The 60,948-nt window shown below is 34.4% G+C and overlaps 2 protein-coding genes and 1 long non-coding RNA gene across 6 annotated transcripts in view; 1 reads left to right on the top strand and 2 right to left on the bottom strand.

Annotated features, from left to right (window-relative positions):
- Nucleotides 1-3,209: 3,209 nt before the first annotated feature.
- Nucleotides 3,210-33,610, bottom strand: LOC143236656 (uncharacterized). Of its 4 annotated transcripts, none has more exons than XM_076475036.1 (6): nucleotides 33,158-33,610; nucleotides 24,340-24,418; nucleotides 7,986-8,087; nucleotides 7,535-7,622; nucleotides 6,950-7,132; nucleotides 3,210-6,179 (listed from the first exon to the last, which is right to left on the bottom strand). In XM_076475036.1, exons 1-6 carry the CDS (start codon nucleotides 33,226-33,228, stop codon nucleotides 4,945-4,947), a joined length of 1,758 nt encoding a protein of 585 aa, XP_076331151.1. In that variant the 5' UTR covers nucleotides 33,229-33,610; the 3' UTR covers nucleotides 3,210-4,944. The 4 variants fall into 4 exon arrangements, with proteins under 4 accessions (XP_076331151.1, XP_076331153.1, XP_076331152.1 ...); XM_076475038.1 differs by lacking the exon at nucleotides 33,158-33,610 and adding an exon at nucleotides 24,724-24,799; XM_076475037.1 differs by lacking the exons at nucleotides 24,340-24,418; nucleotides 33,158-33,610 and adding an exon at nucleotides 11,650-11,968.
- A 3,346-nt stretch (nucleotides 33,611-36,956) lies between these two features.
- On the top strand, nucleotides 36,957-39,949 carry LOC143238380 (uncharacterized). The gene is made up of 2 exons (XR_013020556.1): nucleotides 36,957-37,112; nucleotides 39,733-39,949. It is a non-coding gene; the product is annotated as an uncharacterized LOC143238380 (long non-coding RNA).
- A 20,953-nt stretch (nucleotides 39,950-60,902) lies between these two features.
- Nucleotides 60,903-60,948, bottom strand: part of LOC143236654 (uncharacterized) — a 16,895-nt gene continuing 16,849 nt past the window's right edge. Inside the window, exon 5 of the mRNA XM_076475034.1 lies at nucleotides 60,903-60,948. This exon is cut by the window's right edge and continues 443 nt beyond it. The gene's annotated coding sequence lies outside the window, so the exon portion shown is untranslated.

The following is a 60,948-nucleotide window of genomic DNA, read 5'->3' as shown; positions in this document are numbered from 1 at the left end:
TGACCAGGGTGATTTCTGCAGAGTTCAATCATTCACAGGTTGTACTGTTGGCAATCATTTTCTTGACATTAAGGGACCTGAGCCTCCAACTAACTCTCTCAAAGTCGAAGTCAACTTTTCCGTCTAAGAAACACTGAGACCTGCTTTTGAAATATCCCTTCGGAGAGTGTGATGTGTTCAAGCACTGATGGCAGCATATGTTCTCATATAGTGTCTACTAAGGTGGCCCAAATAAACCAGCTCATTCACAGAATTTCTTCCCCATCACACAGAATGAAATTACCATCAATGAAGGGACATCAACGTCAGTCATTGAACCTAACATCACCCTAATGAATCGAAGATGAGGGACCTTTACCTGGACAACAACCTTCAGAAAGGACCAAGAGTAAAATTCCCAACAAAACCATGAATAATCGTTACGACTTGGTCAATCTTAGCAAAGATCATCATACACAAGTGGCTTTGTTAGGACATGATATTTAAATAGACTATCCTTTTACAATATGAAGGAAGATTAACTACTTCAGAGAAACATGCTTCATTCTTGGTTTGAAGATAAATGGATACAAAGAAGGTCTTGTTCAAAGCCCGAAACATCGTGAGGGTCACAATACAACAGATATATTTACGGGTGAAATTATGGTGAAAGGAATGCATTCTTGTTGTTGCTGTGGGTACGTCATGAATATTTTCAATTTAAGTGTACTTTTTGTATGTATATATATATATATATACTTGTAATTATTTTATTTTTGGTTAGAAGTAATTACTCACAAAAAACTTAGTAATAAGTGCTAATTCTGGTATATATATATATGAATATACTTGTCCTATTTTAACATAATTTGCTAAGTGTTTTATTTATAGTTATGTTTAATGTATTAACATATTTTTTGTTGTAAGGTCATTTACTCTTGTTTCTTGTATGTGGCTTTGAACGGTTCATCTTGTGTTGAATATGTGTTTGAGGTTTTCTTCTGTAAAATATTGAATATTGATTTTTTATTTTAATTTAGTGTCAGAGTGTTCGTTTAGTGATTTACACTTTAGCACTCTAATTTGTATGATTAGTTTTTTAAAAAAAAAGTTCTTTTTTTTTTTTACTTTAATTTTGAAATGTGATTTACCTCAGATTTGTTTTACTTTGTGTTTGGTAAACCGTATTCGATTTGATGTTATAGCTATCGGGTTGTTTGTGAAGTTGAAATGTTAAAGGGTATTGCTTGTCATTGAATGTTATTTGTTTCTTAATATTTACTGGTGTATTTCTTCATGATCGAGTTGAATGGCTTTTCTGTTTAATTGCTGTTAAAGGGTATTTTTACTGTGTTTGGTCATTCGGATTATATCAGAAACTTCTGTCAGTGGTCGAGGGTTTTAATCATGCACTTATTTTAGTTAAAGGACTGTTTAGTTTTTGTTACGTGTAAGTTCACAGAAACGATAGAAGGTTAATGCCCCTTTGCCCACGCACATATTAAATACTGATCAACCTTAAAGTTAGATTTCAATGTAAGTACAGATTTGATACGGTGGTGGAAGAGGAAAGTGTGGTATGTAGGCTTATCATGTGTTTCTTATTTTCTCATTTAAATGTGTAATTTTTAAAAGAAGCTAAGGGCAAATATCGAAACTGTTCACATACAAATAAACGATTAAATATCTGTTAAACGGTTCTCAACTACGATATTAAGTGGTTTAAGCCCCCTTTTTCATGATCTGTGTACATTAACACAACATGTCTGCAACACATTTCATATTGAATTCACCAACAATTTATTATTTGCGGTAAAAATGTTTGTTTGTTTTTTAATTTCGCGCAAAGCTACTCGAGGGCTATCTGCGCTATCCGTCCTTAATTTAGCAGTGTAAGACTAGAGGGAAGGCAGCTAGTCATCACCACCCACCGCCAACTCTTTTACCAATGAATAGTGGGATTGACCGTAACATTATAACACCCCCACGGTTGAAAGGGCAAGCACGTTTGGTGCGACAGGGATTCGAACCCGCGACCCTCAGATTACGAGTCGAATGCCTTAACCCACCTGGCTATGCCGAGCCCAGAGTAAAAATAAAAGTCTAAGTTTACACACCAGTCATTTCCAATAATTTAAGAAATACATGTTTATTCCACATTTTAAAATTAACATTAGTTAGCCTTGCGTAGCCAGGTGGTTAAGGCACTCAACTCCTAGTACGAAGGGCATGGGTTCAAATCCCAGTAACACCAACCATCTCACCCTCTCCGCCGTGGGGGCGTTATAATGTACAATTAATCCCACTAGTCTTACACTGCTAAATTAAGGACGGCTAGTGCATATAGCCCTCGTGTAGCTTTGTGTGAAATTCACAACAAACAAATCTAGCACTTGAATAAACACGTCCTAGTTTTAAATAGTATCGTGTACATATTTCGAACTTGTGAGATGTGACTAGAGACACTTCTGTGTCTCGTTAATGGTAAAACTTTTTCAATAAAACGTGGTGATTCATCAGTCTTTTTAATAGATTGTTACGGTATTTTACTCCCGAGTTTGACCCATAAAATGCATCCTTTTCCTGAGAACTTTATAACGTGTGTGCGCCCTCTTTCCCATCTGAATGAGTGGCTCGGGGTGAATCATCATATTAAAAAAAAACTACGAACAACCCAGAATTAATACGCATAGGTGACTTTTCCAAAATTTGGAATAATTTTTTTGTTTTGAATTTCGCGCAAAGATACACGAAGTTTATCTGCCCCTTATATGGTAGGGAAAAACTAGAGGAAAGGCAGCTAGTCATCACTACGAACCGTCACTCTTTTACCAATAAACAGTAAGATTAAGCATCACATTATTGGGTCCCCACGGTTAAAAGTCCGAGCATATTTGGTAGACCAGATTCAAACCCGCAACCCTCAGGTTCCGAATCAAGCGCCTTCACCTTCTGGCCATCTGGAGTAATTTTAAAGTAATTTACCGGTTACGTACGAAATGTATACTTTAACATTCAAGAGCTGGTTGATAAATTTATTTATTCTATACCATTTTTCTCTTCTCAATTTAAAAACCACTAGTTTTTAACATTTTTTCGTGACTTTATTCACTATAAAATCATGAGCTTTCACTGCGTTCTTAATTTGGTATTTATCTAGTTGCAATAACAAAATTAACAAGTTTTAGGCTTATGTTTGTACTTTTGTGAAATCAAACACCAAACAAATATTTCAATAAAATTAAACCTTGTTAATTTACATGAAATATTACACCTGTCAATGAATCTGTTAAAAAGTGTTTAAACCTATATAACTGTACAATCATGAAATATTTAAACATAACATGCATTTGAATGCAAACATAATAAGTACAAGTTAATACGAAATGGGAAAACAAGTACACTTCAAAGCTCTTTTAACATCAACAATGTGTACGCTCTAAAAATTACAAATATTTATGAATAAAATCTGAATTCTTTATTCTGGCCCTATCTCACATGTTAAGCCTAATAATTAATTACTGTAATTTAAGAAACAAAATATCAAACAATTTTCAAAGAAACGTTTCTTTCTTGATGTCATGCCTTTTTTAGTTCGTTTGGACTTATAAATCTATCTCACTTTAACTTATTAATTCAATAATATTTTAGAGAAATCACTCTTTAATAAAAATATCTGGCACCCAGCACTTTAAAACATTCTATGTTTGTTTTGTAATTAAGCACAAACCTATACAAAGGACTGTCTGTGCTGTGTCTACCACAGATATCAAAATCAGTTTCTACTAGCATTGTAAATCTGTAGACATACTACTGTTACTTGGGGGCAATATTATATAATACGCTAATTTAGTATGATTTTTCTACATGGTATGCAATGATCAGGAGTTTTAACTTGTATATTTTCGAATAAAATTGTACATAAGTTGTTTCAGCAAAATATATTTTCTCTCCTTAGGAAAAAAATACTTAAAACTTGTTACAAATTTATTTTTAATCATAAATAATATCTTAGTAATCAGTGTTTAAATTGTTTAGAACGCCAGCAATTCACTTTCATAAATATACATTTTCTTCCAAGTACACCTTTGAATTATTAAAAGTTTCGACAAGAGAGTTGTTGTTAATTAACATTCACTGAAATTAGAATTAAGTTTGTGATATGTACATATATCATTTGAAAATGAAATATGATGTTTTCTATTGTAAATTACATTAAAAGGAGATTTAATTAGTCAATATTAGTCACTTTACTTATTCATTCAATTATCTATTTATCAATCAATCAAGTTTTGTTTATGTCTTTCATTATGTTCAAAATTCAAATACTCTCAGGTATATTTTAGTAGTCTTAAAAACTACATTAAGTACTATTTCTATTTCAGTCAGACCTTAATTATCAGTCCTTCTGAGTACAGATTTATTTACATGTAAAGAACTTTTATAAAAGTAAAACTTAACTATGATCATGAGCATAACTAGTTATGAGTTCACACTAAAATGCACTGTCATCAATAATTATGTCACATTAACCATTCTAAGCAAAGCAAGTTTTATTCTCTTATCAATTCTACAAACCTTAAAATTATTTTATTTTTCTGTAAATCTAGGAAGATGTTATTATTTATAACTCTGCTAAAATTTGGAGATTACCAGATACTGGCAAGATCTTGTGCAAACAAGTGAAACCTGTACCCACATTTGTACATATTTAACATATTTATATAAACATAAAACCATGATATATATATATATATATATATATAAAGTCACATGTAATACATGTGTAGTTCCCATGTTGCAACAACATTAAAGCAAGTAGAATTTGTCTCTCTTTACTTCTCATTCATAATAAATGTATAACATGCAACATAATCAATCATGTTATATTAATTATGCCACTCCTTTTACATACATGTGCCATGGGGAATTTTATTTGTATGCAACTTTTCCAGCATAAAATCATCAGAGGCACGTATAGCCTGCTGAAGGTTGCTGCCATATATCTCCCCCTGCTCTTTCTTTAATTTTAAACTGCTGACCATAACTAAAATTTACAGAAATGCTGACAGGATGCAAAACAGGGATGCTGTCATCTAAGCCACTGAAGAAAGGTGCCAGAATTGCTGAATCCAGTGTAAGTGGAACATAGAAGGCACCTTTTGGATGCAGAGCAAAGATAGGAATGCTCGAAGATGTTGCTAGTGAGGGTTGTGGACTTGAACAATGAACTGGAACATTTTGAGACTGATAAAAAGGTGGTGTGTGTCGCTCATTGCATTTTGCTTTTGGAATGTAAGGCATTTCGTTGCCAGTGCTGTATCCAGAACTGCTACTACTACCATTAGACCTAACAACAGAAGGTGGACTTGGATTAGATCCACAGCTGCTGCTTGAGTCAATGTTGTTATCCCAAGTCACATTGGAAGAAGAACCATTCTCTGTGGTGTTTCTTTCAGGAATTTTTACTGAGAGCTGGCTTGAAAGACTGCCTTGAGTTGACTGACAAGTGCTAGAGCATGAATTAGCTGTACCCGTTGACAAAAGTGAATTTGATGTTTCAAGGGTGGAACGATACCTCAAAAGGTCTTGACATCTTTCATCTCCTTCCAAAGCTCTAACAGGTGAAGTTGCATGCTGTTGTAAGTCTGCTGTAAACCTCTCTTTTATGTTCTTTTTAAACTTGTAGACCTCCTCTCCTCTATGAAGTTCGTGTGAGTTGTTATGTGTCAACATAGGAAAAACATGTTCTGTTGTGGAATCAGTGGTGGGAATATTAACAAAACTATTATTTTTCGATGCAGTACTGGTGCTGTTGCGAATGCGCTCCACTGGAAGACCTGGATTTTGCAACATTTCTCTCAGTTGACTCATACCAGAAATATTAGAAATGGGCACTGTTTCCATATCAACTTGTACTTGTGAGGTAGAGGGGTTCCATTTCACAGCTTGCTGACCTGCAGAGGGTGGAACAGCCACCCCCAAAGAAGTGTCATTTATTTTGGATTTTTCCTGTTCAGTTCTACACTCGTGTACTGGGGATTCTTGTTCAATGGAGTTTGCAGTTGCATGGTGTTGGGCTATGCTTGTTGCAGATGGCAACTCTGTAGTTTCCAAAGAAGTATGAGATTCTACATCCATTGGAAAACCTCTAGAGTCGTCAACTGAAGTTATTACTCCAATATTTTGATAGCACATTCCTAAAGGAAGAAGAAGGAGCTTAGAATAACCCTTATTTAGTTATACATAGTTAAACACCTGTTTATTGAAACCATGATATGTCAGCTTTAACATTTTAGTTAAAAAAATTAAGCCATCGTAGTGTTCATGGTCTGCCGTTCCTACATAGTTTATAATATATTTAAGCAAGTGTCATTTGCTTATGTCACAATACTGTTCCCATAAATTACCTTTAAACTAAAATTAGCTGAGAGTCATTTTTTCTGTTATTATGATTATTATTGTGTTGTGAAGCTGTGGATTGTGTTTGACTTATGATAATTGTACAATTTTCTTTTATATTACAACAAATAATATTTTTTTATTTATTCTTAAGAAAAGAATTCATACAATAGGCTATTTGTGTTGTGCCAACCACAAGTTTCAAAAGCCAGTTTTTAGCATGATACAATAAATATAAATCCTGTATAGAAAAGACAAGAAATTATCCATTGGAGTAATGAGCACAACTATGGCTATAGTGTACTTAAAATTAGACACATAGGGATAAGAAATAACACAAGTGACAAAAATTTAAAATCACTCCTTCTCTACAATAAAAGTTTACCTTTATGAAATAGTTCATAAGTTGTTCTTGGGCCAATGAAGCACAAAAACTTCATGATCTTTGCTTCTAATAACCCAAAAATTATTGTACTAATTTCAAGACATTATATAACACACAATATTTGATTTTGGTTTTTCATTGGGGCAGTTGCCTGGTTAGTTTTTAACTAAAACAAAAACAAACCTCCTGTAATTTTGTCATAGTGTTGTTGAAGATGGTTCACCATCTTGACACACAGCCCATCACTTGCATATAGTCCTTCTATCTCTACCATAAAGCGTAAAATTTCGGACAAGCATTCTTGGAATCCAAGTCTGTACTGTCGCCTTCTGTCTTGTTCAGCAGTTTTAGCCACTTCACAGGTTCCTAAAAAAGGATTGAATAATATGTATTTGGAATTATTAAAATTGAAAAATTTATACATTAGACATGCTTATATCCAAGTTATACATTATAATAAAAATATATTCATAGTATTTAAGTCAACTGTGACAGATCTTTGAAAATAAGTACCACTGCTTAAGTACATTTTAGCTTTACCTAAAGAAACAATAACATAAGACTGTAAGAAAGTACAAGTAACAGTTGGGAGTGTTAATATTAATATACATAAGTAAAAAACTGAAAAACAAAGACACTACCAATATAGAATTATCTATAGTTTATCACAAATATATAAGCAACAATTAACAATTAGGCAGCATAAACAATTTTGTTAAAATTGTTTTTTTAAATGTTTATTCCCTTTTACATTGAGACATCTGTTACCTGGATCTTTGCATGTGTGAGCTTGAAGGTGCTTCAGGTGCTTAATGGCCATCTCAATAATTTCTGTTTTTTCTATTCTTCCTCGACCCTAGGAAAGGAAGACATTTATTTCTATGTTATAAAAGAGAGAGAAATTCATTTCTATAAAGTCTCAGTATAGTATAAAATGGTTTAAAAATGAAATCTTGAATTGCTGCAGTAGTCCAAATTGAGGACCAACTAATATCTCACAGTTATTAAATTTTATACCTTTTGTTTCTGATAAATATTTCTTCATTTCCTTTAAAATAAACAAGATATTCCCTTTACTGAAAATCAAAAAAGGAAAAAAACAAAAATGCATTTTGAGGTTTTCTGCATGCGTGAAATGTTAAACAAAACAATACACGTTTCAAAGTTCTCTCACCATAAATCATGTACTTTATTTAACCCCTTCAGTAAGTACACCTACTTTTTTTAAATAAGATGTGGGTATCAGCCGGCTTAAATCTGCTAAACAGTTGTTCATTCTGTCTCGTCGTCTTTTTTCAATAATACGGTGTGACATTGGGTCCTGTAAAAAAAACAAAAAAACCTGATTTTATAATGATTTAAATGAATGTTTCTACCATTTCAAAATCTTTGAATTATGTTTTAACAACTTTTAACCTTTTGCACAGAGTTAATTTTTATCAGACATTAATCTTACTCTACAGTGGGTGAATCTATGCACCAATCATACAAAATCAAATTCAATAACAATGAAATAAGTTAATGTTTGAAGGAGTCATTATGATCAAAACCCCACATAAAAACACTTCACACCACAGTGTGTGGAAATTAATATACACAGTTTTTCAAAATTTTAATTTCAAAATGTTCGACACAACTATACAAGTTGCAAAATTCAGTTTGCCCTTGTATCAAAAGTGGATCCACCTTAAAAAAGAAATGTCTGTTAAGTCCTCCTTCAAACAGTGTAAAGACATACCCTTCCTTTCTTGCCATGAAAGTTCATATCACAAAGTTATTTAGGATTAAAATCTGGCCTTTTTTTAGTTATTTATTATGACAAATGATTATTTTGCTTTTGAAATGTGTTATCCACTTTCTTCTCAGGATGAGATTTTCATTTTTTTTTTTTTTTAATGAATTTCCTAAATTTCCTGTATGAAACACTGAATTGGGAAGACTTTTGTTGTGAGACTATACACATGACCAGTTTTAATTCTTTGACAGACTTGCTTGACATTGTTTCTTATTGCAGAAAATTACCCAGGATACTTAACTTATAATCAGGTAAATAAAATATTAAATGGAATAAAATAAAAGTTACCAGTATAAAACATATCTGTTGTAGAGTTTTAGGATCACAGAGACTGGATTACTACAACAAGTAACATTACGAAATCCTTAAATGATGGGAGAGTCATTGTCATGATATAATGCTTCAAAATGACAACAATCATTGCAGCTTTAAAATATGCTACTGACATTTTACTTCTCACAAAAACTTTACATAAAAAGTATCTGTAAGTATTAACTATTATTAATTCAATAAACAGTGACTGTCTTTACACATCTTACATAAATTTAAACCTGTGTACCCAAAGCTATATATTAACAATGCTGCTAGTATATCAATACGAAATAGGTGCCCATCTGCCTTTGAACAATTTGTAGCAAAATTTAATAACCTCATTTGCTGGTGTGACTTTTTTTTTTCTCCCAAAGTTGTTCATATATATCCTATATACAATATATAAAAGGTTTCCAGACTTGGTACAAATAATTCAGACATACATGTACACAAATAAGAATGACTTGGTACTTTTTTACATGCCAATACAAAATTAATTAAGAAGGGTTATTAATGATTCAGCTTTTGATATGGTGTTTTCAGACAGCACATCCTTTGTATATCATTAAAAAGGTAAAACCTAAGATGAGTTAAACTATCCTGAATATTCAGAGCATTAGGTATGTTATATTAAAAACTTTTCTAAATAAGTAAATCAGCAAGTCCCCACAGCCAATATAAAATCATGTAGAATGGATTGTATCAGAAATATAGCTGACATTGTTTTACACTTTGTAAGTAGTGTGATACCATTAAAAACTGAAGGGTATATTACACACCATTCCAATGTAAAGTATCATACATCTGTTTCATAAAGATGTTTTCAGATCAGGAATCTAAAATTACTGAGACATGGATATCCATTATATTTAATGGCATTGGAAAACAAATAAGGATCAATTTGGAGAACAAGAACCATCCAGAAAAATATTTGTAACTAGTCATAACCCAGTCAAGGTAAGCAAAGTGCAAGTGAAAATTCACAAACACAGAGGATAATGGCAAAAGTCCTAACATATCCCAAACAACAATACACAACATAATTAATATGAATCTTATTCTGGAGAAATGATTGAAGTCAAGTCACTTCTATGGCATATTCCTTCAACTATCACATACTTCAAGCAGCTGGAGGTTAAATGGATGTACATGTTATAGTATTTAAAAACATGTCATTCAAGTTCTGTACCCAGTGACTATGATAAATATTTATGTTATTGTATTATCCAAAAAGGCACTGGAAACAATCTTTCTCATGCATTACATGGATTATAAAATGTAAGCGGGGAGGGTTGTGTGCTTTTAACACGACATCATTACAACAAAGTTTTTTGGAAACTAATTTGCATGTACAGTTTTCAGATAGAGTATGACCAAACCTAGCAGCATAAACTGTACCCATATGGTGAAGCCTCAAAATAATTTTAATATTATATACTAAAACTCTTTATCAGCAGTTTACACATGTACACACACAAAAGACTAAACTGATGTACAACAGAATTATTACTAGTAATAAACTTCATTATTATCATCTACAAGTGCAGCCTAAAACTACAAGAAACCATTCAGGTTGGTCGATCTGCGTCAGCTAACACAAACACACACACTTCCTTTCTAATGACCATGGAAATATTCTTGACGTTGACCCAATTTCAACAGGAAGAAAAACACATGGAGAATACACGGTGCTTCAGTAGTGTTGAATGACCATTTTGAAGTGGTTGTTTTCTGATTCAGTTATTGTTTTCATAATATATTATATACACAAGCAACATGTTTCATAGACGTCACGTGAATTTCACGAGACCAGCATGACTCAAGATTCTAGCAGTCGTGATAGGTTACTGAGAAACTAAGTTGCTCAGAAACGCTACGTTTACTGTATATACCTTGTTTTTCACTTATGTAAATAGTCGGTAATGTTCTAGCTGGTAACGCTTTCAATTCTTTGGTTAATTCACTATTTCTTTCTCCAACTGCTTAACATTTTTGGTTTTTTTAATTAGGTATCACATTGTAAAACAGATATCATTAAAAGATTAACATGTCTCGTCTTGTTGGAAACTGGAGTCTCCTTATTTTGTACTTCGTTTAACACGACGAAACGTCATTATAATGCTTAAAATAAAAAGACTGAATAATTCACTACACTCGTAATATTAATAATGAATTTGTACATATTAACTTTATTACATGGGTCGGTTGAAACTACAAAATGGAACTGAAGAAAAGCGCATGGTACTGGCACGAAGTTAAACACTTTACTAAAAGTCCCACCTTGTGTTAATTTATAACTGGAAATATATCTATATATTTCCCTTAAAAGAAAGCACGTGCATAATTGAATTAAGATCTAATTGAATATAAACGAAGACTTTGGTAATTCTTATCGTAGCAAATGTTGCGTTAAAACCATAATATTAACAAAATTCTTGTTTAACAGAATGTGATGATTGGGATTCACATAAAATAAAACGTGCGCTGTGTTATTAACACCTTTTTTAAAACTGCAGTTATAAAAAGTATGTTTCCAAATGCTAACGGGAATTAAACAGCTAGGGCTAATCCCCTAATAGCGTAATACAAGTTTACAGTTATAAATTTACTTTGTTTAGGGATTAACTTATACAAATATATTAAATGTAAAGCGTAGCAACCAGTCTTTCATATTTATTTTACAAATTATTTGAATTCTGACAACCTAGCTACGGTTATTATGCGCAAAGTTACAATTCACTATTTAAAATATTGACGCAGATAATAAAAAACATACCATTTTGACTTATTTTATGATGCTTCAGATTTCACACCAGAATTTAGAATAGTGAACAAACTAATAAATTCCAAATACAAGATTCCAGTAAAGCCACTACTTCTCAAAGGCGCCATGGAATAGAAGTAAAGACGATGTCCATCGAAGTTCCAGTTTGTATATAAGATGCCGAATAAAACGCAGCGATTCTGAATTATATTTTCTACCGTAGTACTACAACGACTCCGTGTGCTCAAAAAGAAGTCTCTACCCTTCTGTTTCACTGCACAACCACGAACACGTTTACACTGCATCCAACACTTGAATGACACGTGATCTAGAGGTCTGAGTTAACGTTGCTCGTAAACATTAATACGCAGTACCTGCGAGTTCACGTGCCTACGTGTAAGCCTGTTGTTTCGTATCTCGCTAAAATTGGGAAACCAAATCGATTGCGTAGGCGACGTGATGCCTAACTTGCGTCAGGAATAAAAGGAAATGCAATGAAAAACACAAATGAAAAAATTTTTTAAAGATATTAAAGAGAATTATGTCGAATTTTAAAGCTTACATACTGGTGATTATTATCAATTTTTTATAAACGAATTTTCTTGAAATAAAAATAAGAATTTTCAACTTTATATATATATATAATATATAGGAATAAAATAGTGCAAAAATAATTATTCTGATACTTTTATAAAGGTTTGTTTTTCATGTCTCGAAAAATTCGACATACTATCAGACGATGTTTATAAGGAAAGTATTGGCGGTGGCAAGGTAGCGTCTATTACTACTCTTTTCTGTTTTATCATACAGAGAAAGGGAAATATAAACTGACCATTGGAAGTTACAAATATCTTTGAAAATGTTTGATTGTCGCACACTTAAGCATTTATGACATTCAGAAATAGTTTATTCTTGATACAGCTTCGTAGAATGGACGGCAACTTCCAATCTAATAAAACAGGGGTTAAGTACTAAAGAGCGCATACAATTAAATAAAGCGCAGATAGCCCTCGTGTAGCTTTGCGCAAAATTCAAAACAAATAAACAAACCAATTAAACAAATTACTAAAAGTAGTCCTAAAATATTCAGCACGTTCTCGAAGTAATAGAAAGATTTTACGAAATATCTATAAACAAGGCTACATTATAAGTATGAAAAATCTGTGAAGTGTTGAGCCAGTTCTCAGTTTAGCAGAATGCCAGCCATTTAGTGAAGTGTTTAATTTTAATAAAATATTTGTATTAACGATCGTTTTCGGTAAGTCAGTCGATTGTCTGTGAAATTGTACAAGTTTTTGGGTTTTTTGCTCTTTTTTTTTTACGTTGATTGCGAAAAAGATTATTTCTGAAGTTAGGCTTACAAGTACAACTGTGTACAAATGATTGCATCCCGTAGGTTTGTTTGTTTATTGTTAAGCGTAAAGATACATAATAGGGTATCTGTGCAGTACCTACCATGGGTATCGAAATTTGAGTTCTAACGCCACAACCTTTCAGATTTAGCGTTAACAACCGAGGAAGAAGAGTCAGGCTGTGGATTAAGGAGATATTATGTTATCGTTAGGTTGACTAGGCTTAGCATTACTTTCACCATTTAATTAAAAACGTACCAGTCCAACGAAAGAGAAACATTATAACAATACGTTTCGAGACCATACTGATATCAGAATTACTCATTAAACTTGACGTTGATTAATGTTCTATCCGCTGTTTATAGGTGTGAACAACTCGGTCAAAAGCTGTTCAATAGGCCCAGTGAAAAGAAGAAATATGACTAAAATATTACCAAAAATTGGTCAAGGTGGTACCTTCAACTTATCTCTTTTTTCGAGAACGATTTCCAGCGAATCTATGCAAGATATGTATGTGGGCCCAACATGATATTTGTTCAATATGTTGTACCGGTTGTTCTACGAAGTCCAGAATTTACGCTACATTTTGTAATTTCATAAATACATGGACCCAGCATGGCCAGGTGGATTAAGGCGTTCAACTCGTAATCTGAGGATCGCGGGTTCAAATCCCCATCGCACCAAACGTGCTCGCCCTTTCAGCCGTGGGGACGTTATAATGTGTTGGTCACTCCCACTATTCGTTGGTAAAAGAGTAGCCCAAGAGTTGGCGGTGGGTGGTGATGACTAGCTACCTACCCTTTAGTCTTACACTGCTAAATTAGGGGCGGCTAGCGCAGGTAGCCCTCGAGTAGCTTTGCGCGAAATTCGAAAAACAAACAAAACAAAAACATAAGTACATTAAACAAAGCTTATGCATATATAATACAACCTCCCACACAAAACAACAACAGCTAGAAACTAAACAAAATATATACATATTAAGAATGCGCTAAAACCTCAACATTTTTTATATGTTAATATAATTTAGTGACTTAATTGTTATGTTTGAGAATCATTTGTTTGAAATTTATTAAATTATCTTTGTATCTTATTCTTCGATATATACACTGGAGTAATCTTTTGTGCAAATGAAAAAAATATTGTTATTTCGAAAAAGATATTTTTTATCCAACCGAAAAGCGTGTAGCAAATAAAGACAAAAAAAAATCTTTATTTCCGCATCAGTTTGCACACGTGTACGCTTGCTCCGTAAACAGCACGTGAATTGGCAATACGCCAATCTTTCAATGCATGCTGTGTACTGAGGCACTTTTACCACTATATCAAACCTTGGAGTATATATACATGTTTGTATTTAAGAAAGACATTACCACCAGTCTTCCCACAGTAAGGGCATCCATCCTGTAAAAAATTATTCACTTTAAGAGGGTGAACGTCCTTGAAAAAAGTTCAAGGCCAAAACAAGGCACACACAACCTGGTGCTACCCGACATTATTTTATAGATAAAATAAACTAATTGCAGATAAATATAAAGTACCTAACAAATAACAAAAGAAATAATCAGAAAACATATGTCTGTAATCTTTCTAGAACTTGCTTCCCCCTTGCAATTTACAATATCCATTTATTGAATTCTTTAAACTATTATGAGTCAGATATCAGACAGACTATATGAAATGCGCTCTAAAATAGGGTTATAGGGTAATGTGCTGACATAAAAATAATATTACACATCTTCATACGTATATGTGTAAATTTTATGTTTTTTGACCATTTATGAAGTAATGGTTTGGTTTGGTAGTTGGTAAGCATAAAAAGACACAAGGGCTATATGTGCCCTAATCTTCATGGGTATCGAAAACCGATATTTAGCGTTATAAGCCTCCCGACGTACCGCTGAGTCACTGGGGCATTTCTGAAAGAAGGCGTACAGATGCTGAGAAAAATAGATGCACAAGCAATGCTCTTTCAAGGAAATCAGTATATTCTAACATCTGATATCTAATTATAATAGTTTTTCAGAGTATTACTTGGATACACTGTGTTTATCATAACAATTAGAAAACACCAAAACTCGTATGGCCGCAGGCAAACAAAACCCAAAATAAAACCTCGTGTCATAGAAAAGATATAAAATTAATCAATATGGTTTGTAAAACAACAGAAACTGTTGAATGGTTAGATCATAACAATCGATATTATATAAATTAAATAAACGATAAATATATAAACGTAAATATCTATGTTTAATGCTGGCCATGTTTATAAGTTAGCATTATTTTTTATTTGTTATTTTTGAATTAAGCACAAAGTTACACAATAGGCTATCTGTGCTCTGCTCACCACTGGTATCGAAACCCGATTTTGAGTGTTGTAAGTCCGCAGACATATCGCTGAGTCAATAAAGGGGGGCTATTTGTTAATAAAGAACACACTAGTAGCCAAGAGCTAAATATATTTTATATTTATCCAAATAAATTTTGAACGGTTAATGAAATTAGTTTTGTGAGGTAACTTTTATAAGGCAATATACGGTTGCGAAAAATCACCAGTTTACTGTAATGCAAGTAACGGTCCAGGCAAGTTCTTCCCTTTTGCATCAATATTTTTGGTCATAAAGCTGCAAGATTCAGCTTTTTCCTGGAATATATTAATAAGCTTTAAGTCCTGGAACCTGAGTGTTCATTGGTACTAACAACCTATTGTCCTCCTTGAATTTTCGGTCATATACCTCGATTATCTTTACTATTAATGCCATTAGGTAATAGACGTATATTTCTCAAATCTAAGTTTGTATATTTTATTAACAGTTGTAGGAACCCGTGAGATCACAAGATATGCCTTGCTTTTTTAAGAATTGTTGCAAAAATCTTTGTTCCAACCCTCAACCCTTATTTGACCCATAATGGAACCAAAACAATAGACAACAAACTACTTGGATTCTTCCCGTTTTTCTTGCTTCTTTCGAATAGTAATACAATAATGGACGTCTTAAAAGAAACCACTAACACTTCCTTTGATTATTTTATAATAACATAACTGTCAATCGATCTAAGTATTTTGCACCAGTCTCAAAATAAAATTCTTAATCCAAAAAGAGATGTGAAATTGGTTGAGTTTGAGGTACAGTACTCAAAATCCAATCCGTTTCTAACAGGATACAAGTTCGAATCCCTCACAGTCTTTTTTCGTTTCGATAGACATAACTACCCAAGGACGGTTTGTTATTCTATTCAGTTGATGGTTATTGCAAGGTTTTATGGCAAGTAGATATTTGAGAGTGAAGATCGTTATACTTGGATCACAGTATAAAGATGTACAATTATAGTAACTGCAGCCAGAAATTGTTTCTTCCTGCGACGCAGATTTGCTATCTCAGTCTCTTCGCAAAGAACTATGGGTGTTGTTGATTATATATGTAATAAAGAATTTCCACATCATAACATAGTTATGTCTAGTTGTTTATATGAAACTGTCTACGTTTATAATGTGCTATCTATTGACTCTAGTCATGAAGACAATATATATATATACACACACACATAAATTTACATATCAGCACAAATTACAACGTGAAGGATGAGGTTCGGTTTATTAAATACCATGTAAATTCACTTCCTTACTAATGGGTAGACAACATAAATGTTAAGTTGATGTTTAATAGTGATGCAGGTTCTACGCGCGTGGACCAAATACCAATGAAAATCGATAACGCCATTTTCAGATCATCATGACGCAAGTATTCAAGTTTCAAGTAAAAACGAAGAGTAAGGGAACGTTAAATTAAAAATACTGCTACGTAAAAAATCTCTAAACGTAAAGAAAATTAAATAACAACAAAATCAAAACTTTTATAAGGTTGTTCATTCAGTTTAACAGTACAGTGAGTTCAAACTAACCCTACACCACTACATCTCACGCAGTAAACCGATCCTATTATCATGCATTTCCAAACGATCTTGTTCCTGTAAACAAACAAAAACTGCACTGATTTTATAGGGTAAAGAGGGCAAAGAGCGAGCGCCACGTGACTTGACAAAAAAAGAAAAAGAAAAGCCTATCAAGTCACGTGTAGCACCACACAACAAAACGTGACACGCGAGACCGCAACTACAACGGAGGGGAGTATACTGCAGTCGTTTACAAAGAAGCACAGTATGTATTCTTACCTAATAGTTTATGGAAAGCTGGTGCAACCAAGTGTACAGCTCTAAATCACCGTTAGATGGCTAAAGAATTGATGAATTAATACCAAGTCTCATAATAACGAGAAACCCACTTGAAGTAAAAATGTATTCTAAAAATGGTTGGTATATGTATTAAAACTTTAATTAAAATAAAGTACAGAACAACGTTTCGACCTTTTTTGGTCATCTTCAGGTTAACAAAGTTTTATTACCTATACCAGTCATCCTTAGAATACGTTAGAATACAATACAATGTATAAAAACGTTAGAAACAACAAAAAAACAAAAAAAAACCATTTGCTATATTAACTAACACACGCAAACTTTAAGATGAAATGATGTATTACGCAGTATGTTCAGAAAGGGCCATATTAACACCATTTTATCAGTTTGCAAGTTTAAATTGTAATAAAATTTATTTAGAAAAGACACCGATTAACAAGCGTTTCACCGTTTCTATTATCATTAGTTACAAAAATGTATATTCTGGGTCTCAACAGAAAATTACGTGATTTTATTTAGAATTATATTGGAATTACTTCAACGGTTAAAAAGTAGTAAATACAAAACTCAGCCAGTACATTAACCATCCATAATATCCAGTTATTTCAAAGACACAAAATTCACTGTTAGCCTTTTATGTTGTTTGTTTGGTTAGAATTAAGCATAAGGCTACACAATGGGCTACCTGTGCTCTGCCCACCACGAGTATCGAAACCTAGTTTTTAGCGGTGTGAATCCGCTGACGTACCGTTGTGCCACTGGTGGCCACTTGTTATGTTACCTATAAAGACACTTACACACAGATGTATACTGTGGGATAGGCAGAACTGCGCACGTGAGCTAACGATTTTTTTTATATATTCATTTCCTTGTATCTCAGAACGGCTGGTTAACCTGAAGATGACCTAGGAAGGTCGAAACGTTGTTCTCTGCTTATCAATAAAAGTGTTAATACCCCTACCAGCCGTTCTGAGATACATTTTGATTTCTAGTGGGTTTCTCGTCATCAAGAATTATTCATTTCCTGGTTGTAAATTTCGGTCTACAACTTTGAGTCTTCTCAAAAGAACACAAGTTATGTCAGTATGATTTGTAAACTATTATCTTATTACAATTTTGTTTTAATCATACAAATTATATTATAGTGACATTTTACAATTAATTCTGTACACATTGTTAATTACTACCACCAGTTTATCTTGACTAAAATATATTTTACTTGAATTTCAGCTTTTAAACCAAATGTTTCACTTGTTCTCGATTATTGCATGTACCCTGAATCTCCTATGTTACAGAAGGTTGCCATCTAGTTGCCCATTTTAAGTACAAATTGCAATGACAAGATGTTACTTGGGTTTCAAAAAAATTATCCACTGAGCACTGTAGAGAAGATATTCAGTGTAAAAAATCTTACTTATGTTGCATAGAAACACGAACTGACCACTTCAGAGAATATAGTTAGTGGAAAGACATTATCCATGTTGTAACAGATCGCCCGCTGATCAATTTGGGAAATATAGTCGGTGTAAAAGTGTTATTTATGTTGCGTAAAATCACCCATTAACCACTTTATGTTTGTTTGATGTTAAGTACAAAGCTGCACAATGGGCTATCTGTGCTCTGCCCATCACGGGTATCGAAACCCAGTTTCTAGCGTTGTAAGTCCGCAGAAATATCGGGGGGGGGGGAGTACCACTTATGGGAAAGTAGTAGAAAAACGTTATTTAGTGCGCGTTTTTCTTATAGCAAAGCCAAATCGAGCTATCTGCTGTGTCCACCGAGGATAATCGAACCCTAATTTTAGCGTTTTAAATCCGATGATTTAACACAGTCCCATCGGGGGACAACGTTATTTATGTTGTAGCAAAGCACCCACTGACCATTTAAGGGAAGATAATTGGTAGAAAGACGCAAGACGAATTAAATTTATATTTAGGACATAACGCATATTTAACAAAAGTTTAAACAGCAGTTTCTGTGGAATAAGCGGATTTTGTCAAATACTTCACATATACCCCAAACAATTTCATTAACCCTAATTGTAAGGTGAGTATAATTATTTTTTTCAAATAGAGAAAAGACATACTGGAATATCTGCTGTGTTCACCGTGGGGAATCGAACTCGGATTTTGGCGTTGCAAATCCATAGACTTATTGTTGTCCCACCAGGTGACGGGAGGTAGAAGAAAATACGAAATAAATCGTTTTAGTTATTATCTAATTGCGTTGTTTTATTAATATATCTATTTACAAAGGACGAGTGTAAATAAAATACGATATTATATCTTAAAACCTTCTTCTAGATAAAAACAAATCCACTAATTCCACATTTAAAATCATAAGTTTTATTGGAAATTTAAAAACAAAACAAAACTCAAATACACAATATTAAAAGAACGTTAATTAGTGCTTTCCCCGTAAACACGACGCTGCAGCCCAATAAATATAGCAAATACTACAAGAAGTCAATGTGCGTAGAAAATTAGGTCACTGTTCTTGTTTTCAAAGTGAACCTTTTATATTTGTGTTATAGCAGAGTTAAAGGTCGTTCGACCACCTTTATAAGGTCACTGACACACACTCAGGTACAATTCAGGTTTGGTTATCAACCTATTCACACTTCATCGACTGAAACATCCTTGTTTAAAAAGCATGCGCACAGATACTGAAAAAACAAACCACAAAAAACACTAGTTAAACCGTTATTGAACTATCTAGTAAATAAATATATGTTCCACGAAATAAGATTTGATTTACTGATATCTAATAATCAATATATGAATATAACGCTGCGCAAATGTAAAATGCAAATTCGTTAGGAAGAATTCTATGTAACGAACTTGAATTTTTAAAGATGCATAATTATAATAATTACGTTTAGTAAAGCTTTACTCAGTGTAAAGTTAGGATAATCTTTGTCGTTCTCCAGACGCCCCCGCTAGTACGGCGGTAAGTCTACAGATTTACAACGCTAAAATCAGAGGTTCGATTTCCCTCGGTGGGCTCAGCAGATAACCCGATGTGGCTTTGCTGTAAGAAAAACAAACAAACAAACAAACGTTCTCTAGACAAATCATGATGGATTAATAACTAATCAACGGTTGATAAAATACAAGTTATCAAACTCGTTCCTTTAACAATCTCTGTTTCAACATACAACGCGTACGTCTATGTAGATTTATTAGGAATTACGACCTGTGGCATTTAAACAACTCATACATAATGATATAATAAAATAAACGTGACGTCTCACACGAAATCATTCTCAGAACATCGCAATTTTTAAAGATGTACTTTGTATAAAACGAGCGATATTCATCGGAACACTTTTCACGCCACCTGTAGGCATAGGTTCACAGTGCATACGGTACACGTGCATGCATTCAAACACCATACACATACATTACTAAAGACCTCAGACAGCACCTATTTTGTTTTTTGTAGATTACATTTGGAACTACTAAGAAAAACAAAACAAAAAACACACCAGTTGTACAGCACCGAAGGTTCTATCGTTCTCGATGTTTTGCTAAATCAGCCATTTATATCAGTTTAACTAAAATTTATATGAAATTAATTAACGTACTAGATTAGATGAGATGCGTACACCAAACTGAAAACACGCAAGCAACTGGTTATGGCTACAGAACTTTACAATGACATTTTAATCCACCTGTACAAATAAACGCTTTTCGTACACAGCTTGCGGAAAGACGTACAAATAATTAAATCAATATTTATGCCATAAAGAAATTAGTTCTGAAATATATATATATATATATATTTAAGCAAATTCTAAACAATAGTTTTGTGGAATAATTAGATCGTGGCAAATTCTTTCTGTACGTATACCCAAATTAATTTATTAAGCCTAAATTTCGAAATTTAAGATGGGAATAAGAAGACATCCAGAAATTTCTTTTAGTTATTATTTAATTGTGTGGTTTCACAAAGATGCGTAATTTTTCTCGGTCTGACTGACCAGTCCGGGGACTATAGCCACATTATACATGTGGCCTGTCGCTTTTAATATTCACTAATTTATTTTATTTTTGTCTCTGTCTACTACAAACTAGAAATAGAATAACTTTCTAAAAACAGTTTTTCTGTAGATGTTTTTCTAAAGGTTTCAAGTTATATATATGGTTTTAATACGTATAAGATCTGGCCTGTAAAAAGCTAAACAGTGTAATATATTAAAATACTCAAACAATCAATGTTGTATAGCATATAATTAAAATTTTATTCAAAAACCGATCAAAACCAATGTAGAGGGCTTTTCTTATTTTTACGGCTGTTTATTGGTTTTCAAATAAAATTCTAATTACATATTATACGACGTCATTGTTGAATATTTTAATTAAAGCATTTATAAAAGTAAGTTTCCTTGAATTTTATTCAACTAAACAATGAAACAAGAATAAAATCCCCCTTTTCAAATATAAAACACTGTTTAACAATACTTGTATATAAAATATTGGACGTCTCTCCGCTAGTACAGCGGTAAGTCTCCGGATTTACAACGCTAAAATCAGGGTTTCGATTCCCCTCGGTGGGCTCAGAAGATAGCCCGATGGGGCTTTGTTATAAGAAAACAAACAAGCTAAAACGTCGATTTTTTTGATTTTTTTTTGAGTTGAAACTACAACGAAAACGTGTTTGGTTCTAACGAAATAAAATTATTTGAATAGATGATATTAAAATATGACACAAATTAGTTCTTGATACAATATTTCTAAGTCTTGGCTTCATGACGGTCAAAAAAAGATCACTTGGAATACATTAACTTAAATTGGTTCGGTAATTACGGCTGTATGCTAAAGGTTATAATACCATAGAAAGTAAAGAGTGGCATGAATATAAGAAAGAAACATTATCAAACAAACAACTGTCATACGTTTATTTTGCAATAAAAGGGCACGTGTATATTATATTCGTAATATAATGAAAGAATGAAGCACTAAAAGATTTAATTATTACGTAATTTAGAATGTCATCTAATGCAATTATTCTAATAGCTTATGTATACAAATTTGTTAATTACGTTTCCAATTACACTTTTAATCTCGCTGTCAAAGAGCGTGTTCTCAGCGTGAATTACATGAAATTTTTATATACACTGACGTCAGACTCTTCTACAAATTAATGACAGTTCAAGAGTCAAAAAGCTAGTTTTTAATGTCTTTTTTTTAAGTTCGTTTATCTTACAGTATTGGTTTTAATGCATAGTATATGCGTACGCACACACATATTTACACATAAAGCTTTCTTTAAATTGATAATCTACAGGGTGTTCGGAAAGTCACTATGCACTTATATATTTATTAACAGACAAAACTGCACAGTGACTTTTCGAACACCCTGTAGTATCTGGAATTAGGATTAAACTGGACCATCCTGTGAGCTATTATTGTGATTAGGCCAAACGTATGGATAACTTCAAGGGTACCAAACCGATTAATCCTTGTATTCTAGTAATTATAAATCACTGTTTTATGACATTGCATATTCTCGTTATTTCGGTATATAAAATTAACCACATTACATACTGCCCTCTTATGGCTCAACAGTAAATTAGAGAGCTGGTAACTAAATCTTGTGAATTTATCGCTGCGTTTAGCACAGTACAGCTACCATTTTTGAGCATCTTTGCACTTGAAAATAAACACTATTTTATGTTTTAGTTCTCATCTACGCGGTTAGCCTGCTTTGATTAGAAATTATTGATAATTACGTGTTTTTTTCAAATAATCTAACCTGTAGTGTTTCCTAAGAATTACAACTAATACCCCGGGATAACATGTGATTATTAATAACATGTTGAATGTTCGATCATTTATGCTAAATTTACCCCAATCATAGGTACCTAGCGCCATCTATACTTTTATTTTACAAAAAAAAGCTCCTTTATCATCATATATTGATACACTTAAATATTATATTAACATACATGAAAAACAAATGATGACCTTTCACCTAATAATGCGAAATAAATCAATATTGCATTTACATCTTTCAGGGCAAGGCGATCTCCAGACAGTTATGTGGCAAGGCATCAGTCCTATTTAATTGTTATGTAACATATCGTCTTAATGAAATTAGGCAAGAGTAAAGGTAGCAAGCTAACGGCACCCACCATCAACTCTTTGGCCACACTTCTTTGACCAAATAGAGGGACTATATCATCACCATTATAGCGTACCCACGGTCCAAAAGTAGGGATTTTTTTATTATTATTATTCTTTGCAACGAGTCGCAAATTATGAACCATAGAACTAATATTCCAAGAACGCTATCCACTGAGAAAAGTCCAGCTCATGAAACAATGAAATTAAGTTTGTTAGACTTCAAGTTACTGTGGAGTTATGTTTCTGGCAATAAAACTGGTCTGGTATTATCTGTATAAAACTGATTAAAAATAGACATCAAAGGAATAGCTTATCTCCATTCTTTGGATTGGTTCTGATGTGTTGATAAATATAGAGGGTGTTTATGAATTTTGTAGTTATGATTTCCTTTGTACGGAGTCCAATTTCTATTTTTTTCAAATGGTAATCTTATCTTTTAACCTCAGAATCAATATGGTTTTTCAACACCCTCCCCAAGGGAAATGGTTTGTAAGATTGGTTAAAATATGCTGTTTAAAAATTTAGTTATACCTTTTAGGTCGGAGGGGATGAAAATTTGTTTCCATTGGAGAATTAAACGATATACCTTTGATAATAAATTTCTTATTGGTAAGTTTTTGAATGTTTTAAAACAAAGTTCGCTTAACAAACAAGCATGTTATAAGTAATAATCAACAACCATGTAACTGCAAAATCCCCTCATAATTAACACCTATAGCAATATCCCACAATAATATATTTATATATTCATGAGAGAACAATACAGACGTATTTCATCCACAAATTTCCGCTGGTATCCTTTATACAACTATGTCGACTGAAACAATTGTGGTAAAGTTGTTTCCCCAAGGTCACAACCACATGGGGCGATAAAGCCATTTCATTAGATTCGAAGCATTCATAAGAACTTATTAGTGAAAGCAAAAAATAACATGTACTTATCACAGCGTGAACAAATTTAGTTATTTACACTATAATTTGACTACGTCTAAACAGTGTGTAATATACATATTGATTTCTATACTTACTCTAACAATTCTTTTTCTTGAAATTCCAAATTCGTCATCATCTGTCCCATGTGCATTCAGAGCAGCAAAGTTCAAGTTTCTGAAACAAAGAAAATCAGATAATTACGTCTTATCTCCAATTACGTGAGGTGTACTATGTATAGAAACTTACCATACTTGTTTTTTATGTAAATGATTATTACGTAGAATTTATTACTCTGGTGTCTCCATTAGTTTCTTTTCCTAATTTAGTATATTCCCCACACTCCAAACTTCTGTTAACTAGTTTCCATTCATAAAATTTAACTCTTACAACTTTTATATTAATGTTTTAAATAACAAAAGTGTTCGTTTGTTTGTAATTAGGCACAAAGCTACACAATGAGCTATCCGTGTTTTACCCACCACGATTATCGAAACCCGGATTTCTATCGTTTTAAGTCCGCAGACATATGACTGTGCCACTGGGGGGGGCGCGCAACAAAATGACATAACTGAAAGCACTCAGAAGTTACTTTCCTAATTTGTGTTTTATCTCGTCAATAGATGGTGCTCTTACTAATATAATTTTTTTTTCTGTTGTTTAAAAACCTCCACTCATCTGCCTTTTGCTGTGCTATCAGGGGCGTATATCCTGGGGGGATGGAGGGTATACATCCCCCCTTCTTTTTAGGTGGGGGTATGGTGCATACAATCATCCCCACCTACAGTTTGGTCTGTTGAATTGTTTTACTGCATCACAGACCTACAAATTGTGTGTTTGTTCTTGTGATTCTCGTGTTCTTACCAATCGAATTACATAAGTAGGCCTAGATGTAGGCTTTTTCAGTAGCCGAAATGTACATCTTTAATATAGGCGTGCTTCTAAGCTTTTCGATCTAAGCGATAGTTCGTAAGTATCAATCAGTAGGCATAAGTATACATACAAGTATCGTGGCAACAAGATTACTCTGTGACTGCATGTTTATAGCTTTCAGGTTCACGCAATCAAGATTACCAATTTGCAAATTGAACAGTCCACATAAGTGGTTGCAAAAATCACCTCCCCCTATCGGGTGTAAAAAATCTACGCCCCTGTGTGCTATTGATAGTTACTTGACAAAATTAATTGCATAGTGAAAATAATACAAGAAAAAAAAAAGGGTATTACATTTCTTAATATTTTTTTTCTTTAAGCACAAAAACTTTTAATGAATTACTCTTTGTTAGGCCTATATACACACAGAAAATTGTTGTCAAGCGAACGGGTATCGAAAACTGGTTTCTTGTGCTCCGAAAACATGTTGTGCTACTGGGTGGGGTCCCCCGCTAGTACAGCGGTAAGTCTATGGATTTACAACGCTAAAATTATGGGTTCGATTCCCTTCGGTGGAGTCAGCAGACAGTTCGATGTGGCTTTGCTATAAGAAAACACGCTCATACACACTGGGTGGGGGTATTTTTTCACCATCAGCCGGTATTTCCAAGTAACCACCCTACCAAGAACCAACAGTACAAATATTTGTTAGCTGCAGGTGAGAACCGGCACTTAAAACAACAAGAAGATCAAAATAATAACACCATTGTAGAACCATGATTTTGTTTCATTCTACACCGAAATTAAATTAAAGCCCCTGTTAAAACGCCTAGCTTCAAAAATTACGAAAACATCTGTTCCTATGTCAAGTGATATTAATTACGTGTGCGTTTTACTAAGATGATCTTTTTCTAACAATATATGGTTATTTAGCTTTAGAAGCTGGTTTAGCTGAGTCATGGTGGCTTTTTTTTTTTGTACCTCTTTGTAAAATAAATAAAAATTTCTTCCACTGATTGGCCCGGCATGGCCAGGTGGTTAAGGCACTCGACTCGGGTTCGAATCCCCATCACATCAAACATGCTCGCCCTTTCAGCCATGAGAGCGTTATAATATTACGATCAAACCCATTATTTGTTGATAAAAGAGTAACCCCAAGAGTTGGCGGTGGGTAGTGATGACTAGCTGTCTTTCTTCTAGTCTTATACTGTAAAATTAGGGACGGCTAGCGCAGATAGCCCTCGTGTAGCTTTACACGAAATTCAAAACAACCAATACTTTCAGTGTTTTGTGTTTTTTTTCTTACAATTTTTAACGAATAGATAATATTAACGACACTGAAAATTTTAATTAATGTAGTATATTTAATTCACGGTCCTCCATGAATCAGCGTTACGATTACGGGTTAACATTACTGAAATCCGAAGTTTGATACCTTACATTAGACAGAGTACTTACAACCAGTCGTGTAGCTTTATGTTAAAACAATAACGACGTACTTGAAAACAGTTTTTAGTGAAAAGTTGTGAACGCTATACACAAGTGTTGAGGTTATTGTACACTAATTAAACGTGTATCACACAAGGTTGTTACAACTGAAGTAATACTGCCCTTCCGTTTTTTACGGTTTGCATCAGAAAATTACATGACTCTTAAAATCACGCACCATATTTCAACGTTTCTTATTTCAATGTACTTGTGCAAGAGATAAAACAACAAATGTTTCTAAAAGACAGAAGTGACACCAGCAATAGCCATAACAGCAAATTTTAACCAAGAACGGGGAGGACGCACAATGTATATAATTGCAACGTATCGTATGATTGCTGGTATCACGTGGAAGTACATGTGAGTGAGCGCGTGACGTTGAGCATGTGGCCGATTGTGTGGTCTGCCTACAGTCTAAAATAGTGTCAACATCCTAATAATACGACTTTCTTGATAGATTTTTACGGAGAAAATAACACGGAATTATTTTATTATTATAACCATTCTTATTTTGCACTGTAACTGACACACTGTATTTTCGAAACACTACCGTATCTCATATGGCCTTCGAATAAACTAGCAGCGATATTCAAATTTTCACATGATAAAGACATATTTTACACTTACACCATTAATTTTTATAACGTTGTATGTATTTTATTTTAAACTGAATACTTTTAAGTTTTCTACTTCATTATTCATTTTCAACAACTGGTTTAACGAAGGTTATTTATGGAGATGAACCTACAGTGATGTCATCCCTTTCCTCACTGTTAGTTTATTTCAGGCTAGTATCGAGTTAGATAGGTTATTAACTTCTATTTAATCATTCTCAAACGTGTGAGTGGTAAACTAGGCAAAGAAAATCAACTTTGTAGGGAACTCTTTGTAAAAAAAACAAACTTGTGTTTGATAAAGACTGTGATAAAATACAAAAATCGTCAGTATTGTCAGGGTTAAAAAGTAATTTTGTTTTTCAATAAACAGTAACTAGTGACATCACTGTTTTTTTTTTACGATTGAGCGAATGTCTAAAGCCGAGTATCTGAATAGAAAATATTCCATTACTTGCACGTAAAAAGATTACGTCGGGGTTAACTGGTGGGGAAAATTCGAAAACTGAAGTTGTGTTTACAGTAAAAAAGTTTAAGTAACAGTGTTAAGTAAAACGTTTTGCTTCATAACCAGACGTCATCTTATATATATTGAAAGTATTGAAGAAATAAGTTTACGTGAAAAAAAGTTTCGGATAGCTGTTGAAGGTATTACATTCTTCAGTTCAGAGCACAAGAAATAACCAACATTAGCGACCCAACACGGGCTATAGAAGTTACTCGAACCTTATTAAAACAATATTGCTCGTTTCGGCTGTTCTTGAAACCACTTCTTCCACTATTAATCGTGTTTTCGCACTATTACCTGACACGTAGTTTCCATTCTACTAAAGTAGATCGGCGAGGTCAATCAATACTTGACCTCACATAGTAACGAATCCTCCATTATACATTTCCTCCCTCATCTTTTCTACGAAAGAAGTTGATTTCGATATGTGACTGGAAGCATGTGGACTTTCTTGTTCGGTAGATTTTTGTACCGTTTATTTAATTTTCCGCGACTATTAAAATGTACCTGCGGTTCAAACAGAGGCTAGTTCGCATCTAATTCTCCCTTCGCCAGGGTGACGACCTGATTAGCACGTGCAAGTAGTATTTCAAATACCATTACCCTTGTGCATCAACTTGACTGAATATTCAAACAGAATAATAACTAATACAGATGGTTAAAACTGAATATTTGGTAAAGTTATTGCGTACTCCCCCCCCCCTCAGTGGCACAGCAATAAGTCTGAGGACTCACACTGTTAGAAACCGGTTTCGATACCGGTGGTGGGCAGAGTACAGACAGCTCACTGTATAGTTTTGTGTTTTAGTTCAAACAAACAGTTACATCCATCGCAGTTCTGTTGTAACTTAAAACAAAACTGAATTGAAGAGTCACGCTTCATGGCTCAATATCTACACTTCTGGTCACTGGAAAATAACGTGATGTTGTTCGAAATATTAGATGAGATTACAGGTGTAAAAAAAAGCAGAATCTGCTGCTTTAATAGGTATTACAGTCACAGCGTGGATCTATATGTATGTATACAGTATTAGTTGTTGGGTTGTTTTAGCGCAAAGCTAACCCACCAGAAAACAAAGTATCAATATATATGAAAGTCAAATGCCTGCTGGTCACACTCGATTTCTCCGGTGATATGAGTCCAATCCTATCTTTTCTCCTATAATACTTTTTTCTGATTGCCTGTTCCCATTTCAGTTCAATTTAATAGCTAACATAGGTGTAAGTGACTCCTAAGTTTCGGCACTTTACTGACATATAAAAACCTATCACTGAGAGAGTTGTCAGGACCAGATCAAACATGGCGTTATGTACATGTAAAAACTGCTCGTTTGGGTTGCGAAATTTTTTTACGTAGAGAAGGTCAAAACGTTGTTCGCTCTTCTACATAAAAATTTTCTCAACCCAAACCAGTCGTTTTTACATATATATTTTTCTCTACAAGTAGGGTTTTCTCGTCATCACTGAAACATGGTATGTGTGTGACACAACATCATTCATGTTACTATGACGTCAAGGTAGGTAGGACCCGAACAGGAAGTACACTCGCACTCTGCAACACCTGTGAAAAAATGTCTAAAATAAGCAAAAACCTATACTTAGGAATTATTACTAAAACGTCTTTGTTAACAGACTGATGACACCAATTATCTGTAGGAAAGACGACGAATTTTTCCTCAGAAGAAAAACAGATGTATATGTAATCACATGGTTTGGTTTAAATTTCGCGCAAAGCTATACAAGGGCTATCTGCATTAGCCGTCATTAACTTAGCAGTGTAAGAGTAGAGAGAAGGCAGCTAGCTATTACCAGCCACTGCTAATTCTTGGGTTTCTTTTACCAACTAATAGTGAAATTGACCTGTACAATATAACGCGTACACGGCTGAAAAAGCAAATATGTCTGATTGGAGGGGGATTCGAATCCTCGTCTCTCATCAGTTTGCGAGTCAAGCGCCCTAACCATCTGGCCATAATGGGCCGAATCACGCGCTCATCATACGTTTTAAAGACACCAATACGTAACATGCAGTTATATGTAGTGTATTAAGGAGTAATATGTATCGTGATCCTGGGAAAGGAAATTGTATATTTATTTATTTTGTGTACTGTCAATTTTATAGAGACTATTTTTCAATTCCAGTATGTTCCCGTCATTTTTGACAGGTTTTTACACTAATTGTAATTAACTATAGAACAATACAGGCCATACACGAACAGGAAGCAATAACCATGCCTAATTGCGAGTAAGCTGTAATTTATCATTACTACAAAACACTGCAATGGTGGAAAAACTATTGGATCATCCAGTTTCTCCATATTTTTCTTTGTTTATTCCATTCGTTTACGAGATTGTGCATTGTGGAAGTGTCAGAACTATGAAACTGTCATCATCCACGTGATGAGTAAGATGACTCATATTTCAGCCATCAATACACGTATATGCGTTTTTATTAAGAAACCAACCACAATAAAACATTACAACAAATGATTGACAAATACTTGATAAATATGAAAATGTTCTATGAGTAAGAAAACCTAGAATCAAAGACGACACCACTAATGCCACATAGTATGTTTCTTGTTTGAATATTTGGTTGTACACCTTGTGGATTTGATGACTGACTGATGTTGCTGTGGCAGAGAGTGCAGGAGTGTGTTCATAATTCCACACGTGGATTAGGGCTTCTTGCAGTTCCAAGGTGCCTCACGGTTTCTTCTCTTGAACTTTGTTAATAATTACCCACGAGCAGTTTTCGATAGACATGAGACCTGGGCTGCTGCTTGCAAATATAGTGTCTTATCTTTTTTACCAAATATTTCTTCTTATTTAACATCTACTGCATAAAGCGCTTAAATATCACCAGTCCCTTTAACCTTGTGGTATGGAACAGAGTAATTTTGGAATTGCACTGGTCTTCTCCACTGAAGTTATCCTCAATTGTTAGTTTTAACCAGGACATGAAGATTTCGATGTACCTGTCGGCATTGACAATGATCACAAAATGTAGGCATCCCACAACCAGAGATGTATTCCCGTATCACCTGACCCTGCGGATGCTTCACAGTTGCATTCAAAAACGCTAGATGAAACTCTTCACATCGACGTCACACAAAGTACCTCTCATAAGACTCGAGCACATTAAATTTTGATTCAACTGAGAAGATTACTTTGCTCCACATTACTTCAAATTGGTCAGCATACTCTTTAACCCAGTTGGGCCTCATCTTCTTAGTAAGGAAGGGTTTCTTTCTTGGCCATTTTGCTGAGAGACTGGACTGTGCACGCGGTGACAGCGAACCCTGAAGTTTCCTGCCACGCTCTTTTGAGATTTATGGACGACATTATACAATTATGAATTTTAGAAAAACATCAATAGTTACTATGGAAGCTTCCTTCCACCACTCCATACAGCCAGTCTCTGTAAACAGCAAGCTTCCTTCCACCACTCCATACAGCCAGTCTCTGTGAACAGCAAGCTTCCTTCCACCACTCCATACAGCCAGTCTCTGTGAACAGCATGCTTCTTTCCACCACTCCACACAGCCAGTCTCTGTGAACAGCATGCTTCCTTCCACCACTCCATACAGCCAGTCTCTGTAAACAGCAGCTTACAGTAGGCTAATGAAATTTAATTTTTCCACTAATTTGCCTTGTCAAAACTCCCTCTTTGTTCAAAGAAACAATGATTGCTTTTTTCCCTGACGCCCTTTTCAGAATTCTAGCGTCTTTACATCTTTAAGCAATGGTTTATGGGTAGTCATACATCTATTCCAGTTATTTCTTGCTACTATTCTGAGGGTAAAATTCACACCCATGGGAGAGATTTAGGATCAAACTGTGTGTGGGGCAGGGGGCACAAACATGTCTGAGTTAATCATGGTGAATGTCGTATATACACACACACAGACACATTATATCTTACAGGAAGAACTGCGGGAAGAGTGACTACCCCATTTCGGTAATCCCGCCTCTGTTCACACCTGTACTGATAGCTAGGTCACTACAAGAGTTCTGGTGGATTATTACGCATCCCGTGAAGAGCTGAATACATGTTACTTAACATTTATGAACGGTTTGGATGTCCTTCCTCGACCGATTTTGGAAGTTTGGATACAGATCCTAATGATTTACGAATCTAGCCTCACTATATCGAATAAGGTAGAACTTACCAACCAATATGTTGATTTCTATACATTTTTCATATGTTATTTCTGCAGTCGCCATACTACTGCTAGAAATAATATGATATATAAAAAATTATAGACGTGCGATATACGTATATAGAGATTTTTATAACTACTACTGAACGTATTTAATCCGGAGTGTATATACTAAACATATGTTTAACCTTTTGAAGGTGGCTGAAAATACTGCACCCTGCCTTTACCTCAGTTCAAATTTCAACGCCCCCAGCCCTTTACTGAAGGCTTATAACGCTAAAATCCAAACTTCGATACCCGTGGTAAACACAGCAAAAAAAATCAATTATGTAGCTTTGCGGTTATTAACAACAGCATCAAAAAATAAAGTAACTAAAACGCTCTTAGAAATCATTTACACACAAAAAAGTTATAACCTGTCGGTCGTTTTGTTTTCTGAAAATTCACTGCTTTCATTTTATAAATAAATATTCGTTTATTTGTGTTGATAACTCTTTTTGTCAGCTTAGTCCATGATGAACAAGACCAGGTATGGCTTAAAATAATATTTACTCTACTATTATATAATTGACAGATCGTACAATGCAAAGGTTTTAAAAATATTTTAATAATCAATTTGAGAATCCGACGACTTTCATTGTTTATTTTGTTTGTTTGAGATTTTGAATTTCGCGCAAAGCTACACGAGGGCTACCTGCGCTAGACATCCATAATCCAGAAGGAAGGCAGCTAGTCGTCATCACCCACCGCCAACTCTTGGGCTACTCTTTTACCAATGAATAGTGGGATTGACTGTTACATTATAACGACCCTAAGGTTGAAATGACGAGCATGTTTGGTGGCACGGGGTTTCGAACAGGCGACCCTCAGATTACGAGTCAAATATTTTAACCACCTGGCCATGCCGGGCCATTTGTTGTTTAACTTCATTTGTAATATTATAGAGAACTATTTTCAAGTACATGAATTACCTCAAACGTAAAACAGTTTAAACGCGAAATTAGGTTTCATGAAATTTCATTTTCGGTTACAAACACTTCAGTAGTAAAAAGTAATATCATTGTCATTTAACTACATTTACTAAGTTTTACTAAATTTTAACAAAATTATAATGAATGAGCAACTGCGAATCTACAAAGTAAAAAAATAAATAAATCTGCCACTGTTAAATAACTGAAGTTTTTTTGTTCTTTTATGTTGTATTATTACTATTGTATTATCACTACTGTATTATTACTATTGTATTTTCACTACTGTATTTATTACTCACCGTTCGATCTTTACATTCTGGCCCAAGTTCGAGTCCTCCCAACAATTATCTGCTATCTTCACATCCTCCATGTTAAAATTTTACACCAACAGTGGGGAAAAAGTGAAGTTTAATGAAACCAGTTATGGATATGAAATTTAAACTTTTAAATGTTATTCAGAGAGTTAAAAACTTTCTTTTAAGCTGCAGTGCCGAGTAATTTCAGTTCTAATTTATGAACAAGAAATTTCCGTGCCGAAATAGATACTGTAATGAACATTACGTTATCACACTTCGTCTTTCTGAATTCATATGGCTAAAACTGAAGTTCGTTGTTTCTCGTGTTAGCATAGCAACTAATGTAACTAAGTCACGCTGAAAAACTCGTGGTATTGTTTTGCTTGTTTCGTGTTATCTCCAATGTTATAAGCGCCTTTTCTCTGTGTGCAACGTATTGTAGCTGCTCTATCACGCGCACCATGCTCAGCCTCACGTGCCTCCGATTTGACGTCATGCATCACGGCAACTGAAATTTCGCTGCACGCGACTTTAAACGTGTAAAGAGGGTTGGTTCAATAATTAAAAGATATTAATTTTCAAACGTTTTTGAAAATAAGAACAATTATATAAGAAATTTACATGATTTTAACGATGTCGGTATAATTATCCAAGTTTAATACAGAGTTATTATAAAATATGCGGATTTTGGGGGAAAAAATCGTGTACGACGTGTTAATTAGTGTTTACAGTAGAGGATGTATAATCAACTCGGGACTTTTGAAAATTCAACTCTACTAAGCTAGAATTTATCCGATTTTAATTAAAGTAAACTAAAAGACCACACAACAATACCATAAGTAAAAAATGCTCAAATAGGGAGTAACTGAAGTTGTAGGAAACATAGATAACAGATAGCAGTGTAAAATCAGAGGTTCGATTCTCCTCGGTGAACTCAGCAGATAGCCTGAAGTGGTTTTGCTATAAGAAAACACACCACAAACACGTTAATGTAATTATTGAAAAAACACACCGCAAAACAGACACACACATATAAATGTAATTATTTAATAAAAAAACACCAAAACACACACACACAAGAGGAATGAGATTAGACTTCATAAGTTTATCAAAGAATCAAAGACGAGTGGTTCTTCATCGTACATGCTCGGTTCTTTCGCTTTAGTTCGAGACTCTCAATACAGAAAGGTGAACAAGTGATATTCAACCACTGATAACAAAAATAAATAAATAAAATCGACTGGTTACTCAAGGCTAATAGTTCTCGAGCTTGACTGAGTTTAAAACTCAGTAGATGAAATAAAGACAGACCCATGATTTTTGTTTAGAGAGATGGCTTTGTGGGTCGGGAAGCAAATATTCAAATAAAGGAAACTGTATATAGTAATTATCTGATTTAAAATAATTTTCAATTTTTGTATTGAAATTGATGGATATAATAGAAAATGTACGATTAAATATTAAAACCAAGTTAGAAAGTTAAATTTAGTTAAACAGAAATGGATAGATTTTTAAAAGAGTAATACCACACCTTAAATTTAACTGTGGTTCAAAATACAAGCTATAAAAAATCAACTTCAGAAAGAAATTATTGACAAACAGACAGCTGAAGTAATCAATTTTAAGATATTGTATATTACGCTTGTTTGTATTTCGTGCAAAGCTACACGAGGACTATCTGTGCTAGCTATCCCTAAGTTAGCAGTATAAGACTAGAGGGAAGGCAGTTAGTCACCACCACCCACCGCCAACTCTTGGGCTACTTATTCTTTTACCAACGAATAATGGGATTGACCGTGACTTATAACGCTCCCCCCGGCTGAAAGGGCGAGCATATTTGGTGTGACAGGGATTCGAACTCGCGACTCTTAAATTACGAGTGTACATTACGTAATTGTAACATTTTAAGTTTCCCAATAACTCAGCGATAACCCTTCATGGCTCTTAATGCCAGAATTTGGGATCCGACTCCCTCAGTGGACTTACTACAGATGATGATAATTATGCTAGTTTGAATTTTTAAACCAAACCTCTCATCTTAATGGCCTCTCGACCAAGGAATAGTGAGTGGGATTAACCGTAGAATTATAACGCCATCACAACTAAAAAGGCGAAGACGTTCGGGGACAGGATTCGAACTCGAAATCCACAGATTACGAGCCGAAGGTCTGTAACTATTAGCTCCTGGCGAGACCTGAATTTTCTGCATTAAGGCATACAATAATAAAAAAAAAGTTACAACTTATTAAAAATGTTAACATTTTCGTTTAGTTATGTGAGTTTATTGCGTCCTATGACACATTTTGCACATGAAATTGTATAATAGTTGGAGGAATTAGTTTAGAGTAGCGTTTGCGTAATTTGATTTTATATCACGTAACCATTACGTTTTGTAACGTAAACCATATTAAACTGTACTATATTGCTGTTAGGATCAAGTCTCAACTTTTAGTGTTATGGCCCATCAAGCTTGGTGTTAAGCCATCACAAAACATTATAAAATATTTCAGTAAGTCAGTAAAAAAAGTTTAAATTATAGTTTATATAAATAATAAGATTGTAATATATGTGTATCTATGATATTAAATTACCATTGAGACTTTCTCAATTAATGATAATTACATTTTGCCAACGACTATAATGAATGCTAAATGAATGAATATCAGTTATATGAAAAAAAAAACCCACTGAAACCGAACGATAGTAATATTAGGTTATCACGTTTTAAACTGTTATCTATATATTAACAAATATCAAGTGTAAAGTATGTGGGCTCAAAAATACAGTAGAGGGAAGACAACTAATCAACATCAGCACCACCACCGGAGGGAAGACAATTAGTTAAAAATATCACCACTCGAGAGAAGGCAATTAATTAACAACACCACAACTAGAGGGAAGACAACTAGTTAAAAGTACCATTACCAGAGGGAATACAACTAGTTAACAGTATCAGTACCATTATAGGAAAGACAACTAGTTAAGAGTATCAGCACCACTAGAAGGAAAACAACTAGTTAGCACCACCACCACTAGTGACAAGACAGCTAATTAATAACACCACCACCACCAGAGGGAAAACAAATAGTTAAAAGTACCACCACTAAAGGGAAGACAATTAATTAACAACACCACAACTAGAGGGAAGACAACTAGTTAAAAGTACCGTCACCAGAGGGAAGACAACTAGTTGACAGCATAAGTACCACTAGAGGAAAACAACTAGTTAAAAATACGTTACCATAGAGAAGAAAACTAGTTAACAGTATCAGTACCATTATAGGAAAGAAAGTAGTTAAGAGTATCAGAGCCACTAGAGGGAAGACAACTAGTTAGCACTACCATCACTAGTAACAAGACAACTAATTAACAGCACCACCACTAGTTTTTAGGTTACTTTTAACCGACGGTAGTAATTTAACTACCACTCTTACAGCATCGTCTAGTTGTATGGGACACGTTTTTTTGTGGTAGCGGGCTGAGAACCGCATACCCTTCAATTCTCTATTTAAACACGCTAACTACAATATCATGCCCGTCAAGATTTATAGTTAGTTAGAACTGATAAATTTTCTTTCATGAAGATGTTGTTTTTACCAGTTAAACTGCAAACATTTAGACCATATTTGTTGAACATTATAACTCTATATATATAACCGCTCTCCTTTATGAATTTGAAACAGTCCTGTTTCTGTATTTAGTGACTCTTTTATTTTATCATAGAATGCCCTAAGGAAGTCGTCCTTGGACTGATACAGATATATTTACATGTATACACGTGACGCGTGGCATTTAGGCACGAGGTTTTCGGTTGAGCGAAGTACAAGCTCCTCCCATTTAATAGCAATCGATATATGTGTAACAGTATTGCCAAACTAAACCTTGTCTTACACTAGGTGGTTATTGAGAATTTATTCACCAGTGGCAGCACGTGGACTTCCACGCATCGTAAGTTTGTGTAAGTTATGAAAGCAATGTTGTTTTCTCCAAGATTCAGACACACTGATTTTTATAATCAACGTCTTACAAAAGAAATTATAACCAAGAAACGATAAAATAAAATGAAATGTGATGGTAACTTACCTGTTGATAACCTACATTATAAAGGGACATTTTTGAAAGAAACATAGCTTTAAAAACTGCGTATTATTATATTTTATTAAAAGTTATATTCAATACCTTTTGATATGACTCATGCCATACAGAAGTTAGGCATTTTACTGTGATCTGCTTTTTGTAAAATATTTAATTATTACTTCAAAATAATGTGCCTAGCATGGCCAAGCGTGTTAAGGTGTGCGACTCGTAATCTGAGTGTCGCGGGTTCGCATCCCCGTCGCGCCAAACATGCTCGCCCTTTCAGCCGTGGGGGTGTTATAATGTGACGGTCAATCCCACTATTCGTTGGTAAAAGAGTAGCTCAAGAGTTGGCTGTGGGTGGTGATGACTAGTTGCCTTCCCTCTAGTCTTACACTGCTAAATTAGGGACGGCTAGCACAGATAGCCTTCGTGTAGCTTTGTGCGAAATTCAAAAACAAACCAAACTTATTTGTATAGTAAAAATCAAACGTAAAATTCAGCCAAAGCATATGTCATTACAATGAAATTTAAGTCAAATGTATGTATTTTACACAGTTTTATATATTGTCTTGTTCATAGCAGTCCCATAATTCATTTCGCATTATTATGTTTTATTGTAAGTTAAATATAAAGTAGGCCTGGTCCCTTTTTTCAGTCTAATTAAGTATGTAATACAACTTTGTGTGCAAGAGTAGTTTATTTCTGGTGTTCAGTAGAAATGTGAGTATAACGGAAGTTATATTCTGCCAATATGTGACTAGAATACAACGTAACTTTATTCACATTGTTTTTTTAATATTCCTGAAGATGTTCATTGTGTAGTTAAAACCCACTCAGTAAACTGGATATGCAGAGTCTGTAAACCAATATTCTTGCTTAGATAAAAGCTACATAAAATTTATACCAGTTTAAATTTACCTATACCACGAAATGAACTAATACCATTACAACGGGTGTTTTTGTCTTTCAACACAAAGTTATACATTAAATTATTGTGCTATGCCCACTGTGGGTGCTCTAATGGTCTTACCTGATTTTTATCATTAGATATTCTCAGATTTGCTGCATTTTAACTGGGGGTGAGGCTTCAAAGGGTAACATAGATACTTATGCAAGCTACATGAATTGGTGGGAGGTTTTTTTTTTCTCCCTTGTATGTTTTAGAATCATCTTTGAATAAAGTAATCTAAAAATGACAAGTCTGTGATATTCAGTTATATCACTCGTTTTCTACCTACTCTAGTGATACAGAAAGTTATATATAATGTTTTATTTGGTTAGCTTCTGTGCAGATACGTGTAAGTAAGTAGCCTCGAAAGTCATTGAGGTCATTTGTTGTTGTTGCTTTGTTTCTTTGTTCTCTTTAGTAAATAATGTCTATTTTGCTGGAGAGGATATTGCAGTAATGTATAACATATAGGTGAAAAGGATTAACACTGTAGTGCCCTTTGATAGATGAAATAACGTTTAACCAATTACATGAGAGGACAAAGGTCGCGAGGCAACACTATCAATTGGACAAAGGAAATAGTTTTACCTGGTGTTTTTCAGAACACAGTTTTAACAGCTCTGTTTTACCTGTTGTTTCTTTTTGCACAGTACAGGAAATACTTAAACGTGAAATATTTATGAGCAGGTGAAATTATCACCAGTTAAACTATACTCACAGCCAGTGGCTAAGTTATCATAGCATATATATGCTTGTGGTGTGTAGTTTTCTTGGTTATGATGGTATTATTTTTAGTAATGCAAATTAAAACATTTTTTATGAGCAAGCGGTTTTACTGAATATTTTCTTAACGTTGTTTCATTATAAGTTGTAATATTAAGGTATAAAAATTCAAGCTGTACATGTATTAGGGGAGAGGAGAGAAGTTACAACCGTATGGTGAAACTAACTTGTAAATGGAAAAAAGGTCCCTAAGGAAAGACAATGAAAACATTAACAAATATCAATGGTCAGTGGTGAGATTAGCATTTAGTGATCCATGTCAACTCAGCTAGGTAGGTTCTGAATAGTCTCGAACCCCATTCTTTTCTATTGGAACAGAGATGTGTGTGTGTGAAAAAATAAGACAATTGATTTAGAATGAGACTGGGTTGAAAAGTTTGGCAAGTTTATTCCTGCTCTCCGGCAGGGGCACAGACACAAGTGATTTTTCAAGTAAATTGCAAGAGATTAGGAAGTCCTCCGATTTTCCATTCACGTGTTTTATGGGCGAAGATAGGCATGAGTACATGTTAAAACTGTAGACGTGTTACTTGAATAATATTTTAGTTCATGGTCATAAATTGCATGTTATGACACTTTCTTTAACCCATATGTTTGACTAAAATTTCTACAGATATTATTTGTCTAACCTTACAATAAAATTTGGACTCTTGTATGAAGGACCAAATTGTGGATACATCTGGATATCTTATTTCTTTTTTAGGTGGTCAGCAGTTTTCCGTTTCTTTTGTTGAGTAATCTTTATGTATTTTCCATTGCATAATAGACAAACAGCATATTTGAAGACCATCATGAAGAAATGCCGACTTGGCTAAAGATGTCTGATAAAAGAGTGGTCAAGCTCCTCGTCACTCAGTTGTCAAAGCAGACGTTGGACGTTGAGCTTGAGGTCCACTGATGTCAAACGGTTATAAAAGTGTCTACTCTTATCAAAAAACTGTAAGGGTACTTTCCAGTGTGAGCCGATTAAATATATATATATATAGATCTGTTGAAAGTTATTGTTATACTTATATTTTATTTTTTATTTCAATGTATACATATGTAAAATTAACACAAACCAGCCCAAACAAAAATCAAGTCAAAGACGCTGCAGAAATAAAAAGGATTCCAAAGGTACAAATTATAACGTAGTATATAAAACGTGCTCTGGGTTTTGGAGGTGACTGAAAAGTAGGGTCCACATTGCGGTGGGGATACACCGTCTACCAGTTTTAACTTCGTTTCACAAATCTCAAATGAACAAATTTAAAAAAAATTAAAGTAATCAAATGAAGTATAAATTAGGAGAGAAAGATGTGTGTAACTTACCTCCTGAAGTTGTCATTCCAGCCACTATTGTAATAGTAAAGCACCAATTATTAGTTCAGTAGATAAATTATACTAGTATAAAAACCCAACCACCACTCGTTAAGTTCACTGTAATTTTCAGATCCTACACAGGTTTTATATTTGATAAATTGTTCATCCGCATAAAAATAGAGCCAAATTGTTTAACTGACTTTATTAAAACTATAAATACTTATTAGAAACTATCAGCAAAAACTCCTCGATATTTACTTCTTTATATTTATTTCATACATTATTATATTTATCACAACATATTTTAATAATAATAATTTTAATCTATAGCATAATAATTTTTGCATTAATATTACAACATCACTAATTAAATAGGCCCGGCATGGCCAGGTGGGTTTGGGCGTGCGACTCGTAATCTGAGGGTCGCGGGTTCGCATCGTCGTCGCGCTAAACATGCTCGCCCTTTTAGCCGTGGGGGCATTATAATGTGACGGTCAATCTCATTATTAGTTGGTAAAAGAGTAACCCAAGAGCTGGCGGTGGGTGGTGATGACTAGCTGCCTTCCCTCTAGTCTTACACTGCTAAATTAGGAACGGCTAGCGCTGATAGCCCTCGTGTAGCTTTGTGCAAATTTCCAAACAAACAATATTTGTTGCAGATTTTACAAAATATGAATAATTGTGAAATTATAATATTTACAACATAGCTTATACTTATTACTCTTAAAAAGGGTTAGCCATATACTGGAAAAGAGAAATACATTTTTTTATCAAAAATATTTAGATTGATGTTATTATCAATTATTTTAATTTCAATATTTTAATAATGTGTCTTTACATTAAAATTGGTGTATTTTTAATTGTATCATATAAATTATGTCAATAAAATTTATTTATCTCAGGATTATTTATACTAATTAAATCATCTATATACCTGTAAGTTAAGGACAAAATGTCCAAGTTTATGCAGTTTTCAATAAATCTATTCTTATAGAAATAATGATATACATTTACAGTACAAGTAGAATACGTAGCTTCTACCGAAACTCCATTTACTTGTTTAAATACCTGGTTATTGAAAAAACAATTATTATAAACACAGAAACTTAATGTGTCTTTTATATTTTTGGAGCTAAATTTTAATTTCTCTTAGTAATATGAACGAATAACAGAACTGTTCTATTGATGAATTCATGATAGAAATTAAAGTTTTCAATGGTGTTTAAGTATACAGTGTGGTAAAATCAAATGTTTGAATATTTTCCCCTTGTTCACAGTTATTCAGGTTTTCTAAAATGGGTTGATTGTTTTTTTATTATTCCAAACGTGTGTTTCTTAATATTTTTAATGTCATCAAATAAAATGTCAAGTAATTTATTGAATAAAATGGCTGTTGTTTAATGATTGTTTTTAATGGAACTAGAACGAAATCTAAATTTAATCGAATGTTTATAAAGTTTAGGAATAGTATATAAAAAAGTTAAATCTACAAAATAATTTGGCTTAGAATAAAGTTTTTATACCTTTAATGAAATTAGTAATTATTTTATCTTTGGATTGGTTTATAAGTTTGAATGTTTGTGTACTATTGATTTCATTTTTCATAATTTATGCATAATTTTATTTTACAAATAAATCCAAAATTACAATTAGCTTTATAAATAGTAATTATAAAATATTTTTTTGTAATTCTTGAAACTTTTTAACTGAGAAACGCTAAACTTGTTTGTAATTTTTTTAAATTTTATACAAGATAATTTAAAACTTACTTTTCAAGTACATAAAATTTCCATTCCATAAACCATTTAGGTGGATAAGATGTGATATAGTTAAGTTTCAATTATATGGAGGCCCGGCATGGCTAGGTGGTTAAGGCACTCGATTCGTAGGCCGCGGGTTCGAATCCCCGACACACCAAACATGCTCGCCCTTTTAGCTGTGGAGGCGTTATAATGTGACGGTTAATCTCACTATTCGTTGGTAAAAGAGTAGCCCAAGATTTAGCGGTGGGTGGTGAGGACTAGCTGCCTTCCTTCTAGTCTTACACTGCTAAATTAGGGATGGCTAGCGCACATAGCCTTCATGTAGCTTTGGGCGAAATTCCAAACAAACAAACCAATTTTATGGAAAGTATTTTACATAATATTTTATCTTTCATTATTTCCAAGTTGGCAGCAATAAAGTGTTTATGAAAAATATCAACCTATAAATTATTTTCGTCTTCTCGTAAGATAAATTGTTAGCTCGAAATTAATTAAAAACTTTTATAATTATATAATAGTGGAACGATTGGAACTTCGTGTTTATAACAAATGGTAAATTTTAAGTTTTTACAAGAAAAGATATTATTTCTATAAATTAATGAATAATTTTAGAAATCTGCAAATGATTGAATACTTTATATTTAAAATTAATTACAAAATGTGAAGTTATAATTTGCAGTTTCTCTTTTTCATTAACTTTTAATCGATATTTTATAATGTCTAAAAGTTGGTGCTTTGCATTATCATTTTGAAAATCCAAATTTTTAACTGTAATAATTAATGCTCTTGTTTTAGGAAGATTAAGTTGGTGAAACTTTTTAAAAATAATGTACGTATATTAATATTAGAACAAAATTATTATCTAAATTACTATAAAATTCTAAAATAAATCAACCCATTTTAATTTATTTTTTTACCTCTTATTTTCTTACTCTTATGAAAAACTATTTTTAAAGAAAAATTAGCATTACAGTAATATTTACTCAAATTCAAAGCAGAATTTAAAAAAACCTTTGTTTAATCCATAAAGATGTAATGTTCTTAATTTCAAGATATAAAAATTCTCTATTTGAAGTCTATTGGTATCTTTATTACAATTTAAAATATAGTTATCTTAACAGAAGTAAAAGGATGAATTCTAGGATGCTTTAGTTCAATGAAATTCATAAAGCTGCTTTCAAGTTGCGATCGATGCAAGTTTATACCTATATGTAATTGATTTTAAGTTTAACCCACCTATTCCACATAACATTTAGTAAAAGTTAATAGATAGAATATATTATTTATTTTGTAAAAATAATTTGTATGAGTAATAGGATGAAAACTGTTTAGAGCAAGACATTGAGACATCGTTCGCTATTACATTTTAAAACATTAGCAGCATCTGAAAACTGGGTTTGATGTAATTAAAGCACAATGAGAGTTCATATTCCAATAGACTTTGCCCAAGGATGCTACATTTGTCAGAATGGACATGCCTCTGGAATTTTGGAAGAAGACGAGGGCCTTTCCTAAATGTTCAACAGCCTTTCAAATGCTTAACAGTAGAAATAAATTGTCATGAGGTATTTGCGCATCACCATGCAATTATTGTGGTAATGTGAAACAGTTAAGACCATCAACGCTCAACGGAATAGCTAAGGAGGTTTTATACGATTATTTACTAAATAATATAAATAAATAAATAAGACATAAAAATTACCGCGTAGGCAAATTAAACAACACTAGGAAAGCTTAAGAAAAATATTGTTTTTTAAATAAATTATCTTGATAATGTAATTTTTAATTAAAAATGGCTTACATCTGAAGATCATTTGTTAAATTTTGAACAGTTGCTGCAGCAGATACGTAAAAAATAAACCAGTCTGGGCATCAATGAATCTTTCAATAGCACGAGAATACATGTGGCATTACATCAAGATATTGTAACTTATCTACTGGCTTGTGGTATAGTTGCGTATTATTCTCTTTGAGTACGTGTTAGAGAATATCTTGTGACTTTCACATCTCATTGTCCGTCTTATGATTGGTCAACTGCAAAAAAAAAAAAGGTGTAAAGTGCATTCAAGTTTCAGAGAAAGAGATTCACTTTGATATTTAAGATATTTGGTTTATCTTTTTTTGGAACTTCAAAATACATCTTGATGTGTTTTTTCCCATATTTTACTGCGTTTCTACTTGCTAATAGTTTGAGAGGTTCTGTCCAAATTTCACCGTTTACCTATATTCGTTTATTTGCAATAGTTCTGTCACTCAGACAACTAACTATCTTGTCTTATTTTGACTTCTTTTTCCTTTCGTCTGTATGGAATAATTATACATGTAATTATACAATTATACATTGAGTACTAGATCTGTGAAACTCTTATACTGAAGGACGACCGACGAATTTGAGCTAGGAGTATTCCTGAATTATCACAAAACCTCACATGAGCTGGGAGTATTCCTGAATTATCACAAAACCTCACATTACTAAAATCACTAATTAATTTATAACTGTACAGTATCATTACCATGGTACCATGGTCGAACGTTTATTTATTATTAATAAACAAAGTTACACAACGGGCTATCTGTACTTTGCCTAACATGGGTATCGATACCCGATTTCTATCGTTGTTAAGTTTGCAGACATATCGTTGTGCCACTGGGGGGCATCATGGTCGAATACGCACTTTAAATATATTTTAACCTTGTGGAATAAATCCAGATCCTGGAATCAGTGATCTCCGACAATTACTTAGTTCTCTGTCAGAAAGATATATTTTTTTCTCCTTTTTCATGTTCCATCTTCCCAGTAACTCACTGAGTTTTGATACCTGCAGTGGGCACAGCGTAGAAAGCCCATTGTGTAGTTTTCCACTTAATTACAAACAAACCTTTTTCTTATGCGCGGTGTGAGTCATTTTTCACTGTTAATTTTTCTCAATAATAATTTTTTATTTATGACATTCTTCTAGTTTTTCTTATATTTATGGCCCGGCATGGCCAAGCGTGTTAAGGGGTGAGACTCGTAATCTGAGTCTCTTTTCTTTTCTACATTTCTTTCGTTTTTTAAACGAATTTTTAAAACTCTAGTTTCCTAGAATTTTAGAATTTTCTAGTTTCCTAGAAAACTAGTTTCCTGTTTTATTGCACAGTAGAAATGAGACACTACTGCTACATTGATGACTCATCAAAATAGTTCCAGGTTGTCATGTTGTTCTGCCCAGACGTTGTTCCACCTTTTCACACACTTTATTTGGTAATTCCTAGTTGGCCCTTGAAGAAGAAAGGTCTACCTTTTGAAAGCGCTCATAACAACTACACTTCCTTTGGCTGGTCGTAAGTGACAACGATCAGGATTAGGCTTAAGCTGTCTAAACTGTGACAGTTTGGGTGTTTTCCATAGACCACCCTCTCAGTCTTAAGGCTATCAACTTACACGTCACCACACTAGACATTAGTTTTTCTGCACACTGAGGTATAAGTTAGGTGATAGAACCCAGACCATAGCTCCCATTCTTAAAGCTGCAGTCAACCTAAACTTATGTCTATGGCCATTTGCACCAATGTTAAAAGGCTGATGTGCAGAAAAGAATTTCATTCAGACTTTGCCACTCTATCAGACTGTGATCTACTTTTAACCTTCTCCTTGCTCATAAATCCTTTGTCTTGTGGAAAATATCAGTTTCCCTTTCAAACATTTCAAACCTTGTACAAAACAGTAGTTAAGACGAACACACACGTCAGAGAAAATTGAACCAATCAAAAGTTAAAAAGAACATACATGTCACAGAAAAGCAAACCAATCAATAGAAACAGAAAACTAGACATAAATTCTACTTTCAGCACCAACATTTAGCGTTTATTTGTTTGTTTTTCGAATTTCGCGCAAAGCTACACGAGGGCTATCTGCGCTAGCAGTCCCTAATTTAGCAACGTAAAACTAAAGGGAAGACAGCTAGTCATCACCACCCACCGCCAACTCTTGGGCTACTCTTTTACCAACGAATAATGGGATTGACCGTAACATTATAACGCCCCCACGGCTGAAAGGGCAAGCATGTTTGGTGTGACGGGAATTCGAACTCGTGACCCTCGGATTACGAGTCGAACGTCTTAACCCACCGGCCATGCCGGGCCCACATTTAACGTTATTAAAATCACAAATATTGTTATTGGTAAGAGTATCCAATTGTTGAATGAATGCTTTTAATGTTTATCAGCTGTAGCAGTTTGATTTTTACCTTACACATAAGAATAGATATAGTAGTAACAAGACGAAGGGTACAAAATGTTATCTGTAATTAAATGTGAATATTCAGCTTTGAATGAGTTGAAAAAAAAAAGGTTAAACACAATTTTAAAAACAAAATGAAAACAATTTTTATTTATAACTAATAAAAATCAAACACCTGAATGTGCAATTATTAAACACGTAATTACTCTCTAACTGGCAAGAATTCTCTACACTGATTAGAATAGGAAGAAATTCTAAATGAAACGGAGAGAGCTGACAACAAAACAGAGAAAGAGTACAGTAAGTCTCATGTCCTCGGGCCCATCATGGCCAAGTGGTTAAAGGCGTTCGACTCGTAATCCGAGTTCGAATCCCCGTCGCACCAAACATGCTCGCCCTTTCAGCTGTGGGTGCGTTATAATGTGGCGGTAAATTCCACAATTCAGTGGTAAAAGAGTAGCCCAAGAGTTGGTGATGGGTGGTGATGACTAACTGCATTCCCTCTAATCTTACGCTACTAAATTACGAACGGCTAGCGTAGATAGCCCTCGAGCAGCTTTTTTCGAAATTCAAAACAAAACAAAAAAATCTCCCTGTACCCACTCTGTTAGAGAAAAAGCAGCCATCTTCAGAAGAGAGCAGCAAATCAAAAGAGGAGGTAGACGTTGAAGATCCAGATTACAATTTCAGAGGTGCAGCTGGTGAGAGAAACCCATACTACCATAACCAAAGAGACCTCAATGACTTGATCAGAGATCTTGATCTAACAAAGTCGAATGCCGAGACTATATTTGGGGGCTGATACGTGAAAGTGTTTTACATTACAGTTGCAAATCTCGAGAAACTACTCACTTCTAAACATTTTTGTTCACTTTTGTATAACTTTAGTACGAATACATGTAAATCTTGATCCGTATCTTGTTTTATTCAGACCTTATGTGAATGAAAATGTGAAAATTTGCCCGTTTTTACATAGAAAATAGGTTAGTTTCTAAATTTCATTATCCAGGTCACAAAAGCAAAGCCAAGCGTGTTAAGGCGTGCGACTCGTAATCTGAGGGTCGCGGGTTCACATCCCCGTCGCGCCAAACATGCTCGCCCTTTCAGCCGTGGGGGCGTTATAAGTGACGGTCAATCCCACTATTCGTTGGAAAAAGAGTAGCCCAAGAGTTGGCAGTGGGTGGTGATGACTAGCTGCCTTCCCTCTAGTCTTACACTGCTAAATTAGGGACGGCTAGCATAGATAGCCCTCGAGTAGATTTGTGCGAAATTAAAAAAAAATAAACAAACAAAAGCAAAGTTTGAAGGGAATATGGCCATTTTCTGTACTTTTACAACATAAGCGATTAAGAAATAACACATACTATCCAGGAACAAAATTTGTGTTATATAGTGTTATCACAGTATTGTACCAGTTTAAGTATCGGACACTAAGGCTAAACTATACCTTATTTTATAGGTATAGCTTTTGAAGAATACATTTGCGTTACAATATTACTACACCTGAAATACATTAAGGTCAATGCGATGTTAGCCATTCTCCAGTCAATGTGTAAAATAACTGATGCAAAACAATATGGACAATAATTCTAAGTAAAATATGAGAATTGGACCAAATTATAATATGAGGGATTTGGTGTTAAAATATATTTTGTGGACAAGGCTTTTCTGTGATAAAACTAATTGTAAATAATTTTGCTGTCAGGCCTTGGTTGATGTGGTGTTTAAAGCGTTTGACTCAAAATCTGCACGTCGCGGGATCTAAGTCCGTTGCAAAACATGCTATTCCCTTTCAGTTGTAAAGCCGTTATAATAAGGTCAATTTTACTATTATTTGAGAGCCCCGACATGGTCAGGTGGGTTAGGCGTTCGACTCGTCATCTGAGGGTCGCGGGTTCGATTTTCCGTCGTGCCAAACATGCTCGCCCTTTCAGCCGTGGGGGCGTTATAATGTGACGGTCAATCACACTATTCATTGGAAAAAGAGTAGCCCAAGAGTTGGCGGTGGGTGGTGATGACTAGCTGCCTTCCCTCTAGTGTTACTAGACTGCTAAATTATGGATGGCTAGCGCAGGTAGCCCTCGTGTAGCTTTGCGCGAAATTCAAAAACAAACAAACATAAAAGTATGATAATCCTAAGTATTACTTTACTGGTAAGAATGGCGGCTGAAGAAAACAGAGAGATAAAAAGAGAGGAATATAGCATACGGAATTATTTCTGGATTTTCGATTCTGTCTGAACTGAAGAAAGAGACCCAACGAAGTGAAAATTAAAATTAAAAATAAATCGACTTAGAAAAGTGCATTAAGACAAAATAACACTATTGTGTGATATTTGAAGGGATTAAGGGGACTCTCTGTTTATCAGGAGATCTGAAAGAATATTTGTCTGTGAAAGTATGACAACTGTATACAGAAGAAACAAGGACGGAATCTCTCTTAGACTGCAAGCGCCACCTACGTAAATTAAAGAATAAAATGTCGGCTGCTGTCACGCATTTACTCTCTTGACCCCGGTACAGTAATGTATGACGTTAAGCCATGTAGTTTTCCACTGATATTTTGCAAGCCAGGTGGGTTAAGGCGTTCGACTCGTAATCTGAGGGTCACGGGTTCGAATCCCCGTAGCACCAAGCATACTCGCCCTTTCAGCCGTGGGAGCGTTATAATGTGACGGTCAATCCCACTATTCGTTGGTAAAAGAGTAGACCAAAAGTTGGCGGTGGGTGGTGATGACTAGCTGCCTTCCCTCTAGTCTTACACTGCTAAATTAGAGACGGCTAGCGCAGATAGCCCTCGTGTAGCTTTGCGAGAAATTCAAAAAACAAACAAACATTTTGCAGTAAGGAGAAACCAACAGCATCTAAAGGAAATGATACATGACAACACATAACTGGAACACTAGCAAATTACTCACATAACATAATCATATTCTCCATTGTAAAACTTGTACGATCACCTGAACACATGCACTTATACAAATGTTTCAAATCTTTAGTCTATCTGCCTAACCTAAAAGGAAAAGAAATCTTGACATGTTTCACGCAGTGCACAAAAATATTTATATCGTGTGAATAGTGGTTTGAGATATATTTCATAGAAGGCGTTCATAAAGACATAATGGTTCATTATGCTACCTATTCTATTATGTGCCTTGAAATAGCAAAGTACTTAAAATATTATTATTAACGTCTGTGATACAGTTATAGAATCTGTAATTAAGTATAATTTTTTTAATGCATGGTATCAATAAAATATTTCCCAATCGCCCCCCACACTCGCTGGTACAGCGATAAGTCTACGGATTTATAACGCTAAAATCAGGGTTTCGATTCCCCTCAGTGGATTCAGCAGATAGCCTGATGTGGTTTTGTTATGAGAAAACACACATGCCTCAAAAATCATAACTAAAATAGTCATAGCAGTCATAGTCATAGTCACATTGAATGAAGATCAAAGGATATCGCCACCAATGAGTATATTCTTCGATGACTAATGCCTGAAGGCGGATAGTACTTTGGAGAGGCAACAGGTTCTATGAAGTGCTACCATGTCTATGATTACGTCATAATATCAATTCATTGTCATTACGAATAGCTTTCTACTGTAATATCATTTCACTATTGATTTCATTCAATGATAAACAAAGCATCAGAATAAGTAAAAGTAATTTTGGTTTGGTTTGTTTTGAATTTCGCGCATAGCTGCTCGAGGGCAATATGCACTAGCCATCCCTAATTTAGCAGTGCAAGACTAGAGGGAAGGCAGCTAGTCATCACCACCCACCGCCAACTCTTGGGCTACTCTTTTACCAATAAATAGTGGGATTGACCGTCATGTTTGATGTGACGGGGATTCAAACCCGCGACCCTCGGATTACGTGCCGAGTGCCTTAACCACCTGGCCATGCCGGGCCCTATAGTCCTGAAAAGGATTGTTTTTATATGAACTTAAAGCATTTAAACTCTAGAAGTCTATACTTTACACAGCGGCACAACTACAAAATATGTCTCCTTCCCCGGATAAAAGTATTTGGGCTTCCTAAATTTGTTGTTCTGGGCTTGTAGTTACAATTCTGCAATTCTGGCTGATTCGGCCCATTTTTACTCGCCTCCCCCCTCCGTAATTGCAGGGGTTGAGGGGAACATACAGTCGTATTGCCTATAAAACATTTCATTTGCATTTGGAGATATTGTATTGTCTTTAGTTAACGTGACGTACAATAGACGATTTTCGATAGAGTTTCATAACTAGAGGAAAATTAAAAGTTTAAAGCAGCTAAAAACGAAAACAAGGCTAAACAGATAACGACATATTGAAACGAATACTTATCTAAACGTAACGTGTTTCTTAACGCATTAACAATGTTTTAAGTTCTAAGTATGTGACATCATGTTTTAGCCTAATAACTGTCTATTGAAATATTAAGCCCAAATATGTCGTAAGACGAAAGAGTCAATAAACTCGTTTGGCACATTAAAATCAAAGTTCAGTGACACGAGAACTGTTCGTCATAAAGCGTGTTTTGTATTGATAAATTCAGTGCATTAAAGACGATTTGCACGCTAAATTGGCACGTATCATTTATAAACAAAGTTAAAACTATGTGGTCTTATTTATTACGTCCTATGCTGAGTCAACTGTAGGCTTAGGGACTTAGAATTCTAAAATCCGGGGTTCGATTCTCCACGGTAAACAGAGCGCACATAGTCCATTGAATATTTTTTTTACGGAAAGAAGACAGAAACAAAAAACTCACTAAGCCTAAAGACAGGTTTTCGTATAAGTTTAACGATCTCAGTATAAATGTCGTCTGTAATAAGACGATATTAATCAGGTATTGCATCTACTATGACAGAAAAATATTTTTCTGTGAGAGTTTCCTCTACATAAATGTGAGGTAGACGCTGAGCACAGGTTGCTATGGGTTAATTCTGAGTTGGTTTGGTTTGTTTTGAATTTAGTGCAAAGCTACACGAGGGCTATCTGCGGTAGCCGTCCCTAATTTAGCAGTTTAAGACTAAATGGAAGGCAGCTAGTCATCACCATCCACCGCCAACTTTGGGATACTCTATTACCAACGAATAATGGGATTGACCGTCACATCATGACGCCCCAACGGCTGAAAGAGCGAGCATGTTTGGTGTGATGGAGATTCGAACCCGCGATCTTCAGATTACGAATTGAACGCCTTAACCCACCTGGTCATGCTGGGCCATATATATGTAACTATGCGTATTTTTACATTATAATAAACCGTTTTGTCCTTGCTATTTTAACAAGAATATTGGAAATCTACCAATCAAGAGGAGGCCAATTTTACTTGCAACTCAACCTGTTTCTACAGTTCAAGTAACACTCGGCCTGTCTCCAAGTGTATTCTTAACCCTCGCACGTCGGTAAGAGCGCAGAGCATGTGTCATCACCTTTCGTAGACTCATATTATAAACTAAAATAAATTTCATTACTATGATTTGTATGGACAAACTCTATACCAAACAATAAACCAAATTTTCATATAAGTTTAATGTCTTAATTTGCTAAGAAAGTATTAAAATGAAATCTTAAACTCGCCATATATGACAATCGTAGTAAGTTATCTGTGTTTGATAACTTACCTACCACCTTCAAGAAATATGAAACTTCTTTGTGTAGAAGTTATCAATCAAAATGGTAATTGAATTGACCACGCCCACCTCTAACATAGTGTGTTTCAGAATTAGCCAATAAATAATATTGATGCTTTATCTCATCTAATTCATATCCAATAGAAAGACAATGTTTTAATTTATGAATGGTGTATAAACTGATATTTTTGTAGTTGTGTTACAAGCATAGTTCCTTCGGTTTAAAGATTCATGTTGAGCTGTTTAGAAAGAGTATCTAACGGATTTTAAAGTGCTTATGTAATACTTAGAAAGCCACGTAAATTAAATTACTTATAAAATATTGTTGGTTTGTTGTTATTCTATGTTCTTCCTTGTGTTTTTAAACAATAAAAAATATTTATTGTACCAGGAGTGTGTGTGTGACTGTAAAAGTTTAAGGCTTAAATTTTACTGAGGACTGACACTAAACGTGCGTAAGCCTGTGCGCAAGACCACGAATTACATTATGTAGTTAAATACGGTAAGTCGTGCTGAGCACTTGCTCAGTGTTTTAGTTATACACAGTTTAAAAGAGTAATAAAACAAAATGTTACATGTTGTAATATGTTCAGGATAAGACAAACGTAATTTTGAGCTGCGAACAGCAGTCATTCTAGAAAGAGAAAAATTGGTAATTTAGTGTTATTTCATGCTTTTCATGGTAGCTGGAAGGCGTAGGAAAAAGTCAAGTCACACGAGACTCGGAAAACGTAATCCTATGTCTCTCCTACGACTCTGGCATAATGACATAAAACTTTAAATTGGAAAATTATCATATTTTGAAGGGATTTTGGGAACTTGAAGTCTCTATAGACAGAAACTTGTTCACAAAATATAAACTAGAAATATTCATATATATATATATAATATTAATATTAAACAGTAGAGTAAAATAAAACAAAAACAAAAGGAAGGACTGCGTTAACAACAATAAATCCAAACATTTGACTAATGATAATTTGTTATAAAGAAAAACAAGCCCAAACAAAAATGAAAAACGCTGCACTAATCGAAAAGATCCTCAGGACACAGGCAATAATGTGAGATATAAAATGTACCTAAGTTTTGGAAGTGACTGTGGAAGTAGGATCCACATTGACTAATAGACGGTGTATACCCACCGCAATGTGGGTCCTACCTCCATAGCCACCTCCAAAAACCTGAGTACATTTAATATCCCATTTATAGCCTTTACCTTGGGGATCTTCTTGATTAGTGCAACATTTTTGATTTGGGCTTGCTTTTGTTTGTAACAAATTATATTCAACTGAATACTTATCTCTAATAGAAACTACTTTAAAACAACGAGAAATACACTTAGTAACCGTTATAACATACGCAGAAGACATTTATTGCTTTGGTTCGAATATTGTTAGTTTAGCACATAAATCCAACCTACACGTTAAAAAAAAGAATATTGACGTAAATAACGACTTATTTTTTGTATCTTACTACAGCACTTTGTTTTTTGGAATTAAGCAGAAGGCTACACAATTGAATATATGTGCTCTGTCTACTGTGGTATCGAAACCCAGTTTCTAGCGTTGTAATCCGCAGACTTACCGTTGTGCTACTAGAGGTTGTTATAGCAATCTGAGAGAGCTCAGTTATTTTTTATTTAATTTCTGTAACTTATTTGTATACACTTTTTAATACTGACGACCAAATGTAATTTCAAATATGAATAGTCTTCTTGTTTTCTCTCAAATAATGTACGAAATAAATAAATAATAAGTTAAAAATAATGGAAGAACAAAAGAAATCATAAGTGCATTACATACAACTTAATTTTCAAAACTATAAGTATTTTAATATGTTCTAAATAATGTATTACAGTTAAGAAATAACATAACATTTATATTACATATTAAATGGTCAGTCATGTTTAATCGTGTGTTCGCAGTCTGGGAGGGTCAGGTGCTAAATGGACCCCCTTCCTTCTTCCTTTACGGTTGTTATTTTTACAAATGAATGCTATATGAGCACTCATGAAATTAGGGCCCAAGCACTAAGTTATAAACACTGATTCTGCTTCCCACTTCAGGGCTATAGAACTGGATGAAATAAACGCGAGTCCACTCCTCAAAAATGTCCTGGTTTCGCGCCAGCTAAAAGCACGTGTGGAAATGATTTAGCAATAGGCCCATTTTTCAATTCGACATTTCCTGTATGCGCAGCCTTAGACAACACCTTTGTCTCACGTTGCTTTACACGTTGCTGATAAATGTGGTTGCTCGAATGATCTATTCCATTCGATGGTAAAAAACATGATTGCTTGAACAAATGCAGTTGCTTATCCGGCATAGCTACGCTCTAAATATCTGAGTACTTTCCATTCGGTGCCCTTAAAACTAAAACTGGTGTTGTTATCATTAAACATTAAATAATCGTCTAGCCGATATATAGAGAAACATATTTATCTGGCTAGCTTTTGTCAAAGGCAAACCTGATTGACTATTCAAATGACTACAAACCGCTTTCAAAACAATTTCTTACACACCAGGATATTTATTAGTGATATCAGTGTGTTTTTTTATAATGACTACACGGATGCAAGAACAGTCAAAACTACTTTTATCTGTTAACATAAGAGAAATGCGCCAAAATACATATGTGGAATGTATTTTGACCATTTCTCAATGGCATTTTGTAGTTAAAACTAATGTATTTTGTCAGTTTATCATGAGCTGTGATAGTAGTTCATAATAGGGATCGCAAAGAATTGCGTAAAATCTCAACGGAACGCTTTGGCAAAAAAGTACCATAAACAGTAAAGATTCTGTTCAAACAACAGTTTAAAACCTTTTCTATCGACTGCTACAGATGTACCCTCCGAAAATGCACAAAAAGCATAGATGCTAGACTTACAAGGAAAACAAAATCCACTCAAAACCGCCCGTTTGTAATTCTTCGCATTATCACCATCTTTCCAGCTTCTAAGGAAAACTAGAACACTAGATAAGGTACTGTGAAGGTTGTAGGTGTATTGAAAAGTTGATTTTGCATAATTTAAGAAACATCATAATTACAGTAAAAACAGTATTATCATTACCTCTTGAAATTTTCGCACACACATTCGTGTAATAATTATTTTAAAAGATACAAAAATGTATTTAAAGCGATATTTTGGTCGTATATATATATATTATTTGAAAAGGCTACTATTGGTAAAATTTTGTACGCGATTAGTGGGGTTTGTATCTTAGTCCAGACATACATTTGCCCACTGCTATGCATTATATATAAATAATTTAGATATACAAGAACCATAAATGCTCAAAAAAAGCTCCATGGCAATCTCCAACTGTAGCTTAACATTTTAAATCTTGAATTAACGCGATCAAGTAGTCAATAGGTACAGTAAATCATCATGAGCCGTACCACCTAGCTACTAGCTATCAGGTATTCCCATAAGTAATGTCCGAAAATTTAATACAGAAAGTGCATCATCATTTCTGTTTTTGTAAAAGGCTTTAATGACTAAAATATGTAGTAGGACGTGTATAAAGATGTTCAGACAAATAAAAGAAACTAACTCAACTCCACTTTTTAAGATCATTAATCAAATAAACCCTAAGGAAAATGGATGTGTCTGACGAGCACATGAGGCATATAATGCTTTATGAGTTTAAAAAGTGCAATAGTGCAGCAGAAACTACACGAAACATTCAAGGTATTTATGGTGTGGAGCCTCTCAATGTAATAAAATGTGGAAGGTGGTTTCAGAAGTTCAGATCAGGTGACTACTGCTTAAGCAATGCACCATGTTCAGGTCGTCCTGTTGAATCTAATGATGACTTGCTGCTGGCTGCACTTGATGAAGATTGTGTTGTAACAGTTGAAAAACTAGCACAGAAGCTTAATTTAACCCATTCAACAGTTCACCGTCATCTGCAACAGCTTAGAAAGGTGTCAAAACCTGGAAAATTTGCACTTTTCTGCACTCTGGTGAACGTAGCTCACATTTTTTGGACAGGTTAGTGACTGGAGATGGAAAATAGATATACACTGCTGGCCAAAATCTTAAGGCCAACGAACATAAAGAAAAAATATGCATTTTGCGTTGTTAGACTCAACCACTTATTTGAGCAGAGCTTCGAAAGATAAAAATAAGAAAAGGGAAAATAAAAACAAAAACACTTTTTAGCATTTAATAGGGAAAATGTGAACACTATGAAATTAGCCTAAATACTAGCTGGTCAACAGTTTAAGACTATACTGAAACAAAGCGTTAATCGGTAAACACATAACGAAATTTAGTCATTTGTTTTCAAGCATTAGCGTTGTCAACATCTCCCACTGACATCTCCTGTGTTACATTGGGTAAAAACATGGCAAAGACTAAAAAGTTGCCAGAGTTTGAACGTGGCAGAATTGTCGAGCTGCAAAAGCATGGTCTCTCTCAATGTGCCATCGCTGGTCAGATTGGGCATAGTAAAACTGCTATTGCAAATTTCGTAAAAGACCCTGAGAGATACGGAACGAGAATTTCAAGTGGTCGGCCCAAGAAAATTTCGCCGGCGTTGATTAAGAGGATTCGACGCGTTGTCCGGATTGAGGCCCTTACGAACGCATAATGCAGCTCAAAAACAATAAGACGGCATCTATGAGAGAAATGCTTTAAAAACCGAAAACGTCTTCAAAGGCCACGCCTCCTTCCACGCCACGAAACAGCTCGGTTAAACTTTACTGAGAAACACCAAACATTGGACGTCGAAAAGTGGAAGAAGGTTTTGTTCTCTGATGAGAAACAATTTAACCTGGATGATCCAGATGGCTTCCGACGTTACAGGCACGATAAGGATATCCCACCGGAGACATTTTCTTCACGACACAGTGGAGGAGGTTCCATCATGATCTGGGGTGCTTTCTCCTTCCATGGAACAATGGAGCTTCAGGTTATACAGGGGCGTCAAACAGCAGCTGGCTACATTAGCATGTTGCAGAGAGCATCCTTATTGACTGAAGGCCCTCGCTTGTGTGGAAATGACTAGATCTTTCAGCAGGACAACGCTGCAACCCACAATGCCCGCAGGACAAAGGACTTTTTCATGGCGAATAACGTGATTTTTTTGGATCATCCAGCGTGTTCGCCCAAACTAAACCCCATTGAAAATGTTTGGGGATGGATGGTAAGGGAAGTCTATAGAATTGGACATCAGTTTCAAACAGTGCATGATCTTCGTGAAGACATCTTCACCACTTGGAATAACATTCCAGCCAGCCTTCTGCAAACGCTTATATCGACCATGCCAAATGAATGTTTGAAGTTATTCGCAATGACGGCTGTGCAACTCACTACTGAGACCTGTTGTTGAGCATTTCATACTCTGTTTAGGACTTCTTTTTGGTATGGTTTCAAACTTTTGACCAGCTAGTATTTAAACTAATTTCACAGTGTTTACATTTTCACTATTAGATGCTATAAAATGTTTTTATTTTTATTTTCATCTTTCGAAGCTCTGCTCAAATAAGTGGTTTATTCTAACAACGCAAAATGCATATTTTTCTCTATGTTCATTGGCTTAAAATTTTAGCCAGCAGTGTATTATAAAAATGATAAGCGTCGTAGACAGTGGCTCAGTGCAGGTAAACTGCCTAAAGCACAGCCCAAAATGGACCTCCACCCTAGTAAAGTTTTGTTAAGCGTTTGGTGGGATATTGTTGGTGTGATCCACTTTGAGTTGCTGCCACTCAATGTAACGATTACATCAGACTTCTGTTGTTAACAGTTAGAGTGCTTGAATTTTGCACCGAAAGAGAAGAGGCCTGCTCTGATCAGTCATAAAGGTGTTGTGGTACACCAGGATAAGGCACGGCCCCATACAGCAAGGATCACATCTGCAAAGATTGAAGAGCTAGACTGGGAAAACTTCCACATCCTCCTTATTCTCCAGACCTTGCTCCATCTGATTATCATATATTCTGAAGTTTGCAGAGCTATCTTGATAAAAAAAAAGAGCTTGGAACATACGAAGATGTCAAAACTACCCTCTCTACATTCTTTTTCTCCAAACCCCAAGTTTGTGAATCGTTGGCAGGAAGTAATTAATAATAATTGAACATACATTATTGATTAAATAACATTAAAGGCGTTTCAAATTCTTTCTATTTTTCTCAACCTAAAATCGGATATTACTTAAGAGATGACCTGATATGTTTATTATCATTACAATGTATAAAGGTAATTAGCATATGAAGTAATCCTTCGCCTATAGTTGAGCATAAAAAAAGCCAGCAAACAAGATAAATAAAAACTGGGAATTTAGAAATCTGCAGGCAGGGATCGTAAAACAATAGGTAGGAAACAAAGCTGTAGATACTGTAGACGTTATGTACTCAAACTATTAATACTTATTTTAATTTCACCAAATGTATTTCTAGGTAACAGTATGGAGTCAAAATAGATGGTTGTAGTTTGAGTAACTAATGTCTACAATATCTCCATTCTTGTTTTCTTACTTATCTTTACCATCTCTATTTACAGATTTTTAAATTCCCATTTTTTAAAATTTATCTCGTGTAAATATAAATGAGCAAAATTTCAACCTGTTTTTAGCTTTACTAAGGAAGTTGTTTGAACCTATGTTGTTCACAAGTAAATAAACGGGTAAGTACCGAACCTACAATAAAAGGGGCTTTTACAAATTTGTATGAAGAATATAAATAAATTAAATTCGTTAAAAGGAATATACCACTGACACAGAATCTCATCTTTTAAAGCAAAAGCATTTTATTAACAAATAAAAAATATTCCACGCAAAAACAAGAACGAGTTGGTGCCTCCTGTGTAATTTCTGGTAATGAAGCTGTTTCTTATTACTCCGAATTCTGATAAAAATTACTTCAATTCGAATCTGTATTTAATATTAAACTTTCTGATAGTCACGTCATCCAGCTTAGGAATCCAGTTAAATTATTTAAAAAGGGAAAACTAAGATTTCCACAGTTTCTACATAAAACGAACACACCAGATGTAGAGAAAAGTGGTTAGAATCTCAGTTAATACTCTATCCACATACTGAGACAAATATTCCTACAAATGTCCTGGCGATAGTGTAACGTGAAGAGATAAAGACAACCACCGGACCTAGTCAACCAGCACTTACACTCGCCAAGAAAAGATGAAAATTGTATTTATTCACCACAAATTTTTATTTCCCATCAAAATATGGCAACATTCCATTTTTTATTGTAGGATTTGGCGCAGTTCACACCTGTATATATATATCCACTTTCTAAGTATGAATGCTACTCCCATTCCCGTGACTTACTGGTGAGTTTAAAGGTTGAGAACATTAATATTTGTGTTCGATTCTTGTGCAGATATTTCATTGTGTGTTTAGTAGCGAAACAAACCAACAAATTATGAAAGGTGACAAGAATAATAGTTGCATGTCACAACCCGTGGGTTTCTCTGTTGGTTAGTTTCTTTTATGCACATGGCTTTGTCTGTGTGTATAAAGTTTTGTAAACAAAACTATTAATTACTTAATCTACTCATTTTTGTAATTTTGATGGGTCTGACGTCGAGCCTCCTAAAAGCAGTATGTCTGAATGCTTATGATGCTAAACATCTGGTGTTAGTAAAATTACCATTGAATAGCTTAGTATTTAACAACAAACAAGTTCACAACGAAAATTAATATGTATATTTTTAGCTTAATTAATGTCTTCGTGCTTTTCGACTTGATGATTAAATTAACAAATCATGTTTTTCACTCTGTGCTTAGGTGAAGGCGCTCGATTCGTAACTTGATGGTCGGGGGTTCGATTTCCAGTCGCACCAAATATGTTCGCCCTTTCAGCCGTGGACGCGTTATAATGTGACAGTCAATCCACTATTCATTAGCAAAAGAGTAGCCCAAGAGTTGGCGGTGGGTGGTGATGACTAGCTGCTTTCCCTCTAGTCTTACACTGCTAAATTAGGGATAGTTAGCACAGATAGCCCTTGAATTTCGTGCAAAGCTACTCGAGGGCTATTTGCACTAGCCGTCCCTAATTTAGCAGTGTAAAGCTAGAGGAAACGCAGCTAGTTACCACCACCCACCGCAAACTCTTGGTCTACTCTTTTACTAACGAATAGTGGGATTGATCGTTACATTATAAAGCCCCCACGGCTGAAAGGGAGAGCATGTTTGGTGCGACGGGGATTCGAACCCACGACCCTCGGATTACGAGTCGAACGTCTTAACCCACCGGCCATGACAGGCTTACACATTTGTTGTTCTCAGTTTTGGCTCTGCCGTTAAAATTACACTTAGGTTTGGTGGTAATAAAGAAACAAGGTGCAATATTAAATGTTCAATTATTAATTAATTAAGACAAATGTTTCGAGTGTTAGGGTTTTTGTTTCCAAAATAATTTAACATTATTTAAATATTTGTTAATTATTTTTTTTATAATGAGTGACCATCAAATATTTTTACAGAATATTAACGTAGGGTTAAGAAAGGTATATATTATAATATTAAAAGTTTAAATGAGGGTTTTCTTGATTTAATCCCATTTGTTTTGTTTCAAGGAAGGAGTTGAAAATTTGGATGCTTGGCTAGACATGCAGATTTTACAATGAGAGATTGAACGTATAAATAGCTCCCGTGTTACTAAAAGTTCAAGTAAGGGTAGTCTAGGGGCATGCTCCCCCGAAAATTAATATAATAATATAACTTGTACAGCTGAAAGTAGGTACATCTCACGTGGTGTTACTTTGGGATAGCTTCAAGTTGTACTTGTGCCAAAGCAAAGTGATAGGGAAAGTGCATATTTGTGTTATTTTTCAGGGAGCTTCGCAGTGCAGCAATAGGTATTGTTATAAAGTATGTCTGTACTTTTACCTTATGTATCTTGTATTATTCACTAAAGAATGATTTTGGAATGACATTGTGACGACTCACGGCATCTTGAAACCTCTTGACTATTGAATTTGACGTGATGTGATAAATGCTTGGGATTTTCTAAAAATTTTGGGAAAACAATATATTTAAACCACAAAAGAATGTCAGAGAGTTGAAATTGTTCATTTATTCCTTTGCTCAGTTTAACAG

The sequence above is a fragment of the Tachypleus tridentatus genome, chromosome 13 (genome assembly GCF_004210375.1).
Source record: "Tachypleus tridentatus isolate NWPU-2018 chromosome 13, ASM421037v1, whole genome shotgun sequence".
In the NCBI taxonomy this organism is placed as follows: Eukaryota; Metazoa; Arthropoda; class Merostomata; order Xiphosura; family Limulidae; genus Tachypleus; species Tachypleus tridentatus.
This window is presented reverse-complemented; position numbering and strand designations above follow the sequence as displayed.

Bases quoted from the DNA above. Each gene is read 5' to 3' on its own strand.
- LOC143236656 (XM_076475036.1), bottom strand. From the start codon at position 33,228: ATGGAGGATGTGAAGATAGCAGATAATTGTTGGGAGGACTCGAACTTG. The intron at 24,419-33,157 runs GTGAGTAATAAA...TCTTTGTTTCAG, and splicing joins CAGAATGTAAAGATCGAACG to AAACTTGAACTTTGCTGCTC. The intron at 8,088-24,339 runs GTAAGTATAGAA...TTTTTTTTACAG, and splicing joins CAAGAAAAAGAATTGTTAGA to GACCCAATGTCACACCGTAT.